The 72,089-nt window shown below is 42.0% G+C and overlaps 2 protein-coding genes across 2 annotated transcripts; one reads left to right on the top strand and one right to left on the bottom strand.

Moving 5' to 3' along the window:
• Window positions 1–39,959: 39,959 nt before the first annotated feature.
• On the top strand, window positions 39,960–48,352 carry LOC308115359 (large ribosomal subunit protein uL18). Its single transcript, XM_080472806.1, has 8 exons — window positions 39,960–40,070; window positions 40,511–40,580; window positions 40,669–40,784; window positions 42,354–42,488; window positions 42,865–43,067; window positions 44,949–45,126; window positions 47,984–48,072; window positions 48,207–48,352. The coding sequence occupies exons 1-8, from the start codon at window positions 40,068–40,070 to the stop codon at window positions 48,304–48,306; spliced, it is 894 nt and encodes a 297-aa protein (XP_080328932.1). The 5' UTR covers window positions 39,960–40,067; the 3' UTR covers window positions 48,307–48,352.
• Window positions 48,353–49,276: 924 nt separating this feature from the next.
• On the bottom strand, window positions 49,277–66,154 carry dipk1ab (divergent protein kinase domain 1Ab). The gene is made up of 5 exons (XM_080472779.1): window positions 65,788–66,154; window positions 52,330–52,464; window positions 52,092–52,199; window positions 51,840–52,013; window positions 49,277–51,356 (listed from the first exon to the last, which is right to left on the bottom strand). The coding sequence occupies exons 1-5, from the start codon at window positions 65,839–65,841 to the stop codon at window positions 50,544–50,546; spliced, it is 1,284 nt and encodes a 427-aa protein (XP_080328905.1). The 5' UTR covers window positions 65,842–66,154; the 3' UTR covers window positions 49,277–50,543.
• Between the last annotated feature and the right edge of the window lie 5,935 nt (window positions 66,155–72,089).

Raw genomic sequence — 72,089 nt, 5'->3', positions numbered from 1 at the left:
TTGGCGTTACCTTCGTCCTCCTCCGGCAGCTCCTGTATTGTGTACAGCACTCGAGCTGAGTTGGAACACATCAGGTCAGCGTCGGGCTCCTCATACACAGCAGCACCAGAACACGTCAATTCACTCAGCGTCTGTTGGGGCTCCGGCGGCGGGGAGGTGACCACCACTGCAAACCAACACATCAGACGTCTCAGGACGCAACGTCACAGCGATTCTACAGAAGCAGAGCAGGAAGTGGAAACGTACCTGGAACTTCGACCCCACTGGTGTTCTCAGAGACGCTCTTGACCTGAAGGACAAAACGGTGGACAGTCAAAGACATTATTTTACAGTAATGGCTGCTCTTAGGGTTCGGCTGGCATTGTGGTCCTCGTCGGAATACTAGTGAATGGAAGAATATATACAATACAAAGTAATGGTATTTATCGAATGTATTCTTAGTATTTCAATATTTTAATCAATTAATAACTTATTTTATTTTCATATTTTTCTTAGTATTTAAGTTTTTGGAGTAGTTAATATATTTATATGTTTTAACAATTATGAATTTTCTTGGTATTTAATATATTACATATATATTCTTAACATTTAACATCATTTTTTATTATTTATACATTTAATATTAGTATATATGATTTATTCTTTAATAATTAAATGCTAATTATTTATTTGTTTGTTTATTAATGCATTTAATAATAGATTAATTATGTTTAATATTCATACTTGGTATATTTAATATACATTTTTCTAGTATCATACGATTATATTCTTAGTATTTAATTATTAATTTCAATATTCTTTTGATTTTCATTATTTTTCTTAGTCTTTAATATAAATGTTTTTGTATGTAATATATTTAATATGATCATTTCATATTTATTCTAGTATTTCATAATTTTAATAATTTTTTAAATCGATAATTATGGAGAAAATTTTTGTTTCAATAACTATTTAATTCTAAGTTGACCACTGTGCATGTGCAGAAGCTAAAATTGGAACGATTTTGAATGCAATTATTATATTAATTATACTTCTCTATTCATTATAATATAAAATAATAATAATAATTATATCTATCCTCGGCCTGGTTTTTCCTGACTGTGTGAACCCTGATCTCTAGGTGTCCAGTGAGAGGAGGAGAGCTGGAGCCGACCTGGTCCCACTCGTCCCCCTGGTCCCTCTGCTGTCTCATGCTGTTGACGGTCTGCTCCTTCAGCTGCAGCTCCCGGCTCAGCTCGTCCTGCAGCTGCAAGACAAAACCAGTGGAGACGTCAGGCTCAAGGCCTTTATTTAGCACAGAGCAACAATCATACACAGCATCATGTAGCGTGAAATGTTAGGAACTTGTTCCACAACAATATTATTAATATTAGAAGAAAAGAAAATAGATGTATTCATTAATAATAAAAATAAAGTCAATTGAAGAAAAACGTCTGAAGAACAATTGTTTGATCTTGCGGTTGATGCAGACCATTTTCTCAGCCTTGTAGCGCTCCACTTCCTGCAGCAGCTCCTGGTACAGGAACTGCTGCTCCTTCTCTTGAGCCGCCTTGGCCTCCAGCGCCTGCTGCTGCCGGGCGACCTGCTCCTTCAACCCGCTGATCTCAGCCTTCAGGCTCTCGAGCTGGGACGTCTCGCCTTTGGACTGCAGCTCTGCGCAGACAGTGGGAGAATAAAACGGCCTCAGTGATCCCGTCTAACACACAAAGCGCTGCAGACGACCACAGACTGACTTACCGGCGTCAAACTCTCCGGGGTGCCGCCGCTGCATGTTGTCCTGGAGGAACGCAAAGTTGATATTTTAGCTACTTTATCCAACTGTTCAGTACTGTCCAGGTCAAAACACACATTTTGATATGTGACAGCCAGCGTTGCCACAGTTGCCTTGAAAAAGTAATCTGATTACGAGTTACTCCTTTAATAGAAACTCAGTTACTTTACTGATTACTTGTTTTAAAAAGTAACTAGGTTAGATTGCAAGTAACTTCTTGAATCCTTTCAGAAGCTGGCGACAACATGCCCCCCTCCATCTCCACATGAGGATGAAGAAGGGGGCGGGGTGACGGTGGCGTTACCTTGTGGCCGATGACCGCCAGCAGCTTCGGCTGCTCGTGGATCGCCTCCATGCTCTTCTTGAGCTGCGTCAGCCGGCGCTCCAGCAGCTCGTCACGCTCCCGCCCGGCCACCGGCAGCCGCTCCTCAGCGGCCCGCAGGCTGAGCACCAGGAGGTCTTGGCAGTGCAGCACCCACTGCAGGGTCAGCTGCGCCAGCCGCAGCAGCTTGACCAGTCCCGGGTCGACCGGCGCCCGGCACCGCGGGCAGCACTCGTTTTCCAGGCTGCAGAATATCACGGTGGACAAATGCTTCTGCAGGGCCCTGAGGTCCACCTGGCTCGCCACCTGGTCCACGTCCACCAGGTTGACGCACCGCCAGTCCACCGTCTCCCGCCACGGCCAGAACTTGAACGTGGGGCGTCCAGAGTTGTTCTCACTGGACGCTTCAGCCATGCCGCTGGACGGCGAGTTAAGGAAGGAGGGAATGTGGGCTGACGGGTGGGCGTCGCTGTTCAGAGGGCAGTACACCCTGTCCTGGAATGGTTGGAAAGACAAGAGTTCAAAACACAATTAAACTCTGGATTATTGAGGAGATGCTGCCGAGCAGCCTCCTCCCCGTCTCGCGCTTCGGTGCAACGTGTCGTTACCGTCAATCTGTGGGACTCAATTCTTTGTATGAGACACTGCTCAATACAACTGAAGAGCGTCCATAGGGCCCACGTGTCTAAAGTCAAGCTGTCCTGTATTTACCCAGATATCACTCCCACGTGGGATAAATGCAAAAATAGTGATGCTGCACTTATTCACATGTATTGGCTGTGACCCCACCTCCACAGATTCTGGGAAGACGTGTTTGCGTTACTGTCCACTGTCTTAGGGAGACATCTCGATCCGGACCCAGTGATGACGCTGCTTGGCGTCACTGATAGAGACGGTCCTCGCCTTACAGCAGCTGAACACCGCATGGTCACACTTTCCTTACTCCTGGCTAAACGCACAGTTTGATTCAGGTGGAGGGATGCTGCCCCGCCCACACTCAGTCAGTGGCTCCACCACTTAATGTCCTGCCTTAAACTGGAAATGTTACGATTCTCAATAAGTGGCTCTGAGAAGAGATTCTACCCGACCTGGGAACCCTTTCTGACATACTTTCACAACACTCAAACAACGTAATGTAATATATTATAGATCCCAACATTTGCTCCCAATCCTAGTCGTACCTGGCTCCATAATCTACCACCTTTCCTTTGCAATGTACACGTTCATGTCATATTTAATGGTGAACATCGTTTTTTCTTTTGTTTTGTTTTGTTGTGCCAGCATCCTGAGGGGACTGTGGGTGGTGTGGGTTTGGGTGGTGTAGGGTTTGGGTGGATGAACCTAAGAATGTGACTTGTGACATGTATCTGCCCCACCTGGGGATGATTGTTGGAAACTGTTAATAAAAAGATTTTGAAAGAAACAAATGATCATTTTAAATAAATGTAAAAGTTTTAATTGGTTTTTTTTTCTTTTTATTGAATAGTTGAATTTTTAAGAAGTTGAATTGTTCAAATTTATGAAGGTTTAAAAGAGGCACAGGCTTAAGATAAATAAATCAATAAAATCCCCCATCTGTTTACATGCAAAAGAAATTGTAGAAAAGTTGAATCATTAAAAAAAAAAACCAAAAAAGTTTAAGAGATATTAAAAAGACTGCAAGAAAAATAAAAAAGCTAATAGCATTCTAATATCAAAACGTGTAACAGAGTGAATTTCTGCTTAATTCTAACAATAAAAAAAGGAGGATTGGATTGACTTTGTGGTTATAAAGTTCCACGGGATGTTTTAAAAGCTGCTGATCAGGGAGGCTTTGCAGGAAGTCAAACACAGATGTTACCTGTTGGATTCTTTGTAGTGTCCAAAGCACAGAATAAAGTCACCTTCTCCAGAGAAAAACGATCCTGCTGAAAATTGGCACGTCTGATTGTCTCTCTCACTCGGAAACTCTGAGTGCCGCGGAGCGGAAGGGGGCGGAGTCTTCAGAGCGCGCTTTGTGACGTCTTAAAAAAAAATCCTCGTGACTGGGGTTTTTGAAGGATGGCTCGTTCCATCTGTAATAATGAGGTTAATAATCAGTTATGCCGGTAACGTGTTAATTAATAAGGCGTTACTCTCTCATATCACCTTTTGGATGGAACAGCAAAGGCAATGAACAAACGTCCCAGGCTGCGATTCGCCGTTTGTTCCCGTTGCCAAATCTGCACACAGCAAACTTCATGTGGTTCCCAGCGTTTATTAGAGTCATGTGGTGTCGTGTCGCTGGCTGACAACTTTTAAGTTTGTTCAAATGGCCCAGTGTGTAGCGGGCATGAGAGCGCTGGTCAGGTGGCTGCGTTGCCAGACCAGAGCTTGTCAGCAATCGTCACAATACAAGAGAATAAATGACCTGAGCCCACCAGTGTCAGGTCTCTGGGTCTGCGGCCACGTTTACACGTACCCTGGTATTTACAAAACACATAAACAACAGCGACGAGTCACCACAGTGGATGATTTCTCAAAACCGGCCACATTGGAGATTTGGGAAAACTCTGTGTCTCCGTTTACATCTAAAAGGAGGGAAACGGGAGATTTATGCCACAATTAGTGATTTCACATTTTTAACCAGGATTCTGATTGGCGATCATGGATTCATGCTTCTGGTTACACTGCCCCCTACAGGTTTGGCATGCTCATCGTAGCTCTAAACCAGGTGAAAATGCAGATCGGTGTCAATGAAGATTTCTTTTGGAGCGGGGGAAATATCTGTTTTTGTAAACACGTGTAAACGTGTCCTGCGTCTGCCGCTGTGTGTCAAACCTCACCTCTCCATTGATCCTATTGTCTTCTCCCTCTGTGTGCTCCAATCTGTGTTAGGAGTTTCACCTGTGTCTGCTCCTCTCGCTTGTCTGTGTCACCTCTCATCTTCTCATTCCCAACACTCCACTTTTATCCTAAATCCTTTTTTTTTTTTTTTTGTTTGTATCCCTGCTCTCTTTTGGATTTTTAACTCCTGGACAATTCTGCCAATAAACTCTGCTTTTTATGGAACTTGTCAGTCTGCTTTTGGGTCCACTGCACCACCAGTGACAACCAGATCACAGCTATAGTACACAAAGCTTATAATAGTTGACTATTTCTCTTTCTAAGCATTTTACATCTTGTATGACACAAACATAAGACATCAGAAAACATTAATTAAAATCCACACGGTTGATGGTCTCATGAACTTATGTTACTATTTCTCTTTTCCTGGAGTCCCACTGCTTTTGAATTTCATCTTTGCTTCCTGTTTCATTTGTGGCAGTTCTTCACATTCGTTCTGCAGCTATAGCAACATGATTTATTCTTTGATTTTTATTATTATTACTTCTTCGGGCGGTGGTCAACAAAATAAAACTAAATAAAACAAGCAAGAGCAAAGATGGACAATTTTACAGACCGAAAGGGTTTAACTCTTATTTGGCCTAACCCTATGAACAAATCAAAATACAAGATGGGGCAAGACTGCAAGACATCAGACTCTGAACTAAACTTCAAGTATAAAGTGAAAAACATAATAATACATTTCATTTGTACAAGTATGCATGGTATATTATAATTACACATGTATACACATCATATCACATTATACTTATACTTATACCTTATACTCCTGGACAGTGAGTCTCGCTCGCACACCACTTCCTGCCAGGTCCCTCTGGGCGCCCTCAGTGTCACCTGGTCGTCTCCATCATCTTCCCTGGTCCTTCCTCCCTCTTCATCCCTGGACCTTCCTCTTCCTCCCTTCCTGGACCTTCCTCCCCAACCTCCATGATGTCACCCGCTGCCACACAGACAGGCAGCAAGAAGAGGACGTCTCTCCAGGCTCTCAGAAAGACGGAGCACCAGCAGGTTTGTCCTGGTGTCTGTTGGGTTTCATCCTGCCTGTCAGTTAAAATTCACAGGAAAACATTTGATATATTTTGATGTAATGATGAATCAGAATTTATTGTTTCCTTAGTGTTCATGATTGTGATTATTGAGATAAAGCAGGTTGCCAGTACAGTGATGTAATAACAACTGTGTACTGCAGGTATGGGTACAGTACTTCCTCCATCTCCCAGCAGAAGGTACCTGGTAGATGCAGTACTTCCTCTGTCACCCAGCATAAAGGTCCCAGCTGGTACCAGTACTTGCTGGTACATGGAGAATCTGTGCAGGACAAGAGCATCCTGCACAAATCCCCAGTTGCCAATGTCCACATCAATAAATCTCATATATTATAGAGTCTTTTTTTAACGACAGGTAGATGCAGGAAAGCTTCAATCTTGCTGAAATGTTTCAGCTTCATCTTTAGTCTTCCTCAGAGCTTCATCTGGTTGTGATGACATGTCGGTCTTTATCAGGTGACCGGCCAGATGACGCTCTGAGGAAGACTACAGATGCAGCTGAAACATGTCAGCAAGGTAGAATCTTTCCTGAATCTACCTGTCGTTAAAAAAGAGTCTGTAATATATGAAGTTTAGAACGACAAAATGAACACAATTCAACTATCAATAAACCTCCTTTGGCATCACAAATAACTAGAGAGGAAAGGTTTTCTGTTTAGGTAACAGATGTGTTGTGGCTCTGCAGGAGGAAGAATTAGAAGGTGACACCATCAACCAGCAGTACAGCAGAATACCTGATGCCCAGCAGGAGGAAGAATTAGAAGGTGACACCATCAACCAGCAGTACAGCAGAATACCTGATGACCAGCAGGAGGAAGAATTAGAAGGTGACACTATCAATCAGCAGTACAGCAGAATACCTGATGACCAGCAGGAGGAAGAATTAGAAGGTGACACCATCAATCAGCAGTACAGCAGAATTCCTGATGACCAGCAGGAGCATCAGTATCAACATAACGATGCTCCTGGAAACCCTGAAGCTGGAGTCACGACACCTCCAGGAGAGAAAGTGTCCAGGATAGGGACATTATTGACCTGTGTATCACTGCAGGGGTTCCTGGGAAATAAAAGAAAGAACTTTAGAATTTTAAAAAACAATGTCATTTTTCTATGAACATCATGTTTCTAACTTGTGTTTTTACTGTTGTAGGTTTTGCTGAAGTTAATTAAATAAAGTTTCCTTTATCTTCTGCTTGATAGCTTTCTTTGCTCGACAGTGTAAGCCATGTGTGTATTTATGTATTTACTCTCACACAGTATAAGCTATTTATGTATTTATTCTAAAGAGAAATTACAGCTAATGATTGGAGTTCTTAACTGAAGGATGTATATTAGACAAATGTAATAGAGTTCATATTAATGACATGACCAGAAGAATGACAACAAGCAGCAGATATGTGAAAAGCTGGTTAATTCATTTAATAAACATCAGGGATCTTCAGTAAAACAGTCAAATAATTGTTTGTATTAGTATTACTGAACTTCAAGGAGATGAAGTGTAAAATAAAGGCTTATAGGAGGCTAGAAGTAATAGTAACACAGGTAATTTACATGGTACTATACACTGTACTTTATATAGTACTCTACATGGTACTTAACACAGTACTGTACATTGTACTATACATGGTACAATACACTGTAATATACACAGCATGTATGTGACAGAAAAGGTACTATTTTACAATAATGTTCTAAAGCTTAGATCATCATATCAAATATCATGTACAAATCACCTTCCTACTGAACCAGAGAGGAAACAGGGTCCTCCTCCTCCTCTTCCTCCTCCTCCTCCTCCTCCTCCTCCTCCTCAGCTTCAGGGTCCATCATCCAGCCATGACAGCGTCATCAAGTACCCGTGTTCCAATTCTCCTTTAACGCCGATGCGTCCTCGTAAATTTGCATTTCCGCACTTCCGAGGACGCCCTGCAAGTAGTTAATCGTGACGTAGGCGAGTACACACTGGCGCTCTAAGAATTGGAAAACGGCCAATAAATTTAGTTTCAAATATTCAATTTCATGAAAACCAATTTTCTGAAGGATGAAGCAAAACAATTGTTTTAAAGGGGACATATCATGCTAAATCCACTTTTTTAGCCCTTAAATGCATTTTGTTGTATATTTAGAGTGTTTAGAAGTACAGAAAAGTTTAAAGTAGTCTCTTCAGGTGCTCCGTTGATATCTTTATATTCTGTTTTGGTCATATTTTGCGATCGGTTTCGATTTTTCTATTCTCTATTACGTTTTTTGAACAATGACGTCACAGTATTCTCAGCGGAACTGCCAAATTAGGACATCGACATTTCGAGCAATCCGCCATTTTTGTTTCTCGCTGCGATTTTGTAGTCCAACCGAAGTTACGAGAGGATAAGTCGAAATGTTCGGTTGTTGGATGTAGTAACCCACAAGCTTCGTTACACCGTCTCCCAGCATCAGAACCTTTTCGAAGTGCCTGGTTGAGTTTTATTTTTCACAGAAATGTACCCACATCTGTGGGTAAGGTCATTTTTGTGTGCGCGAAGCACTTTAAGGACGACTGCTTCAGCAACCTCCGCCAGTATAAAGAAGGATTTGCCGAAAGACTTGGTCTGATTGAGCGGTCAGTTCCTTCTATCTATGGAGACGACAGAGCACTTCGGTAAGCTGTATATAACGCTACAAAGTGTGATGATAAGACGTCCCTGTCATTGTTTTGTTAGCATTAGCAGTTGCACCGTCTTCATATGTTAGCGCTGTGTGCTCGTTTTAGATTATAATGTAACTTCTGTGTTAAATAGTCGTTGTAATACAGGCAGTATTGTAGTAGTGGGCATGGATGGAGAAGTTAGTGTAAATATAGTAACACACCATTGCGTTACATCCATATGAAGACGTTGTTCTGCAGGTGCATCATCGTCATTTTCATCTCGCTCCGCCGGGTCCGACTCTGGCTCCAACATGTATGGCTGGATGGACAAATCTTCCGTTGTTGACATTTTGTAAATAATGTGTGAATATAAAGTTTCTGCGCCGCTAGATAATTGTATCTGTTCTATCAAACTACAAAGATGGCCGAACAGGGTGACGGGGCCTGGGTTGAAAAGGGGCCTGTGGAGCTATAATAATGAGGAATTCAGACCCAAGCATTGCAGTTCCGCGTTGTATAGACCACAACTGTATGATTTATATGTAAAAAGGAAGGATTTAAAAGCATGATATGTCTCCTTTAAGATTTTCCAAATTAAAATAAATAAATTGGCCTAATTTCTTAATGTAAATAATCCACTTCATTATATCTGATTATTTTAACTTGATGTAAAACACCTTTGTATAAGGGCACAAGCTACCGTTGTATCAAATAGAAATCAGAAACACAAAGAAATTCAAATGTATTGAATAGAGAGACATTGTTCAAGAAGTTTTAAAAGTACCTCAAATGTATGAAGTTACTGAGTGAGGTACGGTGGCCTGGAAGTGTAAAACACTACACACTTCAGAAAACACTTACAAATCCAAAAAACAAAACGGAAAAGTGCTGACGGCAGGGTCGTCACTGATTGGACACACTGCAGATGACAAGCACGTTGCTGATTGGACAGAAGCAAAGTGTGTCTCTGTAACAGGAAGTCATTCCTGCCCACTGAAGCATGGTCCACATTCCGCGGATAAGAGACTGTCTTCCATGGTTGGAAACAAGATATTTTGTCCTCTCTGTGGCCTGCAGGTACTGACGGCTGGTCGAGGCTTTATTGAAGCTTTGATAGTTCATTTTAAGTTATGGTTCATTATTTGAGGCTTCAATGACACACAGTGCTCTACGAGGACATCTAGTGGTCAATAAAATGAAGTGCAATGGAGACGTGCCATTGACTGGTTCACAGACTGCTACTGTTTGTTGGATATGGTACCTGATGTTTCCATTGTTTTTTGATTGTGCTTTCTCTATTTGATAGTGTTTTCTCTTTTGGGAGTGTTTTTGGATATGGTAGTGTTTTCTGAAGATTGTAGTGATTTGTACTTTCAGACCAGCGTAGTAAGAGGGTTGATTAGTGACAGATTAAATAGCACACAGCAAGATAACATGGCTTTGGTCTGTGGCTCCATCATAGTGACGGGGATTTGAAAGCCTGAAGACTGTTTTCACTCTTTTCAAATTCAGAAAAAGTTGAACGTTTCAAAAAGTATAAATAGTATGAAATAGATTAGTAAAAACAATAAAGTTCAGAAGAAGCTGCACATTTTTATATATGGTCAGTCTGTCTCCTGACTTTCTGAAACACTGGTGACTTTACTGGATTAATGGCAGACACAAGAGTTCTCAGTTCAGACTGGTGATGGTGCTATTACAAAAGTCAAGGACTCATCAAAAATTACTTTTCCCCACTTGACGCTGTTATTATAGAAGTGAAGAAAGTCTGTCCTCTCTCTCCCTGGCTTGTTTCAGTTCTTATAAAGTGTGTTGCTCCAATGAGCCAATCAGAAATCAAACCCTAGTTACCTCCTCAACCAATTCCATCACTGCCATAGAAGTAGACCTATTTGGTCTAAAGCCAAACTGTTGTTCACTTAGCAGGTGATGCTTGTCAATGAAACTATCCAACCTGGTTACAAATAATTTTTCAAAACTTTTAGAGAATTGTGGAGTAAAGAGATCAGCCTAGAGTTAGTGAATTGATGATCGTCTCCGCTTTTAAAGATGGGTATAACTTTTGCTGTTTTCATTTTAAATGGGAAGACTCCATTTATAAAAGAGAGGTTACATATGTAGGGGTAGGGAACAACCATATATTCAACAACAACTTTGATCAAGGACATATCTATGGCAAAGCAATCTGTTGACTTCTTGTTTTTTAAAGAATTTACAATTTCTCTGATTTCACTTTCATGTACAGGTGAGAGGAAAAGTGATTCTAAATTGTTTTGGATGATTTGTTCATTAAATTCTACAGTGTTTCGTGGTTGAACAATTGCCTCATCCGGTCGTCACGTGACCTCGATAAGCGTCCCCGAATCACCGGGGTAACGCTGGTCCGCAGAGCTCAACCGGGCGCCATTTTGGCTTTTGAAACAGCAGCAGAGCTGCCATCTTGGATGAGGATCCCAACTCATCCACCACCTGGTGGACGTTCCAGGTCATCACACCCACTCACATTGACCCTACGACGTCTGCCTCCACCTGGTGGACGTTGGAGGTCATTACAACAATCACCCTCATCTCGCCAAACCACACACCCACAAACACAAACACACACACGCACACACACTTTGTACATAATGTTTGCTGTTTAATAGATTAGATCTCCGTGTTAGATGTTGTTTGCTACTTGAATGTCTTGATTTATGAAATGATTTCAGAATTATTTATGAATTAATACATTTAGTTAATAAAAGCCTGTTGGCTGAATTGAACACTTCTTGGTGATTATTGTGTATTTATTGTTGACAATTCACTGGTTTGTAAGTCTGTGCTCAGATCGCACACCTTCCCTTTTATTTAAGATTGTTGTATTTTACACAGAAATATTAACTAACTTAAATAAACCTTTTACAAACGAGACTGATATTTTGGTATTAGCTATTTCCAGTTTATCTGGTGTTGCCCCAATTTTATATTAATACATAAATAACAAATTTAAGCAAGTTAATAATTTTTCATTTATAAATTATTTTTGATAATTTATTAACTTTTAAGTAATTACGCGATTACTTTAGGAGTTGTTCATGAGTAAATGACTGTTTACTCCCATTAATAATTAATTACTTCCAGTGATTTATTACTTTCAGTAATCTATTACTTACAGTAAGTTAATGCTAATAACCAACCATAAATCCCAACATTCACGAAGAAGTTATTAAATAAATCAGTGTGGCAGTAGAGCATGCCACCGCCGGGTTCCCCCACAGAGACAGAGTCAGATCGCTCAATGTCCATTGCTTTTATTGAAGTTTCACCAAAACGTTCCCAGACCGAGTCCCCCCCCAGAGGGTGGGGTGGGACGTTGGGAGGCAGCCCTGCTCCGGAGGCCGGTTACAGGGGCGGCCCCGCCGCCACCGGGTCCCCCGGGGGAGGGGATGGATCAAGCTGTGGGCCTCAAACCCGCTCCTCCTCGCCAAACCTCGGCTGCTGTCTCCGCCACCTTCCTCCCGGTCTGCACCACCTTCCGTCCAGTCTGGGCCGTCGCCTACGTCCACCTCGTGGTCATCGCCTGCCCGGTCTGGGCCACCGTCTACGCTGAAGCCCGCCTGGTCTGCGCCTTCACCGCCGTCCCCCTGATCTGGGCCGCCGCCCTCGTGAACTTGGCCGCCGCCTCCGCCCACCGGCTGGACTCCGCCCTCGTGGACTCAGTGTCTGTTTGGATTTACTTTCACATAACAAAACATAAACATTCTTGTATTTGATGATTGTTTGAGATAGACTGGATCTGTGCAGCCTGAACTCTGCCTAACTTGGACCAAACAGGTACAAATGCATGGTTGTTTGTTTTACTTCAGCATTAGGATGAATAAAGTGAAAATCATAGATGTTTCCGCAATGCTAAGTTTAACATAAAAAAGTAACACATTTCAACATTTGAACCAGTAGATTGTCTTTATTTTGACTGGAAAGTATATGTATAAGTATAAGTATATGTATATGTATAAGTATATGTATAAGTATCAGTATATGTATAAGTATCAGTATAAGTATAAGTTTAACTTTGAGGTGTTTCTACTTTGAGGTAGAGGGTAGGGATTGTGGGTGGTTTGATGCAGTGGTGGATGCAGTTCGGTCAGAGCCCTTATTTTCTTTTCAGAAAGTTGGCAATCCTTCTCTTGATACGGGTCCAGGTCCCGGGGCTCTTGGGGCTCTTTGGATGCTGGACTTCTGGTTTAGAGGTTTTCTGGACTTCGTCCTCCTCCGGCAGCTCCTGTATTGTGTACAGCACCCGAGCTGAGTTGGAACACATCAGGTCAGCGTCGGGCTCCTCATACACAGCAGCACCAGAACACGTCAATTCACTCAGCGTCTGTTGGGGCTCCGGCGGCGGGGAGGTGACCACCACTGCAAACCAACACATCAGACGTCTCAGGACGCAACGTCACAGCGATTCTACAGAAGCAGAGCAGGAAGTGGAAACGTACCTGGAACTTCGACCCCACTGGTGTTCTCAGAGACGCTCTTGACCTGAAGGACAAAACGGTGGACAGTCAAAGACATTATTTTACAGTAATGGCTGCTCTTAGGGTTCGGCTGGCATTGCGGTCCTCGTCGGAATACTAGTGAATGGAAGAATATATACAATACAAAGTAATGGTATTTATCGAATGTATTCTTAGTATTTCAATATTTTAATCAATTAATTACTTATTTTATTTTCATATTTTTCTTAGTATTTAAGTTTTTTGAGTAATTAATATATTTATTTGTTTTAACAATTATGAATTTTCTTAGTATTTGATATATTACATATATATTCTTAGCATTTAACATTATTCTTTATTATTTATACATTTAATATTAGTATATATGATTTATTCTTTAATAATTAAATGCTAATTATTTATTTATTTGTTTGTTTATTAATGCATTTAATAATAATAGATTAATTATGTTTAATATTCATACTTAGTATATTTAATATACATTTTTCTAGTATCATATGATGATATTCTTAGTATTTAATTATTAATTTCAATATTCATTTTATTTTCATATTTTTTCTTAGTCTTCAATAAAAATCTTTTTGCATGTAATATATTTAATATGATCATTTCATATTTATTCTAGTATTTCATAATTTTGATTGTTTTTTAAATACGTAATTATGGAGAAAATATTTGTTTCAATAACTATTTAATTCTAAGTTGACCACTGTGCATGTGCAGAAGCTAAAATTGGAACAATTTTGAATGCAATTATTATATTAATTATACTTCTCTATTCATTATAATATAAAATAATAATAATAATAATTATATCTATCCTCGGCCTGGTTTTTCCTGACTGTGTGAACCCTGATCTCTAGGTGTCCAGTGAGAGGAGGAGAGCTGGAGCCGACCTGGTCCCATTCGTCCCCCTGGTCCCTCTGCTGCCTCATGCTGTTGACGGTCTGCTCCTTCAGCTGCAGCTCCCGGCTCAGCTCGTCCTGCAGCTGCAAGACAAAACCAGTGGAGACGTCAGGCTCAAGGCCTTTATTTAGCACAGAGCAACAATCATACACAGTATCATGTAGCGTGAAATGTTAGGAACTTGTTCCACAACAATATTATTAATATTAGAAGAAAAGAAAATAGATGTATTCATTAATAATAAAAATAAAGTCAATTGAAGAAAAACGTCTGAAGAACAATTGTTTGATCTTGCGGTTGATGCAGACCATTTTCTCAGCCTTGTAGCGCTCCACTTCCTGCAGCAGGTCCTGGTACAGGAACTGCTGCTCCTTCTCTTGAGCCGCCTTGGCCTCCAGCGCCTGCTGCTGCCGGGCGACCTGCTCCTTCAACCCGCTGATCTCAGCCTTCAGGCTCTCAAGCTGGGACGTCTCGCCTTTGGACTGCAGCTCTGCGCAGACAGTGGGAGAATAAAACGGCCTCAGTGATCCCGTCTAACACACAAAGCGCTGCAGACGACCACCGACTGACTTACCGGCGTCAAACTCTCCGGGGTGCCGCCGCTGCATGTTGTCCTTGAGGAACGCAAAGTTGATATTTTAGCTACTTTATCCAACTGTTCAGTACTGTCCAGGTCAAAACACACATTTTGATATGTGACAGCCAGCGTTGCCACAGTTGCCTTGAAAAAGTAATCTGATCACGAGTTACTCCTTTAAAAGTAACTCAGTTACTTTACTGATTACTTGTTTTAAAAAGTAACTAGGTTAGATTGCAAGTAACTTCTTGAATCCTTTCAGAAGCTGGCGACAACATGCCCCCCTCCATCTCCACATGAGGATGAAGAAGGGGGAGGGGTGACGGTGGCGTTACCTTGTGGCCGATGACCGCCAGCAGCTTCGGCTGCTCCTGGATCGCCTCCATGCTCTTCTTGAGCTGCGTCAGCCGGCGCTCCAGCAGCTCGTCACGCTCCCGCCCGGCCACCGGCAGCCGCTCCTCAGCGGCCCGCAGGCTGAGCACCAGGAGGTCTTGGCAGTGCAGCACCCACTGCAGGGTCAGCTGCGCCAGCCGCAGCAGCTTGACCAGTCCCGGGTCGACCGGCGCCCGGCACCGCGGGCAGCACTCGTCCTCCAGGCTGCAGAATATCACGGTGGACAAATGCTTCTGCAGGGCCCTGAGGTCCACCTGGCTCGCCACCTGGTCCACGTCCACCAGGTTGACGCTCCGCCAGTCCACCGTCTCCCGCCACGGCCAGAACTTGAACGTGGGGCGTCCAGAGTTGTTCTCACTGGACGCTTCAGCCATGCCGCTGGACGGCGAGTTAAGGAAGGAGGGAATGTGGGCTGACGGGTGGGCGTCGCTGTTCAGAGGGCAGTACACCCTGTCCTGGAATGGTTGGAAAGACAAGAGTTCAAAACACAATTAAACTCTGGATTATTGAGGAGATGCTGCCGAGCAGCCTCCTCCCCGTCTCGCGCTTCGGTGCGACGTGTCGTTAACGTCAATCTGTGGGACTCAATTCTTTGTATGAGACACTGCTCAGTACAACTGAAGAGCGTCCATAGGGCCCACGTGTCTAAAGTCAAGCTGTCCTGTATTTACCCAGATATCACTCCCACGTGGGATAAATGCAAAAATAGTGATGCTGCACTTATTCACATGTATTGGCTGTGCCCCCACCCCACAGACGGTCCTCGCCTTACAGCAGCTGAACACCGCATGGTCACACTTTCCTTACTCCTGGCTAAACGCACAGTTTGATTCAGGTGGAGGGATGCTGCCCCGCCCACACTCAGTCAGTGGCTCCACCACTTAATGTCCTGCCTTAAACTGGAAATGTTACGATTCTCAATAAGTGGCTCTGAGAAGAGATTCTACCCGACCTGGGAACCCTTTCTGACATACTTTCACAACACTCAAACAACGTAATGTAATATATTATAGAACCCTACATTTGCTCCCAATCCTAGTCGTACCTGGCTCCATAATCTATCACCTTTCCTTTGCAATGTACACGTTCATGTCATATTTAATGGTGAACATCGTTTTTTGTTTTGTTTTGTTTTGTTGTGCCAGCATCCTGAGGGGACTGTGAGTGGTGTGGGTTTGGGTGGTGTAGGGTTTGGGTGGATGAACCTAAGAATGTGACTTGTGACATGTATCTGCCCCACCTGGGGATGATTGTTGGAAACTGTTAATAAAAGGATTTTGAAAGAAACAAATGATCATTTTAAATAATTGTAAAAGTTTTAATTGGTTTTTTTTCTTTTTATTGAATAGTTGAATTTTTAAGAAGTTGAATTGTTCAAATTTATGAAGGTTTTAAAGAGTCACAGGTTTAATATAAATAAATCAATAAAATCCCCCATCTGTTTACATGCAAAAGAAATTGTAGAAAAGTTGAATCATTAAAAAAAAAGAAAAGAAGTTTAAGAGATATTAAAAAGACTGCAAGAAAAAAAAAAGCTAATAGCATTCTAATATCAAAACGTGTAACAGAGTGAATTTCTGCTTAATTCTAACAATGAAAAAAGGAGGATTGGATTGACTGTGTGGTTATAAAGTTCCACGGGATGTTTTAAAAGCTGCTGATCAGGGAGGCTTTGCAGGAAGTCAAACACAGATGTTACCTGTTGGATTCTTTGTAGTGTCCGAAGCACAGAATAAAGTCACCTTCTCCAGAGAAAAACGATCCTGCAGCAAATTGGCACGTCTGATTGTCTCTCTCACTCGGAAACTCTGAGTGCCGCGGAGCGGAAGGGGGCGGAGTCTTCAGAGCGCGCTTTGTGACGTCATCAAACAAATCCTCGTGACTGGGGTTTTTGAAGGATGGCTCATTCCATCTGTAATAATGAGGTTAATAATCAGTTATGCCAGTAACGTGTTAATTAATAAGGCGTTACTCTCTCATATCACCTTTTGGATGGAACAGCAAAGGCAATGAACAAACATCCCAGGCTGCGATTCGCCGTTTGTTCCCGTTGCCAAATCTGCACACAGCAAACTTCATGTGGTTCCCAGCGTTTATTAGAGTCATGTGGTGTCGTGTCGCTGGCTGACAACTTTTAAGTTTGTTCAAATGGCCCAGTGTGTAGCGGGCATGAGAGCGCTGGTCAGGTGGCTGCGTTGCCAGGCCAGAGCTTGTCAGCAATCGTCACAATACAAGAGAATAAATGACCTGAGCCCACCAGTGTCAGGTCTCTGGGTCTGCGGCCACGTTTACACGTACCCTGGTATTTACAAAACACATAAACAACAGCTACGAGTCACCACAGTGGATGATTTCAGAAAACCGGCCACATTGGAAATTTGGGAAAACTCTGTGTCTCCGTTTGCATCTAAAAGGAGGGAAACGGGAGATTTATGCCACAATTAGTGATTTCACGTTTTTAACCAGGATTCTGATTGGCGATCATGGATTCATGCTTCTGGTTACACTGCCCCCTACAGGTTTGGCATGCTCATAGTAGCTCTAAACCAGGTGAAAATGCAGATCGGTGTCAATGAAGATTTCTTTTGGAGCGGGGGAAATATCTGTTTTGGTAAACACGTGTAAACGTGTCCTGCGTCTGCCGCTGTGTGTCAAACCTCACCTCTCCATTGATCCTATTGTCTTCTCCCTCTGTGTGCTCCAATCTGTGTTAGGAGTTTCACCTGTGTCTGCTCCTCTCGCTTGTCTGTGTCACCTCTCATCTTCTCATTCCCAACACTCCACTGTTATCCTATATCCTTTTTTTTTTGTTTGTTTGTATCCCTGTTCTCTTTTGGATTTTTAACCCCTGGACAATTCTGCCAATAAACTCTGCTTTTTATGGAACTTGTCAGTCTGCTTTTGGGTCCACTGCACCACCAGTGACAACCAGATCACAGCTATAGTACACAAAGCTTATAATAGTTGACTATTTCTCATTCTAAGCTTTTTACATCTTGTATGACACAAACATAAGGCATCAGAAAACATTAATTAAAATCTACACGGTTGATGGTCTCATGAACTTATCTATGTTACTATTTCTCTTTTCCTGGAGTCCCACTGCTTTTGAATTTCATCTTTGCTTCCTGTTTCATTTGTGGCAGTTCTTCACATTCGTTCTGCAGCTATAGCAACATGATTTATTCTTTGATTTTTATTATTATTACTTCTTCGGGCGGTGGTCAACAAAATAAAACTAAATAAAACAAGCAAGAGCAAAGATGGACAATTTTACAGACCGAAAGGGTTTAACTCTTATTTGGCCTAACCCTATGAACAAATCAAAATACAAGATGGAGCAAGACTGCAAGACATCAGACTCTGAACTAAACTTCAAGTATAAAGTGAAAAACATAATAATACATTTCATTTGTACAAGTATGCATGATATATTATAATTACACATGTATACACATCATATCACATTATACTTATACTTATACATTATACTCCTGGACAGTGAGTCTCGCTCGGACATCACTTCCTGCCAGGTCCCTCTGGGCGCCCTCAGTGTCACCTGGTCGTCTCCATCATCTTCCCTGGACCTTCCTCCCTCTCCATCCCTGGACCTTCCTCCTCCTCCCTTCCTGGATCTTCCTCCCCAACCTCCAGGATGTCACCCGCTGCCACACAGACAGGCAGCAAGAAGAGGACGTCTCTCCAGGCTCTCAGAAAGATGGAGCACCAGCAGGTTTGTCCTGGTGTCTGTTGGGTTTCATCCTGCCTGTCAGTTAAAATTCACATGAAAACATTTGACATATTTTGATGTAATGATGAATCAGAATTTATTGTTTCCTTAGTGTTCATGATTGTGATTATTGAGATAAAGCAGGTTGCCAGTACAGTGATGTAATAACAACTGTGTACTGCAGGCATGGGTACAGTACTTCCTCCATCACCCAGCAGAAGGTACCTGGTAGATGCAGTACTTCCTCTGTCACCCAGCATAAAGGTCCCAGCTGGTACCAGTACTTGCTGGTACATGGAGAATCTGTGCAGGACAAGAGCATCCTGCACAAATCCCCAGTTGCCAATGTCCACATCAATAAATCTCATATATTATAGAGTCTTTTTTTAACGACAGGTAGATGCAGGAAAGCTTCAACCTTGCTGAAATGTTTCAGCTTCATCTTTAGTCTTCCTCAGAGCTTCATCTGGTTGTGATGACATGTCGATCTTTATCAGGTGACCGGCCAGATGACGCTCTGAGGAAGACTACAGATGCAGCTGAAACATGTCAGCAAGGTTGAATCTTTCCTGCATCTACCTGTCGTTAAAAAAGAGTCTGTAATATATGAAGTTTAGAACGACAAAATGAACACAATTCAACTATCAATAAACCTCCTTTGGCATCACAAATAACTAGAGAGGAAAGGTTTTCTGTTTAGGTAACAGATGTGTTGTGGCTCTGCAGGAGGAAGAATTAGAAGGTGACACCATCAACCAGCAGTACAGCAGAATACCTGATGACCAGCAGGAGGAAGAATTAGAAGGTGACACCATCAACCAGCAGTACAGCAGAATACCTGATGACCAGCAGGAGGAAGAATTAGAAGGTGACACCATCAACCAGCAGTACAGCAGAATACCTGATGACCAGCAGGAGGAAGAATTAGAAGGTGACACCATCAACCAGCAGTACAGCAGAATACCTGATGACCAGCAGGAGGAAGAATTAGAAGGTGACACCATCAATCAGCAGTACAGCAGAATACCCGATGACCAGCAGGAGGAAGAATTAGAAGGTGACACCATCAACCAGCAGTACACCAGAATACCCGATGACCAGCAGGAGGAAGAATTAGAAGGTGACACCATCAACCAGCAGTACAGCAGAATACCTGATGACCAGCAGGAGCATCAGTATCAACATAACGATGCTCCTGGAAACCCTGAAGCTGGAGTCACGACACCTCCAGGAGAGAAAGTGTCCAGGATAGGGACATTATTGACCTGTGTATCACTGCAGGGGTTCCTGGGAAATAAAAGAACTTTAGAATTTTAAAAAACAATGTCATTATTCTATGTACATAATGTTTCTAACTTGTGTTTTTACTGTTGTAGGTTTTGCTGAAGTTAATTAAATAAAGTTTCCTTTATCTTCTGCTTGATATCTTTCTTTGCTCGACAGTGTAAGCCATGTGTGTATTTATGTATTTACTCTCACACAGTATAAGCTATTTATGTAATTATTCTAAAGAGAAATTACAGCTAATGATTGGAGTTCTTAACTGAAGGATGTATATTAGACAAATGTAATAGAGTACATATTAATGACATGACCAGAAGAATGACAACAAGCAGCAGATATGTGAAAAGCTGGTTAATTCATTTAATAAACATCAGGGATCTTCAGTAAAACAGTCAAATAATTGTTTGTATTAGTATTACTGAACTTCAAGGAGATGAAGAGTGAAATAAAGGCTTATAGGAGGCTCGAAGTAATAGTAACACAGGTAATTTACATGGTACTATACACTGTACTGTATACAGTACTGTACATGGTACTTAACACAGTACTGTACATTGTACTATACATGGTACAATACACTGTAATATACACAGCATGTATGTGACAGAAAAGGTACTATTTTACAATAATGTTCTAAGGCTTAGATCATCATATCAGATATCATGTACAAATCACCTTCCTACTGAACCAGAGAGGAAACAGGGTCCTCCTCCTCCTCTTCCTCCTCCTCCTCCTCCTCCTCCTCCTCAGCTTCAGGGTCCATCATCCAGCCATGACAGCGTCATCAAGTACTCGTGTTCCAATTCTCCTTTAACACCGATGCGTCCTCGTAAATTTGCATTTCCGCACTTCCGAGGACGCCCTGCAAGTAGTTAATCGTGACGTAGGCGAGTACACACTGGCGCTCTAAGAATTGGAAAACGGCCAATAAATTGAGTTTCAAATATTCAATTTCATGAACACCAATTTTCTGAAGGATGAAGCAAAACAATTGTTTTAAGTTTTTCCAAATTACAATAAATAAATTGGCCTAATTTCTTAATGTAAATAATCCACTTCATTATATCTGATTATTTTAACTTGATGTAAAACACCTTTGTATAAAGGCACAAGCTACCGTTGTATCAAATAGAAATCAGAAACACAAAGAAATTCAAATGTATTGAATAGAGAGACATTGTTCAAGAAGTTTCAAAAGTACCTCAAATGTATGAAGTTACTGAGTGAGGTACGGTGGCCTGGAAGTGTAAAACACTACACACTTCAGAAAACACTGGCAAATCCAAAAAACAAAACGGAAAGGTGCTGACGGCAGGGTCGTCACTGATTGGACACACTGCAGATGACAAGAACGTTGCTGATTGGACAGAAGCAAAGTGTGTCTCTGTAACAGGAAGTCATTCCTGCCCACTGAAGCATGGTCCACATTCCGCGGATAAGAGACTGTCTTCCATGGTTGGAAACAAGATATTTTGTCCTCTCTGTGGCCTGCAGGTACTGACGGCTGGTCGAGGCTTTATTGAAGCTTTGATAGTTCATTTTAAGTTATGGTTCATTATTTGAGGCTTCAATGACACACAGTGCTCTTACGAGGACATCTAGTGGTCAATAAAATGAAGTGCAATGGAGACGTGCCATTGACTGGTTCACAGACTGCTACTGTTTGTTGGATATGGTACCTGATGTTTCCATTGTTTTTTGATTGTGCTTTCTCTCTTTGATTGTGCTTTCTCTATTTGATGATGTTTTCTCTTTTGGTAGTGTTTTTGGATATGGTAGTGTTTTCTGAAGATTGTAGTGTTTTGTACTTTCAGACCAGCGTAGTAAGAGGGTTGATTAGTGACAGATTAAATAGCACACAGCAAGATAACATGGCTTTGGTCTGTGGCTCCATCATAGTGACGGGGATTTGTCAGATCGCTCAATGTCCATTGCTTTTATTGAAGTTTCACCAAAACGTTCCCAGACCGAGTCCCCTGGGGTGGGACGTTGGGAGACGTTGGGAGGCAGCCCTGCGCCAATGGGTCCCCCGGGGGAGGGGATGGATCAAGCTGTGGGCCTCAAACCCGCTCCTCCTCGTCAAACCTCGGCTGCTGTCTCTGCCACCGTCCTCCCGGTCTGCACCACCTTCCTCCCGGTCTGCACCACCTTCCTCCCGGTCTGGGCCGTCGCCTACGTCCACCTCGTGGTCATCGCCTGCCCGGTCTGGGCCACCGTCTACGCTGAAGCCCGCCTGGTCTGCGCCTTCACCGCCGTCCGCCTGATCTGGGCCGCCGCCCTTGTGAACTCGGCCGCCGCCTCCGCCCACCGGCTGGACTCCGCCCTCGTGGACTCAGTGTCTGTTTGGATTTACTTTCACATAACAAAACATAATCATTCTTGTATTTGATGATTGTTTGAGATAGACTGGATCTGTGCAGCCTGAACTCTGCCTAACTTGGACCAAACAGGTACAAATGCATGGTTGTTTGTTTTACTTCAGCATTAGGATGAATAAAGTGAAAATCATAGATGTTTCCGCAATGCTAAGTTTAACATAAAAAAGTAACACATTTCAACATTTGAACCAGTAAAATGTCTTTATTTTGACTGGAAAGTATATGTATATGTATATGTATATGTATATGTATATGTATATGTATATGTATAAGTATCAGTATATGTATAAGTATCAGTATAAGTATAAGTTTAACTTTGAGGTGTTTCTACTTTGAGGTAGAGGGTAGGGATTGTGGGTGGTTTGATGCAGTGGTGGATGCAGTTCGGTCAGATCCCTTATTTTCTTTTCAGAAAATTGGCAATCCTTCTCTTGATGCGGGTCCAGGTCCCGGGGCTCTTGGGGCTCTTTGGATGCTGGACTTCTGATTTAGAAGTTTTCTGGACAGGTCTGGGGGACAGCACTGTGACACAGAGCGTCGGGACAAACTGTCAGACACAGAGACTCTAACCACACAGACACAGAGACTCTAACCACACAGACACAGAGACTCTAACCACACAGACACAGAGCGCTGGAGAGCTAAAACAGCTAAAATCGCTTAAAAAGCTAAAGAAGCTAAAATAGCTAAAGACGTAAAGAAACTAGCTCATGCACAAGGCTGGTGGACGAGCAGCATGTCAACCACGCGATGAAGGGACGTGTGGAGCACCACAGAGAGTTTTGCCTGCGTTGGCGTTACCTTCGTCCTCCTCCAGCAGCTCCTGTATTGTGTACAGCACCCGAGCTGAGTTGGAACACATCAGGTCAGCGTCGGGCTCCTCATACACAGCAGCACCAGAACACGTCAATTCACTCAGCGTCTGTTGGGGCTCCGGCGGCGGGGAGGTGACCACCACTGCAAACCAACACATCAGACGTCTCAGGACGCAACGTCACAGCGATTCTACAGAAGCAGAGCAGGAAGTGGAAACGTACCTGGAACTTCGACCCCACTGGTGTTCTCAGAGACGCTCTTGACCTGAAGGACAAAACGGTGGACAGTCAAAGACATTATTTTACAGTAATGGCTGCTCTTAGGGTTCGGCTGGCATTGCGGTCCTCGTCGGAATACTAGTGAATGGAAGAATATATACAATACAAAGTAATGGTATTTATCGAATGTATTCTTAGTATTTCAATATTTTAATCAATTAATAACTTATTTTATTTTCATATTTTTCTTAGTATTTAAGTTTTTGGAGTAGTTAATATATTTATATGTTTTAACAATTATGAATTTTCTTGGTATTTAATATATTACATATATATTCTTAACATTTAACATCATTTTTTATTATTTATACATTTAATATTAGTATATATGATTTATTCTTTAATAATTAAATGCTAATTATTTATTTGTTTGTTTATTAATGCATTTAATAATAATAGATTAATTATGTTTAATATTCATACTTGGTATATTTAATATACATTTTTCTAGTATCATACGATTATATTCTTAGTATTTAATTATTAATTTCAATATTCTTTTGATTTTCATTATTTTTCTTAGTCTTTAATATAAATCTTTTTGTATGTAATATATTTAATATGATCATTTCATATTTATTCTAGTATTTCATAATTTTAATAATTTTTTAAATCGATAATTATGGAGAAAATTTTTGTTTCAATAACTATTTAATTCTAAGTTGACCACTGTGCATGTACAGAAGCTAAAATTGGAACGATTTTGAATGCAATTATTATATTAATTATACTTCTCTATTCATTATAATATAAAATAATAATAATAATAATTATATCTATCCTCGGCATGGTTTTTCCTGACTGTGTGAACCCTGATCTCTAGGTGTCCAGTGAGAGGAGGAGAGCTGGAGCCGACCTGGTCCCACTCGTCCCCCTGGTCCCTCTGCTGCCTCATGCTGTTGACGGTCTGCTCCTTCAGCTGCAGCTCCCGGCTCAGCTCGTCCTGCAGCTGCAAGACAAAACCAGTGGAGACGTCAGGCTCAAGGCCTTTATTTAGCACAGAGCAACAATCATACACAGCATCATGTAGCGTGAAATGTTAGGAACTTGTTCCACAACAATATTATTAATATTAGAAGAAAAGAAAATAGATGTATTCATTAATAATAAAAATAAAGTCAATTGAAGAAAAACGTCTGAAGAACAATTGTTTGATCTTGCGGTTGATGCAGACCATTTTCTCAGCCTTGTAGCGCTCCACTTCCTGCAGCAGGTCCTGGTACAGGAACTGCTGCTCCTTCTCTTGAGCCGCCTTGGCCTCCAGCGCCTGCTGCTGCCGGGCGACCTGCTCCTTCAACCCGCTGATCTCAGCCTTCAGGCTCTCAAGCTGGGACGTCTCGCCTTTGGACTGCAGCTCTGCGCAGACAGTGGGAGAATAAAACGGCCTCAGTGATCCCGTCTAACACACAAAGCGCTGCAGACGACCACCGACTGACTTACCGGCGTCAAACTCTCCGGGGTGCCGCCGCTGCATGTTGTCCTGGAGGAACGCAAAGTTGATATTTTAGCTACTTTATCCAACTGTTCAGTACTGTCCAGGTCAAAACACACATTTTGATATGTGACAGCCAGCGTTGCCACAGTTGCCTTGAAAAAGTAATCTGATTACGAGTTACTCCTTTAATAGAAACTCAGTTAATTTACTGATTACTTGTTTTAAAAAGTAACTAGGTTAGATTGCAAGTAACTTCTTGAATCCTTTCAGAAGCTGGCGACAACATGCCCCCCTCCATCTCCACATGAGGATGAAGAAGGGGGCGGGGTGACGGTGGCGTTACCTTGTGGCCGATGACCGCCAGCAGCTTCGGCTGCTCCTGGATCGCCTCCATGCTCTTCTTGAGCTGCGTCAGCCGGCGCTCCAGCAGCTCGTCACGCTCCCGCCCGGCCACCGGCAGCCGCTCCTCAGCGGCCCGCAGGCTGAGCACCAGGAGGTCTTGGCAGTGCAGCACCCACTGCAGGGTCAGCTGCGCCAGCCGCAGCAGCTTGACCAGTCCCGGGTCGACCGGCGCCCGGCACCGCGGGCAGCACTCGTCCTCCAGGCTGCAGAATATCACGGTGGACAAATGCTTCTGCAGGGCCCTGAGGTCCACCTGGCTCGCCACCTGGTCCACGTCCACCAGGTTGACGCTCCGCCAGTCCACCGTCTCCCGCCACGGCCAGAACTTGAACGTGGGGCGTCCAGAGTTGTTCTCACTGGACGCTTCAGCCATGCCGCTGGACGGCGAGTTAAGGAAGGAGGGAATGTGGGCTGACGGGTGGGCGTCGCTGTTCAGAGGGCAGTACACCCTGTCCTGGAATGGTTGGAAAGACAAGAGTTCAAAACACAATTAAACTCTGGATTATTGAGGAGATGCTGCCGAGCAGCCTCCTCCCCGTCTCGCGCTTCGGTGCGACGTGTCGTTACCGTCAATCTGTGGGACTCAATTCTTTGTATGAGACACTGCTCAGTACAACTGAAGAGCGTCCATAGGGCCCACGTGTCTAAAGTCAAGCTGTCCTGTATTTACCCAGATATCACTCCCACGTGGGATAAATGCAAAAATAGTGATGCTGCACTTATTCACATGTATTGGCTGTGCCCCCACCTCCACAGATTCTGGGAAGACGTGTTTGCGTTACTGTCCACTGTCTTAGGGAGACATCTCGATCCGGACCCAGTGATGACGCTGCTTGGCGTCACTGATAGAGACGGTCCTCGCCTTACAGCAGCTGAACACCGCATGGTCACACTTTCCTTACTCCTGGCTAAACGCACAGTTTGATTCAGGTGGAGGGATGCTGCCCCGCCCACACTCAGTCAGTGGCTCCACCACTTAATGTCCTGCCTTAAACTGGAAATGTTACGATTCTCAATAAGTGGCTCTGAGAAGAGATTCTACCCGACCTGGGAACCCTTTCTGACATACTTTCACAACACTCAAACAACGTAATGTACTATATTATAGATCCCAACATTTTCTCCCAATCCTAGTCGTACCTGGCTCCATAATCTATCACCTTTCCTTTGCAATGTACACATTCATGTCATATTTAATGGTGAACATCGTTTTTTGTTTTGTTTTGTTTTGTTGTGCCAGCATCCTGAGGGGACTGTGGGTGGTGTGGGTTTGGGTGGTGTAGGGTTTGGGTGGATGAACCTAAGAATGTGACTTGTGACATGTATCTGCCCCACCTGGGGATGATTGTTGGAAACTGTTAATAAAAAGATTTTGAAAGAAACAAATGATCATTTTAAATAATTGTAAAAGTTTTAATTGTTTTTTTTTCTTTTTGTTGAATAGTTGAATTTTTAAGAAGTTGAATTGTTCAAATTTATGAAGGTTTAAAAGAGGCACAGGCTTAAGATAAATAAATCAATAAAATCCCCCATCTGTTTACATGCAAAAGAAATTGTAGAAAAGTTGAATCATTAAAAAAAAAAAAAAAAAAAAAAAGTTTAAGAGATATTAAAAAGACTGCAAGAAAAATAAAAAAGCTAATAGCATTCTAATATCAAAACGTGTAACAGAGTGAATTTCTGCTTAATTCTAACAATAAAAAAAGGAGGATTGGATTGACTTTGTGGTTATAAAGTTCCACGGGATGTTTTAAAAGCTGCTGATCAGGGAGGCTTTGCAGGAAGTCAAACACAGATGTTACCTGTTGGATTCTTTGTAGTGTCCGAAGCACAGAATAAAGTCACCTTCTCCAGAGAAAAACGATCCTGCTGAAAATTGGCACGTCTGATTGTCTCTCTCACTCGGAAACTCTGAGTGCCGCGGAGCGGAAGGGGGCGGAGTCTTCAGAGCGCGCTTTGTGACGTCTTAAAAAAAAATCCTCGTGACTGGGGTTTTTGAAGGATGGCTCGTTCCATCTGTAATAATGAGGTTAATAATCAGTTATGCCGGTAACGTGTTAATTAATAAGGCGTTACTCTCTCATATCACCTTTTGGATGGAACAGCAAAGGCAATGAACAAACATCCCAGGCTGCGATTCGCCGTTTGTTCCCGTTGCCAAATCTGCACACAGCAAACTTCATGTGGTTCCCAGCGTTTATTAGAGTCATGTGGTGTCGTGTCGCTGGCTGACAACTTTTAAGTTTGTTCAAATGGCCCAGTGTGTAGCGGGCATGAGAGCGCTGGTCAGGTGGCTGCGTTGCCAGACCAGAGCTTGTCAGCAATCGTCACAATACAAGAGAATAAATGACCTGAGCCCACCAGTGTCAGGTCTCTGGGTCTGCGGCCACGTTTACACGTACCCTGGTATTTACAAAACACATAAACAACAGCGACGAGTCACCACAGTGGATGATTTCTCAAAACCGGCCACATTGGAGATTTGGGAAAACTCTGTGTCTCCGTTTGCATCTAAAAGGAGGGAAACGGGAGATTTATGCCACAATTAGTGATTTCACATTTTTAACCAGGATTCTGATTGGCGATCATGGATTCATGCTTCTGGTTACACTGCCCCCTACAGGTTTGGCATGCTCATAGTAGCTCTAAACCAGGTGAAAATGCAGATCGGTGTCAATGAAGATTTCTTTTGGAGCGGGGGAAATATCTGTTTTGGTAAACACGTGTAAACGTGTCCTGTGTCTGCCGCTGTGTGTCAAACCTCACCTCTCCATTGATCCTATTGTCTTCTCCCTCTGTGTGCTCCAATCTGTGTTAGGAGTCTCACCTGTGTCTGCTCCTCTCGCTTGTCTGTGTCACCTCTCATCTTCTCATTCCCAACACTCCACTGTTATCCTAAATCCTTTTTTTTTTTGTTTGTTTGTATCCCTGGTCTCTTTTGGATTTTTAACCCCTGGACAATTCTGCCAATAAACTCTGCTTTTTATGGAACTTGTCAGTCTGCTTTTGGGTCCACTGCACCACCAGTGACAACCAGATCACAGCTATAGTACACAAAGCTTATAATAGTTGACTATTTCTCATTCTAAGCATTTTACATCTTGTATGACACAAACATAAGACATCAGAAAACATTAATTAAAATCCACACGGTTGATGGTCTCATGAACTTATGTTACTATTTCTCTTTTCCTGGAGTCCCACTGCTTTTGAATTTCATCTTTGCTTCCTGTTTCATTTGTGGCAGTTCTTCACATTCGTTCTGCAGCTATAGCAACATGATTTATTCTTTGATTTTTATTATTATTACTTCTTCGGGCGGTGGTCAACAAAATAAAACTAAATAAAACAAGCAAGAGCAAAGATGGACAATTTTACAGACCGAAAGGGTTTAACTCTTATTTGGCCTAACCCTATGAACAAATCAAAATACAAGATGGGGCAAGACTGCAAGACATCAGACTCTGAACTAAACTTCAAGTATAAAGTGAAAAACATAATAATACATTTCATTTGTACAAGTATGCATGATATATTATAATTACACATGTATACACATCATATCACATTATACTTATACTTATACCTTATACTCCTGGACAGTGAGTCTCGCTCGCACACCACTTCCTGCCAGGTCCCTCTGGGCGCCCTCAGTGTCACCTGGTCGTCTCCATCATCTTCCCTGGTCCTTCCTCCCTCTTCATCCCTGGACCTTCCTCCTCCTCCCTTCCTGGACCTTCCTCCCCAACCTCCAGGATGTCACCCGCTGCCACACAGACAGGCAGCAAGAAGAGGACGTCTCTCCAGGCTCTCAGAAAGACGGAGCACCAGCAGGTTTGTCCTGGTGTCTGTTGGGTTTCATCCTGCCTGTCAGTTAAAATTCACAGGAAAACATTTGATATATTTTGATGTAATGATGAATCAGAATTTATTGTTTCCTTAGTGTTCATGATTGTGATTATTGAGATAAAGCAGGTTGCCAGTACAGTGATGTAATAACAACTGTGTACTGCAGGTATGGGTACAGTACTTCCTCCATCTCCCAGCAGAAGGTACCTGGTAGATGCAGTACTTCCTCTGTCACCCAGCATAAAGGTCCCAGCTGGTACCAGTACTTGCTGGTACATGGAGAATCTGTGCAGGACAAGAGCATCCTGCACAGATCCCCAGTTGCCAATGTCCACATCAATAAATCTCATATATTATAGAGTCTTTTTTTAACGACAGGTAGATGCAGGAAAGCTTCAATCTTGCTGAAATGTTTCAGCTTCATCTTTAGTCTTCCTCAGAGCTTCATCTGGTTGTGATGACATGTCGGTCTTTATCAGGTGACCGGCCAGATGACGCTCTGAGGAAGACTACAGATGCAGCTGAAACATGTCAGCAAGGTAGAATCTTTCCTGCATCTACCTGTCGTTAAAAAAGAGTCTGTAATATATGAAGTTTAGAACGACAAAATGAACACAATTCAACTGTCAATAAACCTCCTTTGGCATCACAAATAACTAGAGAGGAAAGGTTTTCTGTTTAGGTAACAGATGTGTTGTGGCTCTGCAGGAGGAAGAATTAGAAGGTGACACCATCAACCAGCAGTACAGCAGAATACCTGATGCCCAGCAGGAGGAAGAATTAGAAGGTGACACCATCAACCAGCAGTACAGCAGAATACCTGATGACCAGCAGGAGGAAGAATTAGAAGGTGACACTATCAATCAGCAGTACAGCAGAATACCTGATGACCAGCAGGAGCATCAGTATCAACATAACGATGCTCCTGGAAACCCTGAAGCTGGAGTCACGACACCTCCAGGAGAGAAAGTGTCCAGGATAGGGACATTATTGACCTGTGTATCACTGCAGGGGTTCCTGGGAAATAAAAGAAAGAACTTTAGAATTTTAAAAAACAATGTCATTTTTCTATGAACATCATGTTTCTAACTTGTGTTTTTACTGTTGTAGGTTTTGCTGAAGTTAATTAAATAAAGTTTCCTTTATCTTCTGCTTGATATCTTTCTTTGCTCGACAGTGTAAGCCATGTGTGTATTTATGTATTTACTCTCACACAGTATAAGCTATTTATGTAATTATTCTAAAGAGAAATTACAGCTAATGATTGGAGTTCTTAACTGAAGGATGTATATTAGACAAATGTAATAGAGTACATATTAATGACATGACCAGAAGAATGACAACAAGCAGCAGATATGTGAAAAGCTGGTTAATTCATTTAATAAACATCAGGGATCTTCAGTAAAACAGTCAAATAATTGTTTGTATTAGTATTACTGAACTTCAAGGAGATGAAGAGTAAAATAAAGGCTTATAGGAGGCTAGAAGTAATAGTAACACAGGTAATTTACATGGTACTATACACTGTACTTTATATAGTACTCTACATGGTACTTAACACAGTACTGTACATTGTACTATACATGGTACAATACACTGTAATATACACAGCATGTATGTGACAGAAAAGGTACTATTTTACAATAATGTTCTAAAGCTTAGATCATCATATCAGATATCATGTACAAATCACCTTCCTACTGAACCAGAGAGGAAACAGGGTCCTCCTCCTCCTCTTCCTCCTCCTCCTCCTCCTCTTCCTCCTCCTCCTCCTCCTCCTCCTCCTCCTCCTCCTCCTCAGCTTCAGGGTCCATCATCCAGCCATGACAGCGTCATCAAGTACCCGTGTTCCAATTCTCCTTTAACGCCGATGCGTCCTCGTAAATTTGCATTTCCGCACTTCCGAGGACGCCCTGCAAGTAGTTAATCGTGACGTAGGCGAGTACACACTGGCGCTCTAAGAATTGGAAAACGGCCAATAAATTGAGTTTCAAATATTCAATTTCATGAACACCAATTTTCTGAAGGATGAAGCAAAACAATTGTTTTAAGTTTTTCCAAATTAAAATAAATAAATTGGCCTAATTTCTTAATGTAAATAATCCACTTCATTATATCTGATTATTTTAACTTGATGTAAAACACCTTTGTATATGGGCACAAGCTACCGTTGTATCAAATAGAAATCAGAAACACAAAGAAATTGAAATGTATTGAATAGAGAGACATTGTTCAAGAAGTTTTAAAAGTACCTCAAATGTATGAAGTTACTGAGTGAGGTACGGTGGCCTGGAAGTGTAAAACACTACACACTTCAGAAAACACTTACAAATCCAAAAAACAAAACGGAAAAGTGCTGACGGCAGGGTCGTCACTGATTGGACACACTGCAGATGACAAGCACGTTGCTGATTGGACAGAAGCAAAGTGTGTCTCTGTAACAGGAAGTCATTCCTGCCCACTGAAGCATGGTCCACATTCCGCGGAAAAGAGACTGTCTTCCATGGTTGGAAACAAGATATTTTGTCCTCTCTGTGGCCTGCAGGTACTTTTATATATGGTCAGTCTGTCTCCTGACTTTCTGAAACACTGGTGACTTTACTGGATTAATGGCAGACACAAGAGTTCTCAGTTCAGACTGGTGATGGTGCTATTACAAAAGTCAAGGACTCATCAAAAATTACTTTTCCCCACTTGACGCTGTTATTATAGAAGTGAAGAAAGTCTGTCCTCTCTCTCCCTGGCTTGTTTCAGTTCTTATAAAGTGTGTTGCTCCAATGAGCCAATCAGAAATCAAACCCTAGTTACCTCCTCAACCAATTCCATCACTGCCATAGAAGTAGACCTATTTGGTCTAAAGCCAAACTGTTGTTCACTTAGCAGGTGATGCTTGTCAATGAAACTATCCAACCTGGTTACAAATAATTTTTCAAAACTTTTAGAGAATTGTGGAGTAAAGAGATCAGCCTAGAGTTAGTGAATTGATGATCGTCTCCGCTTTTAAAGATGGGTATAACTTTTGCTGTTTTCATTTTAAATGGGAAGACTCCATTTATAAAAGAGAGGTTACATATGTAGGGGAAGGGAACAACCATATATTCAACAACAACTTTGATCAAGGACATATCTATGGCAAAGCAATCTGTTGACTTCTTGTTTTTTAAAGAATTTACAATTTCTCTGATTTCACTTTCATGTACAGGTGAGAGGAAAAGTGATTCTAAATTGTTTTGGATGATTTGTTCATTAAATTCTACAGTGTTTCGTGGTTGAACAATTGCCTCATCCGGTCGTCACGTGACCTCGATAAGCGTCCCGAATCACCGGGGTAACGCTGGTCCGCAGAGCTCAACCGGGCGCCATTTTGGCTTTTGAAACCGCAGCAGAGCTGCCATCTTGGATGAGGATCCCAACTCATCCACCACCTGGTGGACGTTCCAGGTCATCACACCCACTCACATTGACCCTACGACGTCTGCCTCCACCTGGTGGACGTTGGAGGTCATTACAACAATCACCCTCATCTCGCCAAACCACACACCCACAAACACAAACACACACGCACACACACTTTGTACATAATGTTTGCTGTTTAATAGATTAGATCTCCGTGTTAGATGTTGTTTGCTACTTGAATGTCTTGATTTATTAAATGATTTCAGAATCATTTATGAATTAATACATTTTGTTAATAAAAGCCTGTTAGCTGAATTGAACACTTCTTGGTGATTATTGTGTATTTATTGTTGACAATTCACTGGTTTGTAAGTCTGTGCTCGGATCGCACACCTTCCCTTTTATTTAAGATTGTTGTATTTTACGCAGAAATATTAACTAACTTAAATAAACCTTTTACAAACGAGACTGATATTTTGGTATTAGCTATTTCCAGTTTATCTGGTGTTGCCCCAATTTTATATTAATACATAAATAACAAATTTAAGCAAGTTAATAATTTTTCATTTATAAATTATTTTTGCTAATTTATTAACTTTTAAGTAATTACGCGATTACTTTAGGAGTTGTTCATGAGTAAATGACTGTTTACTCCCATTAATAATTAATTACTTCCAGTGATTTATTACTTTCAGTAATCTATTACTTACAGTAAGTTAATGCTAATAACCAACCATAAATCCCAACATTCACGAAGAAGTTATTAAATAAATCAGTGTGGCAGTAGAGCATGCCACCGCCGGGTTCCCCCACAGAGACACAGAGTCAGATCGCTCAATGTCCATTGCTTTTATTGAAGTTTCACCAAAACGTTCCCAGACCGAGTCCCCCCCCAGAGGGTGGGGTGGGACGTTGGGAGGCAGCCCTGCTCCGGAGGCCGGTTACAGGGGCGGCCCCGCCGCCACCGGGTCCCCCGGGGGAGGGGATGAATCAAGCTGTGGGCCTCAAACCCGCTCCTCCTCGCCAAACCTCGGCTGCTGTCTCCGCCACCTTCCTCCCGGTCTGCACCACCTTCCGTCCAGTCTGGGCCGTCGCCTACATCCACCTCGTGGTCATCGCCTGCCCGGTCTGGGCCACCGTCTACGCTGAAGCCCGCCTGGTCTGCGTCTTCACCGCCGTCCCCCTGATCTGGGCCGCCGCCCTCGTGAACTTGGCCGCCGCCTCCGCCCACCGGCTGGACTCCGCCCCCGTGGACTCAGTGTCTGTTTGGATTTACTTTCACATAACAAAACATAAACATTCTTGTATTTGATGATTGTTTGAGATAGACTGGATCTGTGCAGCCTGAACTCTGCCTAACTTGGACCAAACAGGTACAAATGCATGGTTGTTTGTTTTACTTCAGCATTAGGATGAATAAAGTGAAAATCATAGATGTTTCCGCAATGCTAAGTTTAACATAAAAAAGTAACACATTTCAACATTTGAACCAGTAGATTGTCTTTATTTTGACTGGAAAGTATATGTATAAGTATAAGTATATGTATATGTATAAGTATATGTATAAGTATCAGTATATGTATAAGTATCAGTATAAGTATAAGTTTAACTTTGAGGTGTTTCTACTTTGAGGTAGAGGGTAGGGATTGTGGGTGGTTTGATGCAGTGGTGGATGCAGTTCGGTCAGAGCCCTTATTTTCTTTTCAGAAAGTTGGCAATCCTTCTCTTGATACGGGTCCAGGTCCCGGGGCTCTTGGGGCTCTTTGGATGCTGGACTTCTGGTTTAGAGGTTTTCTGGACTTCGTCCTCCTCCGGCAGCTCCTGTATTGTGTACAGCACTCGAGCTGAGTTGGAACACATCAGGTCAGCGTCGGGCTCCTCATACACAGCAGCACCAGAACACGTCAATTCACTCAGCGTCTGTTGGGGCTCCGGCGGCGGGGAGGTGACCACCACTGCAAACCAACACATCAGACGTCTCAGGACGCAACGTCACAGCGATTCTACAGAAGCAGAGCAGGAAGTGGAAACGTACCTGGAACTTCGACCCCACTGGTGTTCTCAGAGACGCTCTTGACCTGAAGGACAAAACGGTGGACAGTCAAAGACATTATTTTACAGTAATGGCTGCTCTTAGGGTTCGGCTGGCATTGCGGTCCTCGTCGGAATACTAGTGAATGGAAGAATATATACAATACAAAGTAATGGTATTTATCGAATGTATTCTTAGTATTTCAATATTTTAATCAATTAATAACTTATTTTATTTTCATATTTTTCTTAGTATTTAAGTTTTTGGAGTAATTAATATATTTATTTGTTTTAACAATTATGAATTTTCTTAGTATTTAATATATTACATATATATTCTTAGCATTTAACATTATTCTTTATTATTTATACATTTAATATTAGTATATATGATCTATTCTTTAATAATTAAATGCTAATTATTTATTTATTTGTTTATTAATGCATTTAATAATAATAGATTAATTATGTTTAATATTCATACTTAGTATATTTAATATACATTTTTCTAGTATCATATGATTATATTCTTAGTATTTAATTATTAATTTCAATATTCATTTTATTTTCATATTTTTTCTTAGTCTTCAATAAAAATCTTTTTGCATGTAATATATTTAATATGATCATTTCATATTTATTCTAGTATTTCATAATTTTGATTGTTTTTTAAATACGTAATTATGGAGAAAATATTTGTTTCAATAACTATTTAATTCTAAGTTGACCACTGTGCATGTGCAGAAGCTAAAATTGGAACAATTTTGAATGCAATTATTATATTAATTATACTTCTCTATTCATTATAATATAAAATAATAATACTAATAATTATATCTATCCTCGGCCTGGTTTTTCCTGACTGTGTGAACCCTGATCTCTAGGTGTCCAGTGAGAGGAGGAGAGCTGGAGCCGACCTGGTCCCACTCGTCCCCCTGGTCCCTCTGCTGCCTCATGCTGTTGACGGTCTGCTCCTTCAGCTGCAGCTCCCGGCTCAGCTCGTCCTGCAGCTGCAAGACAAAACCAGTGGAGACGTCAGGCTCAAGGTCTTTATTTAGCACAGAGCAACAATCATACACAGCATCATGTAGCGTGAAATGTTAGGAACTTGTTCCACAACAATATTATTAATATTAGAAGAAAAGAAAATAGATGTATTCATTAATAATAAAAATAAAGTCAATTGAAGAAAAACGTCTGAAGAACAATTGTTTGATCTTGCGGTTGATGCAGACCATTTTCTCAGCCTTGTAGCGCTCCACTTCCTGCAGCAGGTCCTGGTACAGGAACTGCTGCTCCTTCTCTTGAGCCGCCTTGGCCTCCAGCGCCTGCTGCTGCCGGGCGACCTGCTCCTTCAACCCGCTGATCTCAGCCTTCAGGCTCTCAAGCTGGGACGTCTCGCCTTTGGACTGCAGCTCTGCGCAGACAGTGGGAGAATAAAACGGCCTCAGTGATCCCGTTTAAAACACAAAGCGCTCCTCGCCTTACAGCAGCTGAACACCGCATGGTCACACTTTCCTTACTCCTGGCTAAACGCACAGTTTGATTCAGGTGGAGGGATGCTGCCCCGCCCACACTCAGTCAGTGGCTCCACCACTTAATGTCCTGCCTTAAACTGGAAATGTTACGATTCTCAATAAGTGGCTCTGAGAAGAGATTCTACCCGACCTGGGAACCCTTTCTGACATACTTTCACAACACTCAAACAACGTAATGTAATATATTATAGATCCCAACATTTTCTCCCAATCCTAGTCGTACCTGGCTCCATAATCTATCACCTTTCCTTTGCAATGTACACATTCATGTCATATTTAATGGTGAACATCGTTTTGTTTTGTTGTGCCAGCATCCTGAGGGGACTGTGGGTGGTGTGGGTTTGGGTGGTGTAGGGTTTGGGTGGATGAACCTAAGAATGTGACTTGTGACATGTATCTGCCCCACCTGGGGATGATTGTTGGAAACTGTTAATAAAAAGATTTTGAAAGAAACAAATGATCATTTTAAATAATTGTAAAAGTTTTAATTGGTTTTTTTTCTTTTTATTGAATAGTTGAATTTTTAAGAAGTTGAATTGTTCAAATTTATGAAGGTTTTAAAGAGTCACAGGTTTAATATAAATAAATCAATAAAATCCCCCATCTGTTTACATGCAAAAGAAATTGTAGAAAAAAAAAAAAAAAGAAAGTTTAAGAGATATTAAAAAGACTGCAAGAAAAAAAAAAGCTAATAGCATTCTAATATCAAAACGTGTAACAGAGTGAATTTCTGCTTAATTCTAACAATGAAAAAAGGAGGATTGGATTGACTGTGTGGTTATAAAGTTCCACGGGATGTTTTAAAAGCTGCTGATCAGGGAGGCTTTGCAGGAAGTCAAACACAGATGTTACCTGTTGGATTCTTTGTAGTGTCCGAAGCACAGAATAAAGTCACCTTCTCCAGAGAAAAACGATCCTGCAGCAAATTGGCACGTCTGATTGTCTCTGTCACTCGGAAACTCTGAGTGCCGCGGAGCGGAAGGGGGCGGAGTCTTCAGAGCGCGCTTTGTGACGTCATCAAAATAATCCTCGTGACTGGGGTTTTTGAAGGATGGCTCGTTCCATCTGTAATAATGAGGTTAATAATCAGTTATGCCAGTAACGTGTTAATTAATAAGGCGTTACTCTCTCATATCACCTTTTGGATGGAACAGCAAAGGCAATGAACAAACGTCCCAGGCTGCGATTCGCCGTTTGTTCCCGTTGCCAAATCTGCACACAGCAAACTTCATGTGGTTCCCAGCGTTTATTAGAGTCATGTGGTGTCGTGTCGCTGGCTGACAACTTTTAAGTTTGTTCAAATGGCCCAGTGTGTAGCGGGCATGAGAGCGCTGGTCAGGTGGCTGCGTTGCCAGACCAGAGCTTGTCAGCAATCGTCACAATACAAGAGAATAAATGACCTGAGCCCACCAGTGTCAGGTCTCTGGGTCTGCGGCCACGTTTACACGTACCCTGGTATTTACAAAACACATAAACAACAGCGACGAGTCACCACAGTGGATGATTTCTCAAAACCGGCCACATTGGAGATTTGGGAAAACTCTTTGTCTCCGTTTGCATCTAAAAGGAGGCAAACGGGAGATTTATGCCACAATTAGTGATTTCACATTTTTAACCAGGATTCTGATTGGCGATCATGGATTCATGCTTCTGGTTACACTGCCCCCTACAGGTTTGGCATGCTCATAGTAGCTCTAAACCAGGTGAAAATGCAGATCGGTGTCAATGAAGATTTCTTTCACCTCTCCATTGATCCTATTGTCTTCTCCCTCTGTGTGCTCCAATCTGTGTTAGGAGTTTCACCTGTGTCTGCTCCTCTCGCTTGTCTGTGTCACCTCTCATCTTCTCATTCCCAACACTCCACTGTTATCCTAAATCCTTTTTTTTTTTTTTTGTTTGTATCCCTGCTCTCTTTTGGATTTTTAACCCCTGGACAATTCTGCCAATAAACTCTGCTTTTTATGGAACTTGTCAGTCTGCTTTTGGGTCCACTGCACCACCAGTGACAACCAGATCACAGCTATAGTACACAAAGCTTATAATAGTTGACTATTTCTCATTCTAAGCATTTTACATCTTGTATGACACAAACATAAGGCATCAGAAAACATTAATTAAAATCTACACGGTTGATGGTCTCATGAACTTATCTATGTTACTATTTCTCTTTTCCTGGAGTCCCACTGCTTTTGAATTTCATCTTTGCTTCCTGTTTCATTTGTGGCAGTTCTTCACATTCGTTCTGCAGCTATAGCAACATGATTTATTCTTTGATTTTTATTATTATTACTTCTTCGGGCGGTGGTCAACAAAATAAAACTAAATAAAACAAGCAAGAGCAAAGATGGACAATTTTACAGACCGAAAGGGTTTAACTCTTATTTGGCCTAACCCTATGAACAAATCAAAATACAAGATGGGGCAAGACTGCAAGACATTAGACTCTGAACTAAACTTCAAGTATAAAGTGAAAAACATAATAATACATTTCATTTGTACAAGTATGCATGATATATTATAATTACACATGTATACACATCATATCACATTATACTTATACTTATACATTATACTCCTGGACAGTGAGTCTCGCTTGCACATCACTTCCTGCCAGGTCCCTCTGGGCACCCTCAGTGTCACCTGATCGTCTCCATCATCTTCCCTGGTCCTTCCTCCCTCTTCATCCCTGGACCTTCCTCCTCCTCCCTTCCTGGACCTTCCTCCCCAACCTCCATGATGTCACCCGCTGCCACACAGACAGGCAGCAAGAAGAGGACGTCTCTCCAGGCTCTCAGAAAGATGGAGCACCAGCAGGTTTGTCCTGGTGTCTGTTGGGTTTGATCCTGCCTGTCAGTTAAAATTCACATGAAAACATTTGATATATTTTGATGTAATGATGAATCAGAATTTATTGTTTCCTTAGTGTTCATGATTGTGATTATTGAGATATAGCAGGTTGCCAGTACAGTGATGTAATAACAACTGTGTACTGCAGGTATGGGTACAGTACCTCCTCCATCACCCAGCAGAAGGTACCTGGTAGATGCAGTACTTCCTCTGTCACCCAGCATAAAGGTCCCAGCTGGTACCAGTACTTGCTGGTACATGGAGAATCTGTGCAGGACAAGAGCATCCTGCACAGATCCCCAGTTGCCAATGTCCACATCAATAAATCTCATATATTATAGAGTCTTTTTTTAACGACAGGTAGATGCAGGAAAGCTTCAACCTTGCTGAAATGTTTCAGCTTCATCTTTAGTCTTCCTCAGAGCTTCATCTGGTTGTGATGACATGTCGGTCATTATCAGGTGACCGGCCAGATGACGCTCTGAGAAAGACTACAGATGCAGCTGAAACATGTCAGCAAGGTAGAATCTTTCCTGCATCTACCTGTCGTTAAAAAAGAGTCTGTAATATATGAAGTTTAGAACGACAAAATGAACACAATTCAACTATCAATAAACCTCCTTTGGCATCACAAATAACTAGAGAGGAAAAGTTTTCTGTTTAGGTAACAGATGTGTTGTGGCTCTGCAGGAGGAAGAATTAGAAGGTGACACCATCAACCAGCAGTACAGCAGCAGGAGGAAGAATTAGAAGGTGACACCATCAACCAGCAGTACAGCAGAATACCTGATGACCAGCAGGAGGAAGAATTAGAAGGTGACACCATCAACCAGCAGTACAGCACTATTCTATTCTATTCTATTCTATTCTATTCTATTCTATTCTATTCTATTCTATTCTATTCACGTGCAACCCGATAGGGGACAGAGTGATGGCCACCCTTTTCCGGCTTGTGAGCTCTTCTTCCGGTGACACTGTATTAACGGCGCATGCGCACAGCAATCTTCCTTTTCCCGGTGCAGCGGAGTCTAACCCCCGTCTGAGGCTCCGGGCTCCTTCATAAGGAGACTAAAAGACTGCAGAAATGGTTCGTAATCCGGACAGATATGTTCCTACACCGACCCCCGAGCTCTCGCTGTATGTGTGCGTGCCCTCTTCTGCTGGTGAAAACCCTCTCGGGGTGCAGATGGAGGTAGATTATGTCCCGCTGCTACTTTAGCTCGGGACGTACAAACATGGCCTCCCTACAGTTTTCACAAACTCACTGGTTTCCCCGATGTCCTGAAAATTCCCGCGGCCCCAAGGGTCGTTCTCCAGCTGTCTCCCCCCCGGAGCTCCTCTCGGTGTTGGTTTTTATCTCACACGGTTCGTTTTATGTCCATTAGCCGCTCTGCAGCTTAGCATAGCCGCCATGCTAACCCTGAGCAGAGTTTCCCCTCGTTTCTGTGAAGCTGTGATTTAACCCGGGAGGTGTCCTGACGGTTGACAGTCCACCAGTTGATAACCTGTCCACGTCTCCTCTCGCAGGGTTTTGTTAAAGTGGTGAAGAGCAAGGCGTACTTCAAGAGATACCAGGTCAAATTCAGGAGAAGGAGAGGTAAAATGAAAAACCACTCGTGTTTTTGTTGTTTTTGGTTTTGTTTTCTTATCAGTGTATTAATAATTGCTGTTTTGGTTCTCTCCAGAGGGAAAGACTGACTTCTTTGCCCGTAAGCGCCTGGTCGTCCAGGACAAGAACAAGTACAACACACCCAAGTACCGGATGATTGTCCGTTTCTCCAACCGGGACATCGTCTGTCAGGTAACAGACTTTCTCCTTCTCCACATGTGTAATGTGGAACGATACCAGTGGTGACTTGAGGTGTAAATGACTCCAGGCACGTGGTTTAGTTAATCTGCTTCTCCAGCTGCACGGTTGAACTGGTGTTCACACATCTGGAGATAATAAATGAACTTTGATATTGTGAGTCTGTGCTTTATGCGGCATGTTAAAGTATTTTCCTGCGGGCATTGCTGCTGTACTATTTGCCCATAATATTTGTTCGGCTCTCTGAATCATTGAATTCAGGTGTTCCAGTCACTTTCATGGCCACAGGTTTATAAAATCAACTATTTCTATAAACATCCGTGTAAGAATAAGTTGCTTTGAGGAGCTCAGTGAATTCCAGCTTGGTAAAGTGATAGGATGCCACCTGTGTAATAAGTTCAGCCGGGAAATCTCATTTCTACTTAATCTTCCACAATCGACTGGTGGCAGTGCTATTACAAAGTGGATGTGATTGGGAACAACGGGAACTCGGCTATGAAACAATCTGTGTTGTCAGTGGTTGCTGAGGCGCAGAAGTCATCGGCTTTCTGCAGAGTCCGTAGTTGCAGAGATCCAAACTTCATGTGATCTTCAGATTGGCTCCAGAACGGTGCTTAGAGTTTCATGGAGGGTTTTTATCTGAGCAGCCGCATCCAAGCCGCATTCCACCAACCACAATGCAATGCGTCGGGTCTCTATAGAACAGTGGGTTCTTGGTGGTGACCAATCACGCTTCTCCGTCTGACAATCTGGTGGAGTTCGGGTTTGACGGTTGCCAGGAGAAAGGTTCTGGTCTGACTGTATTAAACCAAACTTAACCTACAGTTAAAGGGGAGGGGGGGGTGTGGACTGGACTGGACTGGCTTTTTTGGAGTGGTTAGTTCCAGTGAAAAGAAGTTTCAGCACACCAAGACATTATGGACAATTTCATGCTCCTAACTTTGACCTCTGCCTGTACCAACATGACTGCACACCAGAGCACCAAACAAGGTCCATTTAGGTATGAATGATCCAGTTTGGTGTTTACATAGACCCGATGGACTGTAACCCAGACCTTCTCGTCTCACATCAGTGTCTGACTTCACAAATACCTTTCTTGAAGAAAAGTCCAACATTTCCATAAACACTTTGTGGGAAAAAAATCTTAGCGTTGCAGTGGTTATAGTTGCAAACAGACCAACATCAGATTAAATCCTTTGGTTTAGGAATGGGATGTCACTCTGTCATGTGCACATTTGGCAATAGAGTGTATTTGGTAAAAGTGTGCTTGGTTCTGATATTGAAGCTTGGGGTAGTTGCAGAATGGAAGATACTCTGGTGCTGCTAAAGCAGTTTTTGTATTGTATCTAATGTTTTTCTTGACTGCTTTATGTCAAGTCTAAGATGATTCAAGACACCAAAGTTCTTATGTTGGATAGTACTCCTAATCAAGAAATATGAAAAGATAACTGGAGCTGTCTCTAACTGATCTCGTTATCACGCGTTAACCATAATCTCACTTGTTCATGTCAACGGTTTATATTAAAAGTGCTTTAACTTCTGATTTTACCCATTGTGCTGCAGATTGCCTACGCCAAGATTGAAGGTGACATGATTGTGTGTGCCGCCTACTCTCATGAGCTGCCAAAGTACGGCGTGACTGTCGGCTTGACGAATTACGCAGCCGCCTATTGCACCGGCCTGCTGGTTGCTCGCAGGGTAAGTTTGAAAAACTAGCCTTGATGTGTTTCTGCAGGTACCAATCCTGGTTCTGGAGGCCCCCTGTCCTGCGTGTTTCCTGCCGTCACACCATTGAGTGCAAACAGTGGCTCCTTATTTTGCTTTCTTTGGGACCCGGTGATGATGTAATCATTACTTTCAGGTGTATTGAAGCAGGGCGACGTCTAAAGCGTGCCTGACTGGGCTGGACACCGCTAAAGGTGATCCGAGCAGTGGGCACATTAGTGGTCCAAACAATCCTTTTCTGTGTAATTTTGTGAAAATGGCGAAAACATTGAGAAGTGTTGAGGTGAATTAAGGACAATGTAGCTTCAGACACATGATTTTCCTAAGTTTCCCTCTTGCTCATCCTCAGCTTCTGAACAAGTTCAAGCTGGACAAGGTGTACGAGGGTCAGGTGGAGGTGACGGGCGATGAGTTCAATGTGGAGAGTGTTGATGGTCAGCCAGGCGCTTTCACCTGCTACCTGGACGCTGGGCTCGCCAGAACCACCACCGGCAACAAGGTGTTCGGTGCTCTGAAAGGAGCCGTCGACGGAGGGCTGTCCATCCCACACAGGTGAGGCGGCTACACCAGAATGAACCGACCAAAGCTGTGACAATTGCTGTTCGGTGCAGTGCTTGTACCAAAGGTATATCAAAGCTGTGAATATCTCTGTTTTAGTCTTTGAACATCATAATCATAGGTGTTGTGATCTCGTAGACAAATCTTCGATTGGCATATTCCCGTAGCGTATGGTTTTTATCTACCTGTGGCTTTTTGTACAGCTTCGATTCATGACCACGACACAAGTTTGTTCTGTGCATGGCATGATTCCTTTTAACAGCAATTGCATATAATCCTTTACACGGGAACCGTTTCAAGTGAAAACGCAAAACTTTTACATGACAACGGTAGTTGAAACCACTGAAAAGGCAACGTTTGTTGCGTAAGCGGGCAAAAAGCAGCCTTCTGTGAATGGTCTGTCTCCATTTAGATGCAGGAAACGCTGCTGCTGCGCACCGCGGCCGTAATAAATAGTTTATCTGCACATGTACAAGTAGATGGACAATAACAAGTATGGGTGAATCCAGAGTGTCATCACTCCCAGTCCATATTCTCCTGGGACTTGGTAGTTTTCTAGTCGAGTCACTGTAATAGCAATCCAGCTTAGTTGTCTGTCCACACTAAAGGCTCTATACTCACTTTAGTAAAGGTTCATAGCTTACTGTTGTCTGTTTTCTTTACAAAAATGGCACAGATTATTGGCCCCACACGAAAACTATATTTTCAGTGTTTCTGCTGTTTTTATGTAAACAGACATCGTTTTCAAAACGTTGCCGTGTGAAATGCAAAAGTTTTCTAAAATAAAAATGTTACGTTTTCAATTGAAACGTTGTGTCAGCGAGGCCGAAGTATCCTACTTGGTTTCATTGAGAATTTGTGAATGTACAAGTAATTTTTATTAGTTTAAAGTTGGATTGGACCACGGGCTGTATGTTGATTGTGTCTTTGGATTTGCTGAGATATTACAATGAAGCCAACCACTGGACACACCACCTCATTAATGCAATAACTATTCCTCAGAATAGGATTTGCACATCAGTCATTTGCTGTGACCTTTGTCATACTGATGCTAAAGAATAAAGTTGCAAGCAACTCATTGTCCCATAAAGTGAAGCTGATGCGGCTGTAAAATCTGTCACAAGGGCTCAAATCTTTATATTTGTGCTTTTTGAGAATTAATTTTGTTCCTCGACGTTTCCTGAAAGCAACCCTTCCCTTTAACTTAGCCACTGCAAGTCGAGCTTCTCAACCAGGGTCAGAAATGACCACACGAATGTTTCAACGGCCAGAAAAGAAGATGTTTGTGTTCAGTGTAGCTTGTATGACTCTGGGCTTAAACATTTTGTTTCCTGTCTGATAAATCGGTGCAACAATTAGGAGAATGGCAAAAAAAAAAGAGAGAGAGACAAGTGTGCAATGTTTGCAGCCTCTTTCAGCTGTGTGTGACAAACATGACGTGTTGAATAAAAATGGACAACTTGACATGCAACAAGTGGGATTCACGTACCAAAGCTGACTGTAAATCTGATGAGGGCACATTCTCAAACATTTTGTATAGCAGTGACAGTTGGCAATTCTATCTAGTCTGGGAAGTGGTTTGCATTTTATTCCCATTTTAAATGTTTGGTTGTTGCTAGACGAATGAGAACTTCCAGTGTTTTGTGTGGTCGGTGCTATCAAGGTGCAATCACATCTAAGGACACGTAACTTAAAATCACACAAACCACTTTGAGACAACTTGCCCATTGAGAAGCTGCTTTGTGCAACACCGTGTTCCCCGACTTTAAATGAGTAATGGCTGCCAATCCTAAATGTGGAGAACAGGGGGAGGTGACTTGGTGCCTTGTTTGTGGCAAAAAGATCCTAATTATACTTTTGTATTTCACTTTCCAGCATCAAGCGCTTCCCTGGGTATGATGCCGAGAGCAAGGAGTTCAACGCTGAGGTGCACCGTAAGCACATCATGGGCATCAACGTGTCTGAGTACATGAGCTACCTGATGGAGGAGGACGAGGACGCTTACAAGAAGCAGTTCTCCCGCTTCATCAAGAACGGAGTCACCCCCGAATCGGTAAGTCCCTCTTGTTAGTGGCGGTGCACACAAAGAGTTGGCTAAGCTTTAAAACAGTTTAAGTCTTTATCAAGCAGAGCCGCTCCAGTAGATTTGCCATTTAAACATGTTATTGTGGGGCGATGGAGTCGGAAACCGATGATCAATCGATCCAAATGTAAAACTTGAAAATGAAGCTGTTCAATCACAGAACTGGTTCTAGTGGCACCAACTAACCACAATCCGGTCTCCTTTACATCATTTCCAAATGAAAAAGCGAAACTTTCGTTGCACTTTGAGTGACACTTTACACGACTACGGAGCTCAGAGTCACTGAAAACAACTTTTAGAGAACGACTGCCAAGGTGGAACCTTTAGCAAACGCTCCGACTCGTCTCTCGGCTCCCAGGCCAGATTCTCCTGGGACTTGGTAGTTTTATGGTTCAGTCACTGCAATAACAATCCAACATGATCTGTCCATACGAAGGTCCGTGTGCTCCCATGTCGATGTTTGTAGTGAATTGTTCTCTGCACGCCTGCGAGTTTGTTTTCATTATAAAAACGGTGTTATGAGAATTTTACAACAGAGCAAATGGCCCCGCTAAAGTTAACTGCATGAGGCCATTACTTGTTGATGGAAGTGTTTAATTTTAACTACCTGAAGCTTATTATGAGTAATAGAATTTATGAAAGAAAACCATTTTGATTTGCTCACCATATTTGTTAACGTGACATTTTTTCCACTTTCATACCAACTGAACATTGATGAGATAATGTTTACAATATAATTAAGAGTTTTCACCTCATTGATCTCCGGATTCACCGATACTACTACTTTAAAGGACGAGTCCAAGTGAAAGTTCTGACATTCCACTACTTGCTGATAGAGTACAGATATTAATACTTATTAAATGCCATAAAACCCGATTTCATGCTCCAAATACGTAAACATAGAAAAACTGTTTTTGTAAACGGCCTCTTCGTTGACGCTGCGCTCACCTGAAACGGCCTTGAAGGCTCCAGTATACTACAGTATACTGCCTACAGTACGTATAGTAGCAGCACTGGTGTGAGTGTCCCAAAACTCTTTACCATGTAGCATGTAGCACGGCTCAGAGTAACATCCTTGTGGATCCACGGAGCAGGTAAAACTAATGAGCGTCTAACTCTGCTCACATCAAATGTCTCTGGTGATCACGTTGATGTGTTGAACCAGGTCGAAGCGGAAATTCTGACAGAAGAATTATGTACCTAAGCAAAGCAAGGTCCACGCACAACCAATGCAACTTCAAACATATGAGCAGTCTTTTCAGTAGATACTGATGCTGTCAGTCTTGTTCTAGGACAATACTTAATAGTATGGAAGAGAAAAGTATAATTCTTTAAAATCATCAGTCAAGTCAAGATGACAGAGTGTTTTTACAAACTTTATTTTAAACATAAACAAAAAGTTTGACACTTTCCTTTAAAGTGCTACAGGATTGAGATGAGTTCCAAGAGCTTTGGAATAAAAACATAAAACAGTCGAGCCAGATTAACTTCTTATATTTGCAGGCTTGTCAGAGTAGGACACAAGCAGCCTTGTCTTTCTATGACTTTGTCTCCACAATGTAAAACCATGAAGGTATTCTCCAGGACAGCCCCGCCATGCTGCAGCCCCGCCATGCTGCAGCCACGCTGGGCATCGTCTTTCATTTTAGCAGCAAAACACACCAACATCAGATTTGTTTGCTCCATGAGCAATTTCATAGTAATCGCAGCACGCCCTCTGTTGGATGATGAGGTGAACTACATCAAGCAGCTGTACAGAGAGATTTTAACAACTCAAACTTTAAATGTTCACCCTTTGTCCAAGTAATTCTTCACAACTCGAGCAACACTAAAGTAAAGTTCTTGTCATAGTTGGCAGCAGGTTATCAACAGTGATGCTGCAACATGATCATCTGGCTGCACCCTGGATAGTCAATTTATGGCTCCAAATTCAGGGACAGTCTGGTTAGATTCCAAAGTAAAAGCTTTCATTAGCTGTCTCATTGTTGCAGGATTTTTTTCATGCGTTCAAGACTTTTTTATTAACTGTCTCGATAGCTTTTTGCCTTTCAAATAACCACACCATCTTAGTTGGTGCACAAACAGTTTCTTTAAGCCTGAACAGCATAATCAGAGATTCATTTAGACTCTGTTCTTTGAAATGTCAGAAATTAAGTTTACTGTGGTTATATCTGTAATAACTGGTGAATGTTGGGATCTGCCTGTTGAGCAGTTCTCAGTTGTATCATGAGCCAGCGCCACTCGACTTAATGCTGAATGCATCAGTCCAGTGCACTGACCAAGAGTCAGATCAACACGTGAAATCATAACGGTATTCAAACACGGACTTTTAAGTTGTCAATTAAACCGTTCTGGACGATTTAATATGAAACACTATAGTTTGTTAAACTCATTTCAGTGTTCTGAAGTCACATTCAAAATGGAAGTGGCTTTGGTATTTTTGCAAGTATTGCAGTTTATATATTTTTAGTTTTACTCTCTTCAACGTTGGTCCTTCTGCTAAAGTGAGCCCTCTGGTGGACTGCAAGTTCATTACAACTGGTGTGCACAGTTTGTCGCCACAGGCTCTTCCTGAACAGTCACATATTGTGTGCTTCAGTGGTTTATTATACAGCAGCTGTAAATAAACCTTAAGATGATCAGATTTAAACATCTGGGCAGAAAATAGCATCTTACAAATCTTGTAGAAATGAACTTTAAATACCAACAAAACTTTGTCGTCTTATTTGAATCAAATAATGACAACCCACCACGTGTGTCCACACACAATCCACTCGAATGTAGTTTGTTTGTCAGGGGTCCTGAAAACTGTGTTCTCCTCTTTCAGATTGAGGAGATGTACAAGAAGGCTCACGCTGGCATCCGCGAGAACCCTATTCATGAAAAGAAGCCGCCCAAAGAGGTCAAGAAGAAGAGGTGAGACTTTCCGTTGTGGCCGGGGAGTAAATACTCGGCACCTCCAGGAAATCTGACATGTTTGACGCTCTTTGTCTTATTTCTGACTCTGGCCCAGTTATTTAAAACGATCTGATTGCTTCCGTGTGACGCAGGTGGAACCGTGCCAAACTCTCCCTGTCCCAGAGGAAAGACCGTGTGGCCCAGAAGAAGGCCAGCTTCCTCCGGGCTCAGGAACAGGAGGCCTCAGACTGAGCCGTCAGTCTGCTCTGTTCCCAACACAGAAATTTGTTCTAATAAATCAATGGAAAAAAAACCTGTGCCTCTTGTATTGTATCTGAAGAATCTATTTTAGCAAAGTATTATGGTACCGTGTGTTTTACATAATCCCGGTTCTCTTAATTCATATGTTTGTTTTCTGGATCACAGCAGACACATGAAATGCAAACATTCACTATGAAACATAATCTATTTTGCTAAAACTTTTAAGATGGATTACTTGTCACAACTAGGTCAAACAAAATTTTAACTCAACTTCTAAACTCATAAAATGGAGTCGCTTTGCTCTTCTGTTAACTTTAAGGTGGACAAATACGTCTTATTATAGATCCACAATTGGTTTAAGCTGAATTATACAACAGTTCTGAGAAAATCTGAGATAGTAACTCTGGTATTCAGCGTCACACTCAAAACATCCAGATCGGAATGGCGAGCAGATCGTTATTCTGTAGTTGAAAACTGAAATGTACTGAATAATGGAGCTGCAAATTCATAAAACTAAAGAAAATAGTACAATCACTGGTTTGAGGGTAGCACTCTTACAAGAACAAAAAGATTTAGTAAAGGGAGATCTTCATTTCATTACTGTTTTCTAACATTTATATAACAGGATCAAAGAGTTCTCCCACTAGATGTCCGAAATCGATTTCTCCTGCGGCCTGGAACCGCTGACTGCCTCCTGCAGGCGACGGCTGGCAGAGCATCCTCAGTGTCTTGGATTTGCATCTTTATTATATTGTTTTGTCCAATTCTAGTCCCTTAAATTGGTAATTGATAAGATGTTGTAATCCATGACTGGGATAATAATCATCTTAAATTGAAAGTCTCCACTTCAAACGTTTCGACTTCACTGTTCTGATGACATACAAGATCAAAATGTAAAAGAAAATAAAGTCAATGGAGCAAATCTAATGGACCTGACTGTACATTATGTTGCGAAATGTATAAATTCCTTCTCGCCCTTGGTAAAGGACTTTATTCCAAGGAAATAATCTCAGCCACAATGACATCTTGGATTTTAAGAGACAGAGGCACATTTGCGAAAATTCTGACTGTTTTCTGGACATTAACTCGGCTTCCTGTGATATTTTTGATAGGGTCTCCGCAAGACACTTAATCTTGACGTTTAATTCAGTGTTAATTAATTCAAAGTCCAGATCTACAACTCAAAAAGTCCCCAATATTGTCCATGAGTGAAATCAAACATGAATCATTTTTAATGGGGATGGTTCTTAAAGGGTTCATATTATTCAGCTTGTCAACACTTTCACATGGTTTCGTTGGTCCAGAAATGTTGTATTCAAAGTTTATTGCCCCCAAATCCAGCTTTTCCTTGATTTTCCTCCATTTCAATATTGGATCATAGGAGCTGCATTCAGAATCTGCTGTGTCTGTGTGAGCTGGACTGGCTTCGCCCACATGTGCCCATCTTGGGAAGAGGAGGAAGTACTTCCTCTCGTGGTGCCCTGTGCCAGAGCAGAGCTGCCTAATTGTGGGAGGAGTCAAAGGGAGGGCCTACCTTGATTTGGACTGGCTAAACCCCCGATGACACTATATAGGGTTTGATTTCTTATTGGCTGGTTGGAGCAACACACTTTATGAGAGAGAGGACACACTGTCTTCACTTCTGGGGCGTCATTCCAGGTATGGGGACGATTATTACTGTGGGAAAACCATTAGAAAGTCAATTTAGCGTAATATGACCCCTTTAAAAATGAATTCCTTTATCTTTGTCCTGATTTCAAAAAAATGCTCTTTCTTACTCTACTGCAGTAACACTAACAGTCTTCGCCTGACATGATTCATCAACATAAATGTTCCTATTAGTATTATTACATAAGTTAAATACAAGAAGTTGCTAATATGTTTCCACACTGAAAATGATTGTCCATTTTATTGAAAAACTTAGAGGAGACCTATTAAACCTCATAACTGTCCATGTCAAACTGAGACTGCTGTGAAAACCCGGCACCAGGTTTACATGAGCTGGTCACAAGTTTATTAAGTTAAACTTCAACTCCAGACAAAGATGCTGGGGTCAAATTACTAATAGAGACACTAGACAATCAGTGGAATTCGCCTTTCGTTGATGGGATTTATAAAAGCAAGGAGGACACCGGTATTGTGTTTAGATCAGTGAGAATGGCCATAACAGGTCTCCTCTAAGGAGTTGGTCTTTGTGCTAGTGCGCGATAAAGAGATTTCTAACTTGACTAGGAATCCTTCGTATGAGAGATTTTCTTCCACAGCAAAGTCTTGAGGTTGTTCAGAATGAGCGAGTGCTCGATTTCCGTCTGCTCTGCAGACCCTTTCAGTCCGATGCAGGCGTACAACTGCTTCTCCAGCTCTTCGTTCACGTCGGACGGGGCCCCCCGCAGGATATAGTCCTTGAGCGCGTCGCAGGCTTTGGCCAGGTTCGGCCTGGTGACCTCGGGTGTGCAGCGGTGCTTGGTGAGGTCGCAGGACGTGAGGCAGTCGGCCCCGTAGAGGCAGTCCTCGTCCACGTCGCAGCGCTGCTGCCGTATGTCCTCCTGGAAGATGGCCTCGGGGACGATGTACCGCGCATCCATCACCTTGAAGTCATGGCGGTCGTTGTAGCCAAAAGTGGCCGCGCTGACGTCACACATGAGGAAGCTGCCGAAGGTGCCATGGAAGATGTCCTCCACCAACTCCAGCAGCCCGATGGAGATTTTGGCCTTGTGCGGCCAGGAGGGGGTGAACCACTGGTCCATGCCGCGGCGCAGGCCAGCAGGGATCCACACCTCAATGACCCAGGGCAGACTAATCCCATACAGCGGCGCGTGAGGCACCTTCTCCATCACGTACAGATCCCCGCAGAAGCCCAATAACTTGGGCGTGTGCTCTCTGTCTTGCAGGACTAAAGCCAGCAGGAACTCGTTGAGCTGCAGCAGAGCCCACGTCGAGCGCGCTTCCGGCAGGGAGATGTGACCATCCTTGTTGGCGTCCGCGATGGACAATACTTGCGTTGAAAGTTCTGCGAGGTTGGCTTGATCCCCAACTTTGGCCTGGAAAGAAATAAAAGATCTCAAGACAGGGCGAGGCTTTAAAATTGATCTCAACTCTGAACTGTAAATAAAGATGGATGGAACCTATTTCAGAACCCGTCGATATCCTCTGTCAGTTGAAGAGGACGAAGGATGAAATGACAGTTTCTGTTTTCTTGGTAGCTCATTATCATCTATGACACTAACAGGACACTTGAGCCTGATCCTCGAGGAGGAAGTACAAACCCAGCTTCCTAAAACGTCGGGTGGGTTCATCATCTCCTCGCCCCTGCATGTGCCTGCAGTTTGGTTTTCTCTTTGAAACGTCTCTCATCCATCATTCTGCTGTTGTTTTGTCTTTTCAAGCTGCCTCCTTGAGCAAGAGGCTTCAATTTATGAGCTGCACAACAATCCGCCAGCAGGAGCAGTAAATAAAAACACTTGGGATATTGGGAGATATTGACCAGCTTATATCTACAGTTCTGTCACAGTGTCCATCCTGACCTTGAGGTGGTTGAGGATCATTTCTCTGAACTTTTCCACAGAGGTCCCCTTGGCGGGCTTGTTGAAGGCCACCTCCTTCCTGGGTTCCAGCTCGCCTCCTATGTCGTAACGAGGAGGCTCCTCCATCTGGCACTTAATGACCCCCTCCAGATCGCCCCAGCTCCCCGAGTAAACCTAAAAATAAGCAACGTGCAGCTGGATGAATCACGAGCACAATGCTTCGGCAGTGTGTTGTCTCTCTGAAGGACTGACCTGGCTGCTGGGCTTGACGGTGAAACACTTTCCCAGGTAGAGTGTGTCTTTCTCACACAGGCTGCTGCAGGCAGAGCCGTCAATGACTCCTTTTCTGAACTTGTCACACTGAAAAAGTGTGTGTGTGTGTGTGTGTGTGTGGGGGGGGGGGGGGGGGGGGGTAAACAAAATGGCTGAATGTTACAAGTGGAACGGAAAGCGTAGAATGTACAAGTCGAGAACAAAAAGGTGGACTAACTATTGAACTTTTGCAGTCGTGCCCTCGACACAGCTCTGTGTAGGACGAATACTCCACATACACGATCCAGCTCCCCACAAACACCGCCAGCCAGGAGAAGAACAGGTACTTCATGTGAAGGTAGGAGAATCTGGCCTGTAGGCAAACACATGGAAGATGTTGACATAAGAGAGAGAAGCGTCTTTGAAATTTACGCTGCGGCGGATTTGTTCCACCGGGCTGTAAAGACACTTTCCCACAGTAACAGAATGTGATTTATGGCAAATCAATCAAGAAATAATTCAAGATTCAAACCCTCTGCCTACAAACAGTCGATACATAGTTCACCCAGATCAGTTGATAATTCATCGGTTCAGATTGCTCCGGCTTTAGGTAGAAGTTTTGAGTGGCAGAACTTTACTCCACAGACCACAAACAGTCACTGGGATTATATTCTTTCTGAACAGCTAAAAAAATAAAATAAAATAAAGCTCGGTTCAGAAACGAACAGATCCACTCCACGAGACACTCTTTACATCTTTGTTGGTGATTCCCTCTATAAAAGGCCACTGAGCCTGCATGTTCTTCCCCCCTCAGGCATTTAATCAAGGTTCCCTCAGAAAGGTTTCTGAAAACTGACTCATATTTACTGGGGTCACTCCAGAACCGAACCAGGGTTTGTATCCCTTCCCCTCAATCAGCAACAGACTTTGTTATGGCAGTCTGTTGTTGCTCTCTGTTCTCTCCTTCCTCTGTCCTCTAACACCAACCAGGACAGCAGTCGGCCTCCACCTGTCTGGAGTCTGGTTCTGCAGGTCTTTTTCTTTCCACCGTCTCCTCTGCTTGCTCATGTGGAATTTTACTTTTGTTCTCCGCTGCATTTGGCCCTATAGGAATACATTTGAATTGCATTGACTTTCTGTTTGTCCTTTGATGGACTAACAACCTTCCTTCACCCATGTGGGGAAGTTATTGAGCTTCCTTAACCTTTTATAGCCAACTGTCAATGTTTTATCATATCGAACACGGCCAAAGTGCCAAATAATGAAGAAACATTTGGCTTTTGCTTAATCGCAAGCACAGACAGACTAAAACAGGATTACAGGACGCTGGTCCATCACAGAGAAAATGTGGTTGTAATGAAGGAAGGATATACAGAGACACTCAGTAAATACATTTTTTTTTAACAGAGGCTGCATCAGTTACCTGTATAGAAAAAGATAAAGGTTGATTTTACTGTAAATAATAAAAGCCACTCTGACGAAGCGGTGGGTTTTTTATTTCTATTAAATGAGCATGTCCGATCCTGTTTGAACTCATCTGGTAAATGTTCCTGTGTTTCAATAGAAAAACCTGCTCACTGAATCTGTCAAGATGAATCCTACTGGAAATTATTAGAAAGATTAGACCCCTTTTTGTTGCTCAAGGCGTATTCAGCGTTACCCTTTCCGTTCTGTGACCAAACCAGTGCTCTCGCTTTGACAATCATACTTTATCTTTTATTAACTTTAATACACTGAGAGGCAGTGCAAAGCCTGACTACGTCTATGAAGCACGTGAGGAGAAAGCACATTTCTAGATTTGCTCTTTTACTCACTCCTCGGGCTAAAATCTGCACAAAGCTGCAAGTGTTTAATATTTATGGTGGAGTGCAACTGATTTATATGTGAAAAGTCATTTTGCTGAATCTGAGTAGATTATAGTCACTGAAGGTGATCGGATAGTTTGTTTTGTGACATTTAAAGATGTTTGGCAAGTCCAGAAATGACTTGTGTAACATTTCTTGGCCTTTATTTTGTAAAGATTGTTTGGTGTTTTCCTTGTAGAGACCCCAACAGAGAGACAGAGAGAGGCTATGGGAAATGTTGGGCTTCATTCTGATCAATTGACATTATTCAGTAAAACACAACTTTATCAATAAAGTGTACAGTATATTAGAACCCACATTATTTATTTCATACATCAATGACATATACACTGTATCAGTCAAATTTCAGTTTATTATTTGGAAACAAATGTATGAACAGAAGAATTCGTTCGATTGTATTAAGTTATTAGTGGATTTAAGTAAAGAAAAATAACTGAAGATGTACAATTACAAATTGATCAGGTCGATATAGAGAGTCTCTGAAAACTACACTTCTTCAGGCGTTTTAATTGATTATAATCTGTTTGTTTAATAATAAACACAACATTACACACACTTTACTGTCCTCTCGTCCTTATATTTATTAATTATCTATTAATCTATCTATCTATGGAACTGTATGTTTCTTATTTTCCCAGATGTATATTATCAGTAATTAAAGAAATGAATACATGTATTTGGCACATCTGTGTGAATGTTATACTGTCCTAATTAAATTATGGATGCGGTGGATGAAGAGAAAACTTGGGCTTGATCATCAGCTCTTCTTCTTTGTTCCAGCCCCTTAAATAGATTGAGTGTTAAACGTCAGTGTTTGTGTGACCTCTATTGTAGCTCTATTTCTCACCACTTAGGGGCATCAGATCTACTTACAAACACAGTAGTCTACAACCAGAAGGTTTATGGAGACAATTCAGTGTATCCTGTTGTGTCTAGATAAAGCGAGGCACACTCACACACACACACACACACCTCTCGATGTAATGTGAAATGAAACAGAATTCCTCAGATCCGACCTTCTTCTTCCTTTGCTCGGTGCTCGTTCTGATTTTTTGCAGTTTGACGTCAGCAGTTTGAGCTTCAGTAGCTCCTCTGTTTGATCAGGGTTAGGGGTTAGGTGAGCATCGACAGCCCCAAACATTTTCTCCTCTGAACTTTTGATGCTTTTTGACCACAGGAGCGTTGTTTTTCAGATACTCTGATTCCGTCATTAGACAGATACCATGAAAAAAGAACAAGACATGATCCGTTTTATTAGTGTCATGATGTTCATGCTGATCGTTCGTGGCAGAAACTGTTCTTCTGGGTATTTCATTTACTCAAATGGTGCGAATTAGGGTCACTGTGAAATCTTTGAGTGAAAATGGTTGTGTGTTAAATTTGAAGAAATTCCCTCAAGGTGTTCTGGAGATAAACACAAAGTCACAGTGACCTCAAGATGTGATCTGTTACTACCCCCGAGATATCACATCAACCACACCACGAGAGACAGAAGTACATGAGGGGGCAGTTTAAACGGATTAATGATAATGTTCATAAAGCTAATGAAAGAGTCAATCATATTTTGTGCCCTAAAACCAAAAGAGTGATTAAGGATCTTTAAGCACTGAAGATTATTTAGAATAATCAGGAAGGCGAACAGGTTTGTCAAAAACAACTTATATTAAAACTAGAACGACACTCGGTAGAGCGCAGACCTTCGCCGTCGTCACATTTGTTTACAGAACCGAGTTAGCATCGCTACCATGATAGCCGTTAGCTCATATCCTTGCTAAGCTCTGAGCAGCGAGCGTCTCCATGGCAACAGACGCTGATCTCCTCCATGAGGAGCCTCTCCCATCCCTTTTGTATGGGTTTTTTGGAGATTTTTTCGGAAATGGTTCGCCGTTAACGTCCCCGAATCTAATCGATAGGTCCTTCGATGAAGACAAATCACCCCTGAAAATTTCATGTAACTGGCGTGAGTGGTTTTTTTCCGAAAAGTTGGTAAAATACATATATACAAACAAAAATAACAAATAAATAAACAAACAAACCGATCAATCAATCAATCAATCAATCAATCAATGCAGACAAAAACATAACCTTCTCAGACAACTTGGTCGTCCAAACTGGACAAGAAGAATTGCAGTGCGGCGAGCGTGAAAAATGTATTTCCAGTCCAGATGTGAGACGGCTGTGGATTACACCTAATAACAGATTACTCCCATGAGTAAAAAAAACTTTGCCGACAATAGAACAAAAACCACTGAATGCACTTCAGCAATATACTTAACTGACATTTTCACACTTGAAATGACGGAAAGCATCATCAGTTTCACACGAGAGTCCTCTCAGAGGTCCCTGTCTTATAAAAGTCAATAAATCAATCCCCTAATTTATGTTTACAATAGTCATTTGGGCCATTAGTGAGGGAACAAGGCTTGTCAGTGGAATACCAATGAGCTCCAAAATGAGTCCTGTCACAGAGAGCAATGTTACCGTAATTGCTTCTAAATAGGTACACAGTAATTAACAGTAGCTGCTGGTTGTTGTGAAGTGTGTGTGGATCACATCTACAGCAACTCATTAGTTCGTTTTTTTTGATTTTCTCTCTAATTCCCCCGCTGATAAAATATACAGTCTGATTGGATCCATAATGGCGTTTATCCAACTGGGGAACATTAGTGAAAAATAAGAGAGTTTTTAAGCAGCAATACTTAATGACTCTTGCTCGGTGCCTGACAGTGATGGACTCCCCTTGCTTTCACCCCCCTGCTCCTTTCACTTCCTATTTATTTATTGGCACAAGTCTCTCCATCTCTATCCCACATCTTCTTTCCTCTCTCTAATACTCTGGGCTGCAGCTTCTTCTCTTCAACCCAAGGATGGAATTCTAAAACAACTCACCACAAGCTGCTAGAAAACCATCCAGTAATGTAGCGAACTGCAAATATGCGACATGAGTTCAGCACTGAAAAGGAAACAGTGCCCTGTTAGTCATCTGTATCTCATTTCAAATGGAGCTTGTCTCCATTTTCAGCTCTCAACATCACACATAATGAAGAAATCAGTTTTCAGAAAGCCTCCAGATGTCAATTTCTCTCTATGTAATTTTTCTCCTAATCCAAATGATCCACACACTCATGGAGCCTCTTGAATTAAGCAGTGAAACATCTTTAAAGACATATGACCAGTCGTCCCAGTTTTTATTTTTTTCCCCAGCTGGTCGGTTATTGTGGGACAGGTAAGGTTTAATTCCCCCAAACGTCATTTGTTCACAACAAAAATTGATTCTTAAGTTTTGAAGAAATCGTATTTGCCATTACAGAAAGTTGTAAAACAGCAAGCGCGCCTGAATTGGTTCTTATCCATCGTTATACTGCAATTGACCCAATTCCCAAAAATCTGACTGACAGAGATACAATTTTCACCCAGAATATAATTTTTCAAATATATATATATATATATATAAAAATACTTCCTATATCCAATTAATATGCTTGTAAAGGCATAGGGAGAAGTCATACTTATCTAATCCTACCCCTTCTCCAATATTCGATCGTCAATAAAATCATCTTTCTGTATTAAAAACATATAGTTTTATAAATGTAAATGTGTACAGTAACGATGTCATTAGCTGTTACTGTTTGAATAGTATTTCTGCTGCTTTATGTATTGACTGTTTTACTAACAAATCTGACCCTGCAGTACCCGCAGCACATTTAACAGCGGTGACCACACAAGTAAGTGCTGTGTGTACCTTCCATCAATTTTTCCGTAGGTGAAATGCATCAACAGCAAAAAACATTATGGGAGAAACACTATGCGGGGGGTGGGGGGGGGGGGGGGGGGGGGGGGGGGACAAATGTATGGTTGGCCTTTCTCCAATCGATTGTGGCTTTCATTTCAAGTCTGCCCCAATGCATTTCTATCCGTGGGATTACATATTGACCCTTTGTGAGCAGAGAGAGTTACACAAACATCGGCTAATGAGGCGATATTGATTGCGGCTGCTGTGACAGCTATTAATTAGCGACTGACTGGGAGCTGTGGCTGTGCGCTGAGGTGGGTGGAAAGAAAGCGCTCTGTCTTTGTCTGGTTGAACTCCCTCCACTACGCCAGCCCACGGGCCTGTCAGAGGGCGACTGCATTAACGGCCCAGCGGCTCAGTGAGGATCACATGAAGAGAGTGGAGGACAGACTGTGCTGCGCCGCTCCAGAGCCACCTCTTGTTGAACTACAGAGGCAGAGAGGGAAGGATGAAACTGATCACGAGCATTACTGTTCCAACACTTGGCTTTTTTTTGTTGTTTTTTTTGCAGCCTGCACACTGTTCATCCATTATGTATGAATATAAAGCGATCCCTCAGAGGTTGCCTTTTTAATGGGCAAAAAAAAAAAAAACAGCGAAACAAAAGACTGAGAGCTTCATGAAGAGTCTGTCTGATAATGTGCCTGTAAAAGCTATTCAGACCCTTGGATGCTTTCCACTTTTACTGCTCTCAGAAACACTTAATGTAATTTCACTTTTTGAGAAGAGCTCACTAAAATCTCTCAAGATAAACTTTCTACAAGTTAAAGTCAATCACATTAAACGTATATAATGTAAAATAATCAATCACGTGAATTCAGTGGATGTTCGAATGTTAACTGAGACTCTCGAAATATGTGTGATTTTCTGGATACGGTCGTCTCTTTTTCTAGAACCGAGGTGTATGTGGTGGATCTCATTACAGGAACCCTGCCAAGACAGCCAAGAACCCCGATGGGTAATAACGCTTCACTCTAATACCATTACTTTTTTCGAGTAAACTAAGAGATTATATTAGAAAAAAAACCAACAGTAATTAAATTACTGTTACTTTCCCACAACCAGACTGTGTTACTAAACTGTGATTGAACTTTTTTGAAACGGTCTCATAACAATGTGAAGTTAGTGGCGAACAACAGAGCCCTTCAGTGATCCACAGGAGACAACATGGAGCGCAGGAGAGAGCGTTGACTGCTCGGAAGTACCGACATTACTAGGAGTTTGATAAAGGCAAAGAGTGGCATGAACATTAGTGTCCGCTGTGCGGTCTGCGTGGGGAGAACAGGTGAAACTATTTCGCCTCAAAGCTGAGCAAGAAGCGAGAAGAAGAAAGTGAAACTCCGTGAGAAAACCCCCGGACGATTAAAAATGGTATGGAAGAGGAACAGAGACAGCCCACATTATACAGGAGTGTATCATGAGATACTGCGAAAGCACTGATGAGGGGGAATATTATTCTCTAGGGAAGCTCACCCCAAAATATATATATAAAAAAAATTTCAATTACACAGAAGAATCATGAGAAATTAATTAACAAGCTAAACATGCTTGAACATCAACATAGAAACAACGAAATGAAACAATATTAAAACAAACATGAGAAACAAGGCAGCAGATAGAAGACGTTCTCGGTGTTAAAATGGAGAATTAAAAACCATAAGATTCACTAAGCAGATGAATAAGATTGTAAAGCAAGTAAATATTTGGTAAGGCCTCTTAGAAAACAAGCTTCTGTCACAAAACATACAATTTGAGACTCGTGAACAAAAGAAAAAATCAATAAAAAATCAATGAACCCAAAGAAATAGAAAGAGTTTTTAAAGATTATTATACAGATTTATACTTTCAACCCCCAAATCAATTCATTGGATTTGCCATCGTGAGGCGAAATGGAAAATAAGAAATGAGTCTCCAATATATATCAGTAATGGATATCGAAGTGAATGACATAAGACATTTTGGAAAGAACGAACTCCACTGCTTCTAAATTCCTTGAATCTTAAAAAAGGGAATAAAACCTCCATCATGGAAAGATGCTGTAATCCCAGAGAATATTGTGAACCATACAGACCTACTTCAGTTCTGAATCTAAGACTTTCACGTCAATTATTTCTAAAAGGTTTGAATACTTGATGTTGGAATTGATTGATGAGGACCAGGCTGGATTCATTAAAAACAACATCATATGTTCTCTCACATACCAGATTCAAAGACGGGGAAGGAACGTTGCATGAGGGGTACATTTCTGAGCCTCCTCGCCTTAAACTATGGATGAAGGTAATTGAAGGACTATTTACGATGGAAAAGAGGACTTTCTCTCTAAGAAATAGATCTGAGCTTTTCGAAAAATGGAAAAAATCGATAACTTTTAATTCAGAGGAGGAGGATGCTGTCTCCCTGAGACTGCACAACTGTGGACATTTAATTTTTCTTTTTTTTTTTTTTTTATTAAAATTTTTAATTTAATTTAATTTAATTTAATTTAATTTAATTTAATTTAATTTAATTTAATTTACATTCAAGTGTAATCCTGCTGTGTTCTATTTTTTTTTCTATATAATGACAAAAATGTGTAATTGAAAATAAAGACTTTAAAAAAAGATGGAGAGGATCATTGGACCATTCTAAAAGAGTTGAAAGCTTCAGCAGCTTGGATGAAAGACCTGGTCTTCACAAAAGATTTATCAGAGAGCAGCAGATAGAAAGCCTCTGTTGGAAAAAGACCATAATAAGTCTGGAACACAGTTTTTCTAAAGACGAGACACTTTAAGTCCAACTGGACGAAGGTTTTTAACAAGAACTGACGGAGGGTCTGATCAATACCCAAAGCGATCATTTCTTTTGACATGAAAATGAATGAAAATGATAGCATTATTTGATGAATGGAGTTATTTCTTTATTGCACATGAACATTGGGTTTTCTTTCATCATTGGGTTTAATTACAGACTTCTGTTTTGCAGATGATGGTTGGAGACTCGGATGGGATTTATTTTATTCAAACTTTAATGGCTTTTGGTATTTGGTAAATGCATGTGTGCTCTGTGTGTGTGTGTGTGTGTGTGTGTGTGTGTGTGTGTGTGTGTGTGTGTGTGTGTGTGTGTTTTGACTCATTTTCTTTCTCTTTTCTTAGCTATTTTCTGGTAGAAAAGCAGATCATTTTTTTTCCGACTGTATATACGTATATTGTCTGTTTACATTTCCTGTAAACAGACGTTTTCAAAATGTGTTTTCACATTTGTTGTTGTATATATATATATAGATAGATATATAGATATAGATATTTAGGATTACTATGAAGCATCATTCAAGGTTCAAGGTCTGAATATCTGAATAATGACTGTCTCAGTTCTTTCAAACTTCATGTGCTGCAGCTGCTTTTTCCTGTGCGTGAGTCTCACTCACTTATTCCTTTCAATGACAAATATTGCATGCTCGACCCCAGGAAGAATAGTGCCTGCATTGGCAGAGACTAATGGGGATCCTTAAAATAAAAAAAATTAAAAAATAAAAAAATAAAAAATGATAATGGAAAGTTTGAACTGATTATATAATTCACACATATATGAATGAAACTTAAAAGTAAAAAAGGTTCCTATGACTATGGATGCATCCACAGACTCAGGAGGGGTAATTATTTCTAGAAATAGTTTTTCTATATCCTATTGGTTTAATAATTGACATCGTCTTCATCTTTTTTGTTTTGTTAAAAAAAAAAAAACATATCCATAAAGAGTGAGCAGAGTGAAGCATCGCCTGAGAGAGCGCCTGCAACAGCTCTCTATCACTCTCCACTTTTCTCTGCAGGGTCTCTGAAGGGGGGGAAAGATGCCACACTGTCTGCACACACACTACAAAGATCTGACTCATCACAGTCCAGACAGCCGACACACACACGCACACACGCGCACACACACACACACACACACACACACACACACACACACACACACACACACACACACACACACACACACACACACACACACACACACACACACACACACACACAAACCACCTCCACCCCCGCACACAAAGATAAGCTCAGATTTTCATGCTGACTCGGTACTGCGACATTATAAGAATTATGTACTGTAATATAATGTTACACTTTATTACAGTTTGCTCTCTGTTACGAAGCGAAGACTCTCGCACCCTGATGCCCAGTGCAACAAATGGAATCCTGCAAAGGCTGCATGCCGCCTCATGGCAGGGGAAACTCCCTCTGATATAAGAAGCTGGTATGTGACAGACATTTTTGCTGCTTTCAGGGTAAAGAGACGATTCTTCCAGCGTGAGGCCCATTTATTCCTCTTTGAAACCAGATTGTGTGGTAAATCCAGATATTTCATGACTGACTGATTAATCAATTGGAGTTTATATTTTCTTACAAAAGGGTTCCATCAGTCGTCCTTAATATCAAACTGACTATTATTTGATGTTGATGATTGGTCATTAAAAAAAGACATTGGACATTTTTACCCATCTATGCAAGCTTTTCAACTTCCAAAAACTCTACAACAAACTTAAATAAATTGCAAAATACATTAATAGTCTCAATCCAACCATAAATATGTGTGCGTATGTACTCTGGGTGTAGCTACTGAAAACAGTAAACCAATTAGCCTTTGGTCCCGTTTACACAGTGATTCAAGTGACGCAGCTTTTTGTGTTTTCATTTCAGAAAGGTTTCACCACCACACGGCAATGTTTTGAAAACGATGTTTTCTTGAAAAAGCCCAAAATACGAAAAATTATGTCATTTTTGTTTTGGGCCACTAGTGGGTGCTGTTGTTTGTTTTTTTATAATGAAACCACAAACACAGGTGTGCAGAGGATTATGAGCTATAACCGTTAACAATATGAGTAGACAGAAATTCGTATGGACAAACAACGGAGTCGGCGCGTTTTCAGAAAGTTCCACCTTGAGAGCTTTTTTTCAAAAAGCTCAGTTTTTGTGACTCGGAGCACCGTTGTCGCATGAACAGACACACAAAGTGCACGTGAAAATGTTGCTGTGTAAAGAGGGCCTTTAACCCACAATAAGATCTTTATATACGGTCTGCAACCATTGCACATCAAAGACTCTTGCATTGTAATTTATGTTGATTTTGCTTTAATGCATTACATTATCTTTTATTAAACTTTCTAAATATAAATGTAGCCCTAATCTACCTTTAGAGAGCTGGGGTGCTACCAATAAATCGTTGTGTTGATATATATATATATATATATATATATATATGTATATATACCATTGCTTTAATGTGTTTTTTCTAATCATCATTTACCTTCACTTCTCAATATCTGTCAGTTCTTCAATATATCTGAGTGATTTAAATGGTACTGAGAAATCCATGTTATAAATGTGTGACGGGTCAGTATGTCTTGTCTATGCTTCAACAGTTGTACTGTTGTATATGTATAGTATATGTGTGCAAAACTTCAAAACTTTAAAAAGTTAAAAGATTTAGTAAAATATGGTAGCTACATGTGCCTTTGTTGACATGGAAATATTTCTGCACACCGTGCATGCGCACTTTTTGGAAGCTCGTTATCGGCGGAGAACAAGAGCGTGCTGTCGAGGAACACAACGAGGAGGATATATTTGCTGTGACAAGTCTTGAAAGACGGTGTTTAGAATGAAATGACCGCGAAGTCGCCGACCGCAGCCGACCCGCCTTCCACCTTCCACCTGATGGCGGACACCGTCCAGCGAGAGACCCCATGCGATGGACACGGTGGGACGAGGGCCCTGCGAGTCGGACCGCATGCCGAGTTTCTGGCGGCGGGGAGAGAGGGGGCGACGAAGCGCAAACCCAGCCCCGGGTGAAGCGGTGTGAAGAATAAAAAAAATATAAAATACATTGCAGCTTCTGCATTTTTCAAAGACTGCAAAAGTTCTATTTCATCAAGTAGTGAGGTTTGTTCTTTCTTCACGCTCCACAAGTTTGAAAAAGGGAGGTGCTCTCATTAGGCAGTGCTCTTCTATTGGGAACTATACGGTAGTTGTTCCGCACATGCACAAGTAGATGGACAATACTAATGATGGCGGCACGGTGGAGCAGTGGTTAGCGCTCCCGCCTCACAGCAAGATGGTTATAGGTTCTCATACTGCCCGGGGCCGTTCTGTGTGGAGTTTGCATGTTCTCCCCGTGTGTGCGTCAGTTTCCTCCCACAGTCCAAAAACATACACCCTGGGTTGCTAATGTTCATAGCGTATGGTTCTCCGCACGCAGGCGTGAGGCTTCATTACAAAAACAGCCAACAGCGCCCACTAGTGGCCCAACATGAACGCCACATCCCTTTCTGTGTAAACAGACATGGTTTTGAAAACGTTGCAATGTAAACGCGAGGCATTTCTCAAATGAAAACGCAAGAGCGATAAATTTTCGCTTGACACGTTGTCGTGGAAACGGGCCTTCAGACTAACATCCATGCTGCCTCAGTCTCAGTCTCATTTCTTTCTCGCTGTGGAGCTCTGCAGTTTGAACTACGGCGGATTGTTGCTGAGAAGGTTGCTCGTGGGATGTCTGTGTGAAGACTGCATGTGCGGCGTCAAAATTGACTGGACATGGTTTCATGTGGAAACAGTTTGAAACCTTCATTGCAAAATGTGAAGCTAAAAATGCAACATAAACAGGTTTTATTTATTTATTTATTTTTTGGAGGGGCGGGGAGTGATTCAGACTAAACGGCCTCTCTCTTCGAGGATCAGTAAATGATACTTCTTAGGTTGTCACTCGAGGGCTGCGGTGGCCTAGAAAACCCAACGACGCTGACGGCCGTCCCTCGAGACCAGCTGTCTCTCTTGCTTCCTTTACCGCACTTGACAGGTTTCGGTCTCTGCACAGGCAGGAAGAAGCGAGCGAGCGTCAGCAGCTGAGACACAACTCTCGGGCCCCCTTTAAAAAAAAAAAAATTCAGGGCAACAAACGACTTCAGCTGAGCGTCTCAGATTAGATGAATAAAACACCTCGTCGCATCGCTTCAGCTGAAGTTGACTGTGTTTGTGACTGTGAGTCTGCATGTGGGTTGCCGACACCTCAACGTGTCCTTGAGGGGCTTCCCCAGCAGTTTAATTCTACTTATGAATAATTCCACTGAGGACTCCACCTAATTCCAGTCACATCAGAGTGTTACATAATGTTTTTCACAAAGCTTCCCCCGAAGAAGACGATCAGAACTTAAAAACACACAAACACTCAACAAAGATCTGAATCATTTTCATTCCTACGCTGGTTTATCCTCTTTGCCAGTCTAGGGCTTGTTTATCCTGATTTTTGCAGATCTACTGCTGTTTCATGCTGGTCTGACGCTTCAATCGGAAGAATGCGGGTTCGATTCCCCATCGGCATATATGCTTTTGGAAGTGTCCTTGAGCAAGACATCCCTTCCATTGGCAGGATAGAGCACCTTACATGTAGCAGCCACATCAATGGGTATAATTAAAGATTTTCTCTCTGGGATTAATAAAGTATTTCTGTTCTATTAGATTTGATCTACTTAAATCAACATTCTCCTGTCTACAGTTAATGTGGTGCATGTTTATCTGTTATCCAGCACAGACGTGCAAGAAAATATGCACTTATAACTTATTGTACTTGTAACATGCATGCATTTTTCATTTCCAGTTCCAAGAAGTAAAGCACCCCAGAGTTTCCACATACGCCCTGATATGTGCAGACTATAGGAGCAGCAGCGATGTGGGCTGATATTAAACTTTTCGATGTGAGGCTGCACGAGCAGCGGGATGCATGATGGAAGCGGTTGCTAAAGCAACAGGGATGTAGAGGAGGAGACCCTGTCGAGCATCAAGTGACTTTCTCTTTCATTCTGGGAGAGAGAGAAAAAAAAAGAAAAGAAAAGAAAGAAAAACGCATTTCTGCAAAGGACCGGCAATCCGCACGCGACCCAGCAGCGTGTGACGACGGAAACGTGACGTTGAACGAGCCCCGGTGACAGCGGGCACGCCACGCGCGGACCGGCGGCCGGAGCCTAATTGCACTTTGAGAGAAGAGGGATTTCCCAGAAGCTTACCTGGACGTACAGAGGCTTTCTGAGGACCCCCCATGGAAACAGCGCTCTGGCCATGGCAGAAGCAGAACATCTCACTAACGGCGGCCGAGAGGATGGAGGAGGAAAAAAAATAGAAAATAAAAAAAACCCGGCTTCACATTCGAGGCAACGCCTATCGGGAGCCGAGCCTGGAGCCGCTCCGGGAGTCCTCCGGGAGGCAGGCGGACGGTTGTCGGTGTGGACAGTCCGGGGATGTGCGCGCGGACGCGGCGAGGCAGCAGACAGAGCTGCGGTGGAGTCAGACCCGCGCCGGAGCCACGAGCGCGTCCCGGGGGCGTTTGGACCAATAACAGAGGGAGGATGGCGACCGTTTTAACCTCTTACGTCTATGCAAAGAGCAAAACAAGTGGAACGCAATGCTTCTGGCTTTTTCTTGTCTTTTTTTTAAAAAACTTTTGCAGAGATGCACCTACCGAACCAGCAAATTTACAATTTACAATAATTTCATTGCACTAACACCCCCCCCCCCCCCCCACACACACACACACACACACACACACACACACACACACACACACACACACACACACACACACACACACACACACACACACACACACACACACACACACACACACACCACACCACACAACACAACACACACACACAAATCACTCTGAATGACTCGTTTCACTTTCGATCCATTGCACCAAAAAGTTTTATGATTTCCAACACTGATCTAATTTAAATCTCGCTGTACTTGTTACAATGGCAATGAAGATATTTTATTCTTTTGTACCACTTTATTCAGGAGTCAGTCCCAAATAACAACAGGTGAAGGTATTGGACCTGGACAGGATAACAAACTAATTCTTTAGAGCATTTTAAAGACAATCACAGCTGAACCAACGAGCTGCACATAAATAGACAAAAAAAAAAAAACATGAGGTGCAATCAGTAAAAAAAAACCAATAGAAAACAAGAATACAATAAAATGGCAACAATAAGCAGTAGCAGAGTCTCGAGCCTGGGGAAAAGCCAAGAGACACAGAGAACCACTATCACATTACAGTAACACCCTATATTTGTACACTTAATTATCTTTTTGTTTTGTCCATTCAATGACAAAATGGCAAAGCAGGGGTTCTCAAAGTATGGGAGAGTGCACCCTACTAGTTTAAACCACATCGTACCCCACCTAATTTCAATCTCGCTAATCTTTATCACATTATATATCGTTGTTTTCAATGGCTGTGGACATCCACAGACAATAAGTAAATAGCATCATTCTTCTCGTAATAATGACATATGATGTACTGGTAAGTGTTTACATATATTCAGGTAGTACTGTACTACTAAATCCATACTTTATTATTTTAATTAATCTCCATTACAACATGCTAAGTGATGAAGTGATTCATAGTGTTGCTCTCCAGTTACTTACTTTCATTAAGATTTTGTATTTTAAAAATGTATAAGAAGAACTACTGAGGAAAAGGCATTTTCCTTTTTATATATTGCACATTCAGGAGCATATTGTATTATCTATTGCACATTTCAGTGGTAGTGTATTGGATATTGTGCATTTTAAGGGTATATTGTATTATATTTTGCAAATTCAGTGGTATATTTATGGTCTGAGCCAGAGCAGAGCTGGGCGAGACCCTATTGGAATGGAAGCAATAATAATAATAATAATAAAATATATAGGATCTTTTGCACTTTAATGGTTCTAAATTATTGTATATGCTGTAATATATTGCAACAACACTGAATTAGGAATGCAGAGATTTATTCAAGAACATTTGTGCCTTTGCATAAGTACTTCAGGACAAAACAAAAAAATAAAGATTATGTAAACATAATAATGTAGAATCTCAGAATTCCAGGAGCAGAATACAAATTACAGTAAGAGATCAAACTAAATAGAGATCAAACTAAAAAACAACAACACATAAACATAGAATGTAATATTCAGATCCTGTCATCTGCATTTGGCCACATGTTTTCGTCGACATCACATCTCATATCTTCTCTGGCAAGGCACCTAGGGTAGAATCTTCCAGTCTGATGTCATCAGACATCCCTTGGTCCATCCCTGACAGGCTTCGGGAGAAATATCTCCACAACCAGCATTCATTGCGTCCAGCAAGGAGAACTGGTTGTGTGGAGAGCGACCATAAACTGCTCTTTGATCTGTACTTAAACTGGAAAAAGAATCAGAAGCCACTTTTCTAATGAAACCAAACACAGATCACCGGAATCAGCTTTCAGCGGAAAACTACCATCGGCTGTTTGGAATTGCATTTTTATTTTATTTATTGTTATTGTCAATATTTTGAGAGAATCTGCGATAGATTTCAATGTGGCTGCAGCACAAATTCTCTGTGTTTTTTCCCCCTATCATTCTGTTCTGAGTGTGTTTTCCACTGTTTTGAGCAAAGTGTGTTAGCATTTAAAAATGTGCTGTTAAAGCATAGCGTTTTGCAGGTGTGAACTAGTGAATGAGGAAAGACTTCATCCATTTCGGTGACTGCGGTCACTGAATGCGTTTCATGTTAAAGCAATGAAAAGTGAGACACCGTTTAGCCCACGTGGATCTCTGCTTTGCAGACTGTGCTAGAGTTTTGTACGTGTCCCTTCAGTTTCGATCGAAAAAAAAAACCCTGTAATACTTTCTCCTTCTCCTGTGGAGTTTGAAAGTCCTGCAGTGCTCCTGCAGCTCCACTATTTCTCTTGCCAGAACCTTCATAGCTCAGCACTTGTCTCGTTACATTGAGAGTGTACTGGAGGCACAGGTGTTTGATTTTAGCCTTCCTGATGTCCCACCACTGCTGTAAAGAACTGTTATCAGATTTAATCTTTGAGTAGCTCATCCAAAACCCACGGAAAGCATTCCTAAAGAACATTGTCAGTAAGCAAAGTTGTGTTAAAATGCCAGAAAGCACTAGTGCACTTTATTTCTTTAAACACAACACTGCACGAGAGAGTGATCAGATATGCCAACTGGATGTATGGAGCAGTTCTGCATCACATAGTTTGATTTTTCAAACTGTAAAAACAATCCAGTCTGGCTCAGATTAAAGAGTTGTTAATGGTGTGCACCCAGCTATACTGTCGCTGGGTAGCATGAAACAGCCTCCAGGTGTCACACAGATCATTCTCCTCTATGAGTCAGACAAGTTTCCGATTCCAGGGTGGATGTGGCTCAGGGTGATTTGGATCCAGGAGTGGATCTGCAGTGCAGTTCAAATCACCACCTAAAAACCAAATAACTATCATGGCCACAGTTCTTTACAGCATTGTTTACAATATCTAAAAAACATTCATCCTCTCTGTACCTCGTGTTGGAGCATAAACATTAATAAAAGTCATGTTTTTGTCTTCAAATTGGGCCTGGATTTTTAGCAGGCGACCCTCAACAATTTCCTCAGATGAACAAGAAATAGGTAAATGGACGGTGTCCATTTCCTTCACCTGCCATTCCTCTCTGTGTTCCTCCTGTGTGGCTCTCTCAGGCTCTCCTTCCTCAGCTCCACCAGACTCATGTTCTCCTCCTTCAGCTCCACCAGCCTCATGTTCTCCTCCTTTAGCTCCACCAGCCTCATCTTCTCCTCCTTTAGCTCCATCAGCCTCATCTTCTCCTCCTTTAGCTCCATCAGCCTCATGTTCTCCTCCCTCAGCTCCACCAGCCTAATGTTCTCCTTCAGCTCCACCAGCCTCAGGGTCACTTCAATCAGATCCACCAGCCTCAGGTTCTCCTCCACCAGCTCCACCAGCCTCTAGTCCTGTTCCAGGAGCAGATGAAACTTTCTCCCCCACCTTTTCTGGACAGTTCTTCAGTTCCACACCCAAAACATCTCATGGTGTCCGAGGTCACGTGTACAGTATAATAGAAATGGTCCATTTTAAACTTGTAGACTAGATTTAATTCTTCATTAGCTTTTTTAGGGACCACGAATACTTGTCTTCTGAAAGTCATGACAATGAGGGGATCTACATATCAGTGGAATCATTTTAATGCGAGAAACTATCTGCCCATGTCTCACTAGTTCCTTCTCCAGTAATTCCTTTTTCATGAAATGAGGAACATTTGAAATGACCACCTGTCTTGCAGGATTCGCCAAGGACATAACAGGAGTGTAAGTTCCTCCAATCACCACGCCATTTTCTTGGAGCTTGTTCACGTTCTCAGTTCTTATCAACCAACTGGACAGCACGACTGTTCATTCTGGAAGCAGACTTCACACTTTCATACCCCACAACTTCACCCACAGCCAAAACACAGTCCTCCACCGAACAACTAACAGAATGATTAAGCTTGATGGCATGTCTGCCAGTCAGCAGGTGTAGGCCGAAGCCTTCACCTGGCTCCACGCTCACCAGGCTAACCAGGCTAGCCCAGCTAGCCGGCTGCTGCAGCCTCACAAACTAAACCCAATCCTTCACAAAACACAATCAAACACACAGAAAACACACTAAGCAACACTCACATAGGAGACGAAGCAAGGAAAACCCCAGCAAAAGAAGAAGAAGTCATGATGAGCTAGTTTTCAAAGTAATGAACATATAAAATACTATCGCTGGTTATTGTGATTGATCAATTACATCTAGTTTAATTGCACAACAAATACGCTTGTAAACAAACACATTTGATGCAAATTACATTGAATTTAACACAATTTAACCCTTTAATCATTCCACTAAAACAACCTTTCCTCCTGCAATCAGCCTTTAAATATCGCCTCATAATCACACAAAGTAATCTGGTGTCTACTGGTGTTGAACTTAAGAGTCTCTCAACATGTGGAACTTGTGAATTTAACACTTTCCTTTTGTCTACAGTGTGTTCTTCCCGAGAGGAGCGCCACCCATAATCTGCAGTTTGGATTTCTGAATGGACAACTGTCTGAATCCTCTGAAAGCTGCTGCTCCTCTCAGGAGGGTTCAGAGGAACCCTGTCCAGTTTGGGCTCTAAATAAGCTTTGAGCTGTGTCTTTTTATCCTTCATGAAAATCATTACATTTAGCTCATTTACCAGAGCTTTAATTCAAGCTCTGAGTCATTGCATCAGTTACAAAACCTCATTATTTAGTCTGAGTGAAGCCTGAGTGTGTATCGCATGTTTTGGTGTAACACCACACATCCTATCCCATGTTGAATTATTTCCGAAATCTTCCTGAATGCTTGCTCTTACCATTTGTTTATTGTGCCTGCAGAAAACAAAAGCGTGACATCCAGCACAATGACGACCAGCCGCACACGAAGAAGCCGCCAAACGCCTCCATGCTCTTCCTCAAGGAGCAGAGGCCGATTGTGAAGGCTGAGCTCGGCGTCAAAGAGAGTGCGGTTGTGAATGCGGAGGTGGGAAAGAGGGTAAGTGTGTCTACTCCTACATGTTGGGGTGTGATTTCATGCTGGCTCGTCTTTGTGCATCAGTGTGCACTGACAACGTGTTGTCGTCTCTATACAGTGGCAGTCATTATCTAAAGGGGAGCAGGAGAAATACTTGCAGCCTTTCTTTCATCCTCACGTTTACAGCCCCCATTCCCGAGGATCTGCAGGAAACCTCCAGTGATGGAGCTTCTCCCTGCTGCAGCCCTGAACTTTCATAGATATATAAAAATGAAAATAATTCAGTACCATTCTATTATTTTCTTTTTTTTTTATTACCATGCAATGAGTAGCATTATTATTTCTTCTCTTTTTATTGCTTGATCCTGATGAGTTTTGATAATTAATAGCACAAATGAAATTTAAGTCTACAACAGTGGATACACTTTAGTTTCTGGTTTGGCCTCTCCTTTATTTCTCCAAAGAGTCGTTGCCTCAGCTTTTACAGAAGATGTTTTCTCATCTAAACTGAATGAAAATATAAACGCAACACTTTTGAAGGTCAGAAAACCAGTCATACTGGTTAATAAAGCAAAACTGCACATTTCAGAGTGACCTTTTACTGTGGCGTCCCCAGGGCACACCTGTGCAATATTCATGCTGTCTAATCAGCATCTTGATATGCCACACCTGTGACCTGGGATGGATTATCTCGGCAAAGGAGAAGGGCTCACTAACACAGATTGAGACAAATCTGCCAACAATATTTGAGAGAAATACGCCTTTTGCATACATAGAAAACGTCTTAGATGTTCGAGTTCAGCTCGTGAAAAATGGGAGCAAAAACAAAAGTGTTGCGTTTGTATTTTTGTTCAGTATACTTTCCCACTGTAATTGGAAAGCAGCATCATTTTTGCTTGGTAAACAACCTTCATAGGTTTTCAGTGATCAAACTAAACAGTATGGGGCCCATGAACTAAAATTCCATA

This window comes from Lipophrys pholis (assembly GCF_963383615.2).
Source record: "Lipophrys pholis genome assembly, chromosome: 10".
In the NCBI taxonomy this organism is placed as follows: domain Eukaryota; kingdom Metazoa; phylum Chordata; class Actinopteri; order Blenniiformes; family Blenniidae; genus Lipophrys; species Lipophrys pholis.
Note: the sequence above shows the minus strand (reverse complement) of the source record. Positions and strands in the feature narration are given on the sequence as shown.

Excerpts from the sequence above, each read along its gene's own strand:
- LOC308115359 (XM_080472806.1), top strand. Across the intron at positions 40,581-40,668 it reads CAAATTCAGGAGAAGGAGAG|AGGGAAAGACTGACTTCTTT; the intron begins GTAAAATGAAAA and ends GGTTCTCTCCAG. Across the intron at positions 48,073-48,206 it reads AAAGAGGTCAAGAAGAAGAG|GTGGAACCGTGCCAAACTCT; the intron begins GTGAGACTTTCC and ends CGTGTGACGCAG.
- dipk1ab (XM_080472779.1), bottom strand. The coding sequence starts at position 65,841 with ATGGCCAGAGCGCTGTTTCCATGGGGGGTCCTCAGAAAGCCTCTGTAC. Across the intron at positions 52,200-52,329 it reads ACGACTGCAAAAGTTCAATA|TGTGACAAGTTCAGAAAAGG; the intron begins GTTAGTCCACCT and ends ACACTTTTTCAG. Across the intron at positions 52,014-52,091 it reads CCGTCAAGCCCAGCAGCCAG|GTTTACTCGGGGAGCTGGGG; the intron begins GTCAGTCCTTCA and ends GCTTATTTTTAG.